Genomic DNA, 72089 nt, shown 5'->3' with positions numbered 1-72089 from the left:
AAGCAAGAACACTAGAGTGGGTTGCCATTTCCTTCTCCAATGCATGAAAGTGAAAAGTGAAAGGGAAGTCGCTCAGTCGTGTCCGACTCTGAGCGACCCCATGGACTGCAGCCTACCAGGCTCCTCCATCCATGGGATTTTCCAGACAAGAGTACTGGAGTGGGGTGCCATTGCCTTTTCTGAAGGCCATTAGGGTGGGCTCTAATTTTATATGAGTGGTATCTTTATAAAAAGGGGAAATTTGAACACACAGACACACAGGGAGAACGCCATGTGAAGACGCAGAAAGAAATCGGGGTGACTCAGAGGGAGCCAACCCTGCCAAGACCTTGATCTCAGATAGCTAACGTCTAGAACTGTGAGAAAATAACATTTCTGTTGCTTAAGCCACCCAATCTGTGGTGCTTTGTTAGAGCAGCTATAGGAAATGAGTGCAGAGAAGCTCCCAGGCTTTTGTGTCAAATGTAAGCTCCTGAGAGCAGGAACTGTTATTTCTTTTCTGGCACCTAGATGGGCGCCCAAGAAATATATGTTCAATACATGAATGTCCTCTTCATAGTTCACAACACAGGACAGAGAAAAGCCCTGCGTTCCAAGACTGCCCGCTTCTCATCCACTACTACTGGCTTCAGTGGTGGTCAGAGGACCACGCCCGCCCCTCCTGCTTGCAGAGGCCGCAGGGCCCACCCGATGCAGTAGGGTTGCAGGAGCTGTGCGGACCGCCCTGCGACCCTGTGGCTCTTGGCCTGACTGACTGATGAGAGAGCGTAGAAAAAGTATTCTCTTAACTTTTTTTCATTTGATTTTTTACCTTTTTTATTGGAGTAGAGTTGATTTACCAACTCTTTCATTGTAAAACCCAAAGCCCACCAGGCCCAGGGAAGATTTCAGTAACTTAGTGACCCATCCTTTTCAATGGCAAGGCATAGCCGCCCCAGGGGATCTGTGAGCATCAGCAAAGATGTACTGTGGTCAGTACAACGGTTCTTGTTACATGTGGCTAGGCCTGACTTCTTTGGGGCCTAGTCTTAACTTCTTGAGGCAACGGCTTGGGGGAAGTGGAAGGGTCTGCACAATAGAGTTGACTAGTCAAGTATGGTTGGGCAGGACCTTCTCTCATTTAAACTGGGAGCTAATGAATGTGTGTGTGTGTGTGTGAGCGCACACATTAGTGTGTCTGTGGTGGGGGAGGGGAGTGGACCTAAGAAGGCTCTTTCTCAGAGGAAGAAAAGGCAGATGCCCATGTCCTGTGGAGTTAAGCGGCCTGTCCAGGCCTTTCTCCATCCTCATGTGCAGACCAGAGGATAAGGAGGGCTGAAGCCACCCAGACGGGTCACCAGGAGTCCACGGTGGGGCGGTGGTTGGGGGGTGGCGCCTGCCCAGCAGGCTTCAGCCTCCAGGCCACACCCAGGACGATCTGGGAACGGGCCTCCTCCTCTGTCAGGAAACGTGAGCCTCCCGCTTGCACACGGGACGGGTGTGTCCCTCACACTGAGCCCTTTGTGCCCAGGGGGGAGAACGCTGGCCCTGGTTTGTTCTGGCGGTTGCCCAGGCCCTGCCCACCTGCAGCCACCCCACCCAGGGGCTCCCTGCCTTTCTTCTCTAGCTGCCCCACCCTTCCTCACAGCCTGCAGCCGCCCAGCGGAGGGCAGGGCACTAGGGAGGAGGCCTGGGCTCCGCCGGAAGGGCAACCTCGGGAGCTGCTGGCTGGAGACCCGGGATGACTCCGAGGACGGCTCCTGGCCAGGAGAGGGCTCTGGGGCTGGCTCCCCAGGCAGACAGCGAGGTGGCTGCGGACGGCCCCCACCCCCTGAGCACCGTCGCTTCCTGTTCACTCTGCCCGGGTCAGGCAGGAGACAGCACCATCCGGCTCGTTGCTGGGGAGACACTATCACCGGAGGAGGTCCACGATTATAGCTGCAACCGTTCGTGTTCCTTTAAAAAATTAAAAAAAAAACAACAAAAAAACCCACGACAAATCTCATGCTTGTCAGAGTCTTCCTCCTTCGCTGTCAGATCCCATTATGAATTCGTGGCACTTTCTGTTGAGAGTTAATTACACGTTGTATGAAAGATACAGGGCTTCCTTTGACATTTCTTTCCCTCGATGGGCCCTAACCCTTTCGGAGGACTTCCTGCGCTCCCTCCCATTGCCGCAGGGAAGAAGGCCTGTCTGGCCCGGCCTCCCCAGCGCCCTACTCTCAGCCCGAAGGCTGGGGGCCTACCAGAGTTGGTGAGTGGACGAGGGTCCTGCCCACCCAGCTCTCATTTCCCATCCACTCAGGCCAGAGCGCTGGGGATTACGACACAGCACAATCGGAAGGTGTTATTGAAAGATGGCCACGCACTTTGCCGATTTTTTTGCCCGCCCCCCCCCCCCCAACCTCTGCCCTCCTCCCACCCAAACAGGTCGGGTCAGGCACAGGGCGACCTGCTTCCTGAAGCCATCATTCTAGAGAGGGCCCTGGGAGGGGCCACGCCCCTTCCAGGCTGAGGCAGAGCTCCACTGCTGCTGGAGCTCTCAGTTCCTTTTTTTTTTAATCATGGCTGTCTTCATTCTCGGGATATTTCGTTCTCCCGGTGGCTCATCTTTTCTCCCTGAAGCAACAGTGTGGACTAATACCCTGAATGCTTGCCTCCTGTGGTGTTGAGTTTCACCTACTGACAAGATGGCTAATTGCACAGCTGCCTCCTTTCTCTCCCCCCACCCGAAGCTACAGCTCCTCTGGGTCTGGACAAGTCACAGCCTACAGGACCCGGAGGGTGTTCTCAGCCAGCCCCTGCCCTAAGCTGGCACACACCTCAAAGTGGAGAACCTTCCGTCTTCTAATATCGTTCCCCTAAACCATTCAGTTCAGTTGCTCAGTCGCGTCCGACTCTTTGCGACCCCATGAACTGCAGCGCACCAGGCTTCCCTGTCCATCACCAACTCACGGAGCTTACTCAAACTCATGTTCATCGAGTCGGTGAAGCCATCCAACCATCTCATCCTCTGTCGTCCCCTTCTCCTCCTGCCTTCAATCTTTCCCAGCATCAGGGTCTTTTCCAATGAGTCAGTTCTTCCCATCAGGTGACCAAAGTATTAGAGCTTCAGCTTCAGGTTGTGAGTTAAAAGTGATCACATCTATAATTACGATGCTGAACTAACGGCATGTGGAATACATGCTTGGTAATAGGGCAAAGCTTTTCCTGTGGGCCGGCATTCTCCTGCAACTGCTTTTCTTAATTCCATCCTAGGTCAGGGGCTTCCCTGGTGGCTCAGACAGTAAAGAATCTGCCTGCAATGCCGGTTAGACCTGGGTTCAATCTCTGGGTCAGGAAGATCCCCTGAAGAAGTGAATGGCAACCCACTCCAGTATTCTTGCCTGGGAAATCCCATGGACAGAGGAGCCTGGCGGACTACAATCCACAGAGCTGCAGAGTTGGACACGACTGAGGGACTAACACTTAATCACTTACCAGGCTAGAGTCTGGAATGTTAACTCGTTTTCATTATTTGCCTAACATAAATTAAGACACACCACCTGCTGTTGCTTAATTCCAAAATAAAATATAATTATGAATTTTCTATTGTTTTGAATATTTGGTGTGCAGCTTCCTGTTCTAGGGAGAACCAAGAGTGAACTTTATAAAAAGAATAACTTCCCTGTTTATTTGGTTTTATTCCTCAAAACGACTGATGTGAGAAACCATGCTGGATCCATGCTGGATTACTGATGAGTGGGTATCCCTAGCCTCTAAGATAAAGGGAATTCAAACTCAAGTGCGCAGAGCCTGTAAGAATGCAAATTCCTGGGCCCAGTTTAGTAGGCCTGGGGTGGGGCCTAGAATTCTGCATTTTTAAATAAGCATCATGGGTAATTCTGAGGCAAGGAGCCATCCAGCTACATGTTGAGAAATTCTAGAGAGGTTACGGCTGTGGCTTATAAACACAGAAATCAGCAGGACACCCAGCAGCTGCTACTCTCCTCCCAGCTAGAACTTTCCTGGAATGTATATTCCAGGAAACTATTTATATATCTATTTTTAAAATAACATTAGGGCTTTTTTCTCCTTGGTTATCAAGCTAATGCAGAGAACATATATAGCTCCATAATAATAATTTTTAAAAAAATCACTCATTATCTCTCCTAAGAAGGGGGGAGACTGTTAACATTATATTGATTCTTTTCTTCCGTGTCCATTTTTTAAATAAATTTGACAACATACGGAATATATCATTTCATTTTTTCCATGTTTCAAAATTTTTTTCCTGGAAATATCATTTCTAAAAGCTATTAGCACCCCCTCACGTGGGATGCGGCTTATTTTAATAACCATCCTTAACTGTTGGACGTTGAAGTTGTTTCTAGTAAACAACACTGAGAAGACCTCTGTGCATTAAGTTTTACGACATTTTTGATGCTTTTCTCCAGCTGGATTCCTAGTGGTGCATCGCTGGATTAAAGGATATAAGTGTTCCTGAGATTCCTGACAGGTGGATGCTAACTTGCTGTTTCTATCTGCCCCCTTGCTGGCACAGGGCAAGACACCCATGTTGACTACCCTCTTGGCCTGTGCAGCAGCCCGTTTATCAAAGGCATCACTCTTACCATATGTTACAGGCTGAACTGTTTTCCCTTAGAACGATACTGTGAAATCCTAAACACCCTCCCCCCGGCCAGTACCTGTGGATGTGACCTTATTTGGAAACAGGGTCTTTGCTGGTGTAATTAAATTAATAAGAGGTGATTGGAGGACTTTTCTGATGGTCCAGTGGCTGAGACTCCGTGATGCCAATGCAGGGGGCCTGGTTTGATCTCTGGTCAGGGAACTAGATCCCACATGCTGCAACTAAAGGCCCTGTGTGCCACAACTAAGACCCGGTGGAGCCAAATAGGGTGGCGCCAGAGATAAAGAACCCGCCTGCCAATGCAGGAGACATAGGAGACGTGGGTTTGATCCCTGGATCAGGAAGATCCCCTGGAGGAGGACATGGCAACCCACTCCAGTATTCTTGCCTGAAGAATCCCACGGACAGAGGAGCCTGGCGGGCTACAGTCCATAGGGTCGCGAAGAGTTGGACACAACTGAAGCGACTTAGCATGCACAAATAAACAGAAATAAATATTTTAAAAAAAACAAAGAAGAGGCTATTAGGGTGGGCCCTTATTCAGTGTGACTGGGGTTCTAATAAAGAGACCGCCACGTGAAGATGCGCATAGAACGCCATGTGCTAACAGAGGCAGAGAATGGGGTGAAGTAGCTGCAGGCCAAGGAATGCCAAGGATTGCAGGATGTGTTGAAAGAGCCTAATAAATGCTTATTCATTGAGTCAAATCCAAGAATTTGAAGGAAAAGTGCCGAGTTTATATTCTGGATACCCCTGTGCCAGGTGAGATGTGACCCTGAGGGAAAACACTAAGTCAGACCCTGCTCCAGTGGGTGATGGGTTCCAGAGCCTCATGCCGGGCCCTGAACTCGAGTGAGGGACCTTCCTTGCAAGAGACAAGGAGGGATTCTACCCAGAGTCTCAGAGGGAGCAGGGCCCTGCAGATAACTCCAGCCTCTAGAATTCTGAGCAAATACATTTCTGTTGTTTTAAGACACCCAGTTTGTGGTTCCTTGGTTATGGAGTCCTAGGAGAATATACTATACATTCTCTGGACTGGTGTCAGATGGGCTAGAAAGAGCTGAAAGGGAAAGTGTTAGTCACTCAGTCATGTCCAACTCTTTGCCACCCCATGGACTGTAGCCAGCCAGGCTCCTCTGTCCTTGGGATTCTCCAGACAAGAATACTGGGGTGGGTTGCCATGCCCTCCTCCAGGGGATCTTCCTGACCCAGGGATCAAAACTGGGTCTATCTGCATTGCAGGCAGATTCTTTACTGTCTGATCCACCAGGGAAGCCCAGAAAGAGCTGAGGTGAGGTGCAAAGGGCAGTTCTTACTCCCTCTACCAATGGTGCTCAATGCAGCCCGTCAATCTGTCCTTCCTGGGAATGTGATCTGCTCCCATTCTCAGAAGCAAGACTCCAGGGCCCGGTGTAAGGCTCTGGGACCCACGGGAGCAGGGTCTGATTTAGTGTTTTCCCTCAGGGTCACATCTCACCTGGCACAGGGATACCCAGAATATATATTTTTCACTTTTCCTTCAACTTGGATTTTACTCAGTGAATAAGCATTTATTAGGTTCTTTCAACACCTCCTGCATTAAAGGCTCAAACATGCCAATGTCTGGGCAAAGGTCATCTTTGTCACTGATTGGGCCTCAGAATGATTCATTATCAGGTTCTCTCAGGCCTGAAATCTACCATTGGCTGGCAGATTGTGCTGCTCTTAAATTCCTTACCTCTCCTAGAGATGTTGGTCTTTTTGCGCCAGTGGCTTCTGAAAAATAGCTCAACATTCTCTCAATTTGACTTTCTTGACCCTGGACAGAACCTAGACCTAAAGGATCCCAAAGGAGAAGATTATACACTTCAGGAAGTTGTTACCCCCAACAGCTAAAAACCACTTAATTTTTATTGGAGTATAGTTGGTTTACAACGTGGTGATAGTTTCAGGTGTACACTGGGCACCCACCAGCTGTCAACTACTTCCTCTGGTCCTCCACAGAGCCCTAAGAAGTAGGTATAAGGATCTCTATTTTACAGAAGAAACCTAGGCACAGACAGATCAGCAGGTGGCCCAAGGTAGTAGAGCTCAGACACAGAAAAACCAAAGCTAGAACCACATTTTCTCACACAGAGGGTTCCTGGCCCTCTGCTCCACTGGTCAAGGACAACTGGAGGTTAGCTTTTCAGTGGCATGACAAATGCTACCATGCGGTGCCAGATGTTTTGAGGAGTTATGCCAAATCCTTTGAGGCAGACGTTCCTAGTTTGGCTCGGTTTCCTCTCCAACTTTTCTGGCATGTGCAGTGATACAGAACTTGGTTACATGACTCCCTGAAAACAGACTGATCTCTGCCAATTCGTCTCCTAATTTCGTATCTCACTTTCAATATATCCATTCCCCACAAGTTGCGAGGAAAATGAGTCCTCCAAATGCATACGAGGAATCTCATATTCAACAACACGCTTGGAAAACGTTTTGTGAAGGAAGGCAGCCCCTACTTTATCTGTTGTAGCACTGCGGAATTTACACATGACATGTTAGCTTCAGTTAGGGCCACCCGCGTTCCTGGGTGCGCAGGTACAGTCAGTGGGCGGGTTGCCTTTAGTGAGGTACACTTAGGCCCCATTGACCCTCTGCCTGGTGACAGTGTTAGCCACTCGGTCGTGTCCGACTCTTTGTGACCCCATGGACTTTAGCCTGCCAGGCTCCTCTGTCCCTGGGATTCTCCAGGCAAGAATACTGGAGTGGGTTGCCATTCCCTCCTCCAGGGTCCCCGATCCAGGGATTGAACTCGGGTCTCCTGCATTGCAGGCACACTCCTTTACCGCCTGAACCACCAGAGAAGCCCATAGGGAAGGTTCTAAGGAGAGGCACATAGGCTCTTCCTGCTGAGCAGCTTCCAGGGGTCCATCAGGTGAACAAGCCAGGGTCACAAAGGCTGAGCTGAGTCGTGAGGCAAAGGGCAGGGTGGGTCAAAACTCAGGATGAGGATCTCATGGAGGCAGCAGACACAGCAAACAGGAAGCGACCTCAGACACGAAAGAGGCTGCCAGGCCAAGCGTGGGGCAGAAGAGGACGGAGCTGACAGCTAATTCACTTCCTCACGCGTTCCACCAGGAAGGAGTTGCAAAGATGAAACTCTGGGCCTTTTCAGCAGGCCTCTGGGTAGAGAGGGAAGCTGAAGACAGCAAAACCTCTCTCTCTCAGGCCAAGCAGAGCGTGGGAAGGGTGACAGTGCAGCTGCCAAGGGCCATAGGCACACAGATCAGGGAGTGGGAGAAAAGAGATTGACAGAGGTGATAACTGCCTCTCTGACACACACATGAGAAAGCAGAATCTGAAACAGTGGAGGAGGCAGCCCCTACCAAGGGCGTTCTCAGCATGAAGAAAAAAAAAAAAAGTGGAAGTTGGGGGTTGCAGTGTTTCTGACTTCAGTATCCGACCAGAGCACCCTGCTGCACCTGGCCTCAGCTCCCAGGATAAACCCCCGTTGGTCCAGCCCACCAACTTCCCCCGAAGTGCAAACACCCAGGGCCCAGGACCTTCTGCTCCTAACTAACAGCGCCCATGAGGATCCCCAGCCAGTCCTTCTGCTCTTGGATGCCACAGGGCTCTGCATCTTGACCCACCTCAGCAAATGAGACCCCCTGGTTTCCCAAAAGCTGTCATTTTTACCTCTTCTACAGAGGTCCAGAGAGAACTTCCCAGGAGTCCAGCTCAATGTGGTTTTGACCCGGCAGGAATGAGCCACCCGCCTGCACACTTGGGAGAAGGCTGGGCACGAGGGGAAGGGGGCCGGGAGCTCTGCTCTGCCTGGGTCTGAAAGAGGGTCATACAGGGTGAGAGGCAGCTCACGTGGTCCTGGGAGGCCGCACTGACAAACAGCTCTGCACAGACCCGGATGGGTTCTGGGCACCCAGCTGTTGTGCTCCTTCTGGCTGCAAGATGAGACCCGGACATCCCCTCCTGGGGCTGGCATCACTTGCTGAGCCGTGGCTTTGGAAAGAAGGGCAAGTCAAATCCCAAAAAGAGATTGAGAATGAATTCCAGCTGGAAGCCCCCCACCCATGGCAGCTGTATAGGGTGGGGTGAGATGAGGTGGACTCGGAGGGGAGGAAACCCAGGCGCCTGTGGAGGTCTGCTGGCTTTCTGTCTTCCTGGCTCCTCTCCATTCCTTCCTGTCTGACAAGGGCAGGGCAAAGGGTCAGGGAACTTCTAGGTGCAAGTGGGTGCTCTTTAAAAGATCTTTTGTCCTTGAGCAACCTAAAAACCTTGTGGCTCAGCTGGTAAAGAATCCACCCGCCATGAAGGAGACTTGGGTTCGATCCCTGGGTTGGGAAGATCCCCTGGAGAATGGAAAGGCTACCTACTCCAGGACTCTGGCCTGGAGAATTCCACGGACTGCATAGTCCATGGGGTCGAAAAGAGTGGGACACAACTGAGCGACTTTCACTTTCACATCCTAGAACCACAGGAGGCAGCCTCTCGAAGCGGTTGCTGAACCCAGACAGTGGCAGACCATCGCCCAGCCTCTTACCCAGAGCAAAAAAAAGCCCAGACTCCACCTTCCTTTCTGCAGCTAATCCATTTTCTCTCCTCAGGATTTTGGCCTAGTACCTCAGGTAACAGGAAACTCACCTTTCCAAGGATTGCAGTTACGTCCTTGGCAGGTTCTTAAGATTCTCCTTCCTTCTTTTTGTGCTTCCTTTTTTTCTTCCTACCACTCTCCTCACCTTCACTGGATGGCCACCCACCCCCAGTTTACTCAGTCTCTCAAATTCTTCGACCCCTGGACAGATATCCTCTTTGAGGTGGTGGTGGGCAGGGGCGGGGTGAGATAGAAGACCCTTCAACCTCAACCCCATCCCACCGCGGTCAGAGGAGGCAACCAGGTTGCTGCTGCTGCTGCTGCTAAGTCGCTTCAGTCTTGTCCGACTCTGTGCGACCCCAGAGACGGCAGCCCACCAGGCTCCCCCGTCCCTGGGATTCTCCAGGCAAGAACACTGGAGTGGGTTGCCATTTCCTTTAGGCCAGGGCATTTATGCAAGGCCATCCCTGAGCAGGCAGGGCCGTCCGTCCGAGGCTAGGCCAGAGCTGCTCCCATCAGAGGGATCTTGGGCCGCCCTCTCCAGACACGAAGGTCCCCGGCTGGCCTTGGGCCGAGCGTGTCCACTCGCGGCGCATCTCCTCCCCCAGAAACGTGGCCTGGGGCCTTTCCCAGCAGCGGCCTCTCCCTCCCCCACGCCTCCGCGAGCCACCCACCCCGCGCCGGCTCCAGCACGTGGCTCTGGGCGCAGGTTTCCTCTCCGCCCCGGCCGCTCTGCAGGGTGGTTTTCACCCTCTCGGTTCCCCCTAACCGCCCCCCGCACCCCCAACCCCCGTGACTTCTTGTAAAAAAAAGCTTCGCTGGTCCCCACCCACCTCCACCCTCCCGCGGCTGCCGGACCCGGCCGCCCCGCCCCCTCCGCCTCCCCCGGAGGCAGCGCTTTCTCCCCGCCCCTGGCAGCGGGCTCGGCTTCGGAAACTGTTGACTCAGAGGGTGGCCGGGCGGCCAGCGTCTGATGTCAGCTTGGACTGGGGCCAGGATCGGAGGGGCACGGGGAGGAGAGCGCCGCAGGCGGGCGGGAACCGGGGGTGGGGTGGGGAGGGAACTAGAGGCGGGAGGAGCCCGTTGCCCCGCGCGGGGCGCGGAGAGGGGTCCGCCCGGGGCCGGTGGGGGTGGGGGGCCTGCGCTCGGCGTCCCGACTCGGCGCTGCGCGCTCGGGGACTGCGGCTGCCCGGGCGCCCGTGAGTCACGGTGCGTCACCGGAGCAGATGCCTCGGCGCGGCTGGAGGCTCCCGAGCTCCCGCTGACTCATCAGAAAGCCCTGCCGCGCGGCCCGGGAGGCGGGAAGCCGGGGGGTGGAGGGCGGGAGGAGGGAGCGGCTCGGGCCGGCGGCCGGCGAGGTCATCTGAGGCGCTCAGAGCCGGAAAACCCCAAGGAGGCGTCTGCGGCAGGGGGAGCGCTGGGCTGGGCGCGGCCGAGGGGAGCGGGGACCACTGGCAAGCTGCCGGGGTCACCTGCGGCGTGAGCCGGCGATGGGCGACCGCAGGAAGGAACAAGGCCCCCCAACCGCCGGCACTGGACGGGCCGCCTCCGGGACCCCCTCCCCTTCCGCGATCGCGGCGTGGACATCCCGCGGCGCGGGACCCGGGGTGGGGGTGGGCTCCAGGAGCAGGCGGCCCCGCGGCACCAGCGCTGACCCCCGACGGCCCTCCGAAGTGGCGGGGTCCCACCCCCCCCCACCCTCTTTAAGACTTCGTGGGGGGCAGGGGTGTCTGTGGGAAGAGACCGCACCAGCATGCAGGCCTCCACGCCCTCGTCCCCCGCCCCTCCCCCGAGGGAGCTGCTCCGGTGCTGGGGACACCACGTGCTGGGTCAAGGCCTGGCCTCGGCTCATTCCTGTCGCTGCCGGCTAACCACAAGCCCCCCCTGGCACTCAGGAAATAGAGCGGCCGGACCACGGAACTAGCAGCAAGGGGCCTGAGCGGAGAGGGTTGATCTGTGTCACTGTCCACCCTGCCTGGGAACAGGGCCAACTTCTGTCGCATTCAGGAAACGCGTGCAGCCCCTCCACGCAAGGCGCCCCCACCCCCAGGGACAGGCGGGGCAGGAAGAAGCCACAGAGGGTCCCTGTGCCGACAGCCCCCGCCCTTCCTGCATCCACAGCCTAGCCGGGAGACGACCCTGGGCACACCCTGGCAGTGACAGACCAGGAAGTGGGGCTGGGGGGTGGGGTGGTGGCAGGGACAGGCGCTTACAGAAGCCCCCAGGGGGAGGCTTCCTGGTGGAGCTGGCATGAGGGCAGGGACCTTGAAGTCAGGAATGATTTGAACAGATGGGCGAAAGGACATTCCAGATGGAAACAAATGCCTGGAACCAAAACCTGGAGGGGGAGACAGCGGGCGAGTTCTGGGAACAGCAAGCAATCCAGTTGGACTGGAAGAACAGAGGCTCACAGAGTATCAGGGCCTGGCAGCACAGAGGTGGATCTGAGAAGCAAGCCCCGTGGCCCAGAGGGGACCTGGAGCCGCGGGGTCCCATCCTCTGCCCCCCGGGGCACCGAGTCATGCCAGTTCCCAGACGGATGGATTCTTTCCAAGAATTTGTCAGCCACAGCTGCAGGAGCCATCCTGCCTTGGACGGCTTTTATTAGCTGGTCTCTGATGCAAATCCTCCTTTGTTCAGATTTCAAATACTTTCCTATTCTGTTCTTTGATCACACGCTGTATTGATTTCCCTCAGGATTTCTCAACCCCGACAGCACACTGAAATTACCTGGGGGTGCTTTAGAACACACAAATGTTGCAGCACGGGCCCCCTTCCCTCCAGGTGATTTCACTGGTCTGGGGTATCCCAGGCATCAGCATTCTTTTCCTGGGGAGCCAGGGGTGAGAACCGCTGATGCAGATGCTCACCATCGAGAGGGTTCAGACTCAGAGCAGGGGCCCCCAGGCCTGTAGACTTCCCAAGTCCAACAAGCCCTGAGAGCCGCACTGACAAAGATCTCCAGGAGCAGTTGGATCCCCCAAGGCTGGAGTTGAAATGTGTTTCCCAAGCATCCACCCTGCAGCTGAGGCCAAAGTTTCCAACAGGAAGGGAGGGTGAGGCTTCTGTTTGTTTCCCAAGAGCCAACTGGCCTTTCAAACCAGTGATAACCACCCACCGGGGAACCTCACTGGTGGGAGGACCAGGCAGTGATAGGAACTGTAGCCATTTCCCGTCGACAATGCCACACAGCAGCTGGAAGGGGCCCTAGGTGGAGGTGGCACCACCTCCTGTAACACTCACTGGTCCTCAGAGGTGGAGGAGGATCCAGCTAAGGACAGACTGGGAGTGCCAGGCAACAGGTCCTCTGCTTTCTTATGGGCAAAAAGGAGGTGATGATTCCCGCCCCCAAGGTTCTTCAGAGCCTTCAAATAAATCACCCCAGCATGGGGCTAGTTTTCAGTAAGCATTCTTTTCTTCCTGTTTTGCTAGGAACTCACACATTGAGGGACAATTTTCCTATCTGGGCCTCTCAGCTTTCTCAGCATCTGTCACCCCCACCTCCCCAGGATTGGAGGAGGACCCTGAAACCGTAGCTAAGGTCAGGGATAAAGGAAGGTCAGGTTGAGGAGCTTGGCAGTGGCCCATCTCCTACAAGGGAAATGACATCGATTAACAAGGGGGTGACCAACGGTCCTCTGCCGGGACAGAGAAGCAGATATATAGCCTTGAGCCTGGGGAGGATCTACAGCTCCAGAATTTCCTGACAAAGGGCAACTTTGCCAAAAGGACGCATGAGAGTCTGTGAAAGTAGGAGATGAGTCCTGAGTACCCGACCCCGTCACCACCAAGCAGTGTTCCCATTTGACAGCTGAGAAACCCGAGGCCGAGTGACACTCAAGAACTTGGTGAAGTAGCCACAGACAGCAAGTGGCAGAGAGCTGGGGCTGGAATCTGAAAGACCAGCAGTTAAATGTAGTGGGGCAAGCCCTCCCCGCTTTTTGATTCTAAGATCCTGGGATTTTCATATCAAGCCTTGTTCGCAATCCGAGTCCTAGAAAGGCCACACTTAAAAACCTAGTGCTGAGGCATTTAACCCAAGGAGAAGGTGGGTCATTGAAATGTTTGTGCACTCGTCGCCCTTTCAATCCTCACCACTGAGAAGAAAACTATGAAGGGTAACCAGTGTTGATTGGTCCCGATGCGATCCTAATGGAAGATGGATACCGACTTTTCCCATTTTACAGACGAGGAAACCGAGCAGGGCCGAGGTTGGGATTCGATGCTGGCTGTGTTCTGACGGCATAAATTCCTTCCCCGGTCCCTGAGGGTTACCTGACCACCTACGGCGGACCCGACTGGTGACCTGGCCGCCCTCCCAGGCCAGACTCCCCGCGGCGGGGCGGCCCGGGGCGCCGGGGGACAGACGAGCCGCGGGGACGAAGGCGGCGCGCACGCGCGCACACACGCGCCGAGGCGCAGGGCGGGGGCCGCGGGCGCCGGGAGGAGCGCGCGTCCCTTCCCCCTCCCCTGGGAACCCGGCGCGCGGGGAGGGCTTGGCCGCTCCCCGCCCCGGCCGCCAGGTGCCCAGAAACCCGGCCTCCTCCTCCCGCCCCCGCGCCTGTTCCCGGCGCAGCTCTGGTCCCGGCGGTCACGTCTCCCCATCCGGCTCCAAAGTACGAGTCAGCCTGCGGCCAGGCCGACCCCGCGGAGGGGCGGGGGCAGGGGAAGGGCGGTGCCGGGGGCGGAGGGGGGCCGACGGCCGGGGTGCGCGGGGCCTTCTCCGCCCTCCCGCGCGACGCGGGCGGGTCTTGCCAGGAGCCTGGCCGGGAACCCGCGCCCGGGTCGGCCCGGCCCTGGGGGCGAGGCGCAGGCGAGGTCGCCGCGGCGAGGCCGCCGCCCGGCTGGGGCTGGAGGAGGGCGGGAGGAGGGGCGAGGGAGAGGCCCGGCGGGGGAAGCCGGGAGGCCGCGCCTCCGGAGCGGCGCGCGGGCCGGTGTTGCTGGGGTGGAAAGCGCGGCCGCGGCCCCGCTCGGAGCTCCGCGGGCGCGGCGCCCTCTGCTGCTGCGCTGTAGAACTGCACCGAGCCTCGTACCCGAATCTACAGCTACGGCGGAGGGGCAAGACGGATCTGGTCTAGTTCATTGCTATTGCTGGTTAATTAAAGACCACCATTCTCTTAAAGAGAATGGACTTAAGCTGAGCGCCGAAGGCTTGATGCTTTTGAACTGTGGTGTTGGAGAAGACTCTTGAACTGCAAGGAGATCCAACCAGTCCATCCTAAAGGAAATCAGTCTTGAATATTCATTGGAAGGACTAATGTTGAAGCCGAAACTCCAATACTTTGGCCACCTGATGCGAAGAACTGACTAATTTGAAAAGACCCTGATGCTGGGAAAGATTGAGGGCAGGAGGAGAAGGGGACGACAGAGGATGAGATTGTTGGATGGCATCACCGATTCGATGGACATGAGTTTGGGTAAACTCCGGGAGTTGGTGATGGACAGGGAGACCTGGCGTGTTGCAATCCATGGGGTCGCAAAGAGTCGAACACGACTGAGAGACTGAACTGAACTGATTCTCTTTAAAAAAAAAAAAAAAAAAAAAGTCCTGAGCACTGGAGGAAAATTTGGAAACGTGGAGAAGAATAAAAAATTACTCATATTGCCTGGATCAAGAACGCTCTTACAATTGTACTGTCTGCTCTTTCAGAGCTTCCTATCTGCTAATCTGTGTGCACATCCTTTATAGAATTTTTAAAATACAGTTTTGTCAGTTTTGTGAACGTATAAAGGTTATGTTGTTCACTTTACCCTCCTCAGTGTCTAGGAAATTGTTTAGCAGTGTTCTGGGTGCTCAAAAACCAATTGTTGTTTCTACCAACATGAGATTATGTTTTTCACACTTTCAGGATCTTCATTTTTAGCATGCTTACGTTTTCTTGTATGCTCCCCTGAGTAGTAAAAGATTGATGATAAAATAGTCCACTAGCCCGCTTCTAGAATCTGAAGGAATGTGTTTGGAATTTAGATTTTTCACGGAATAGGTATAAGGTAACCCCACCACCTCCACCACTAGCTGTGGGCTCTGGAACAACACCCTGTAATCAAACACACCACATTCCTACAGCAAAAAGGGTAAATAAAGACTATAAACATCTTCACGTCCCTTCTGTCAGGTTATGAGGCCAAATGAGTTCACACCAAACTAAACAAAAAACTCGAGTTTCCAGAACATTTTGAAGAGACTGCACTGAAATCTTGGACACAAGCGTTTGGAGATGTGAGTCTCTGCTGTGAGTTTGTGTTTTCTCATTTGTCTCAGTCTCTTACACACTGCATGCTCAGTGTGTGTGCACGCGCGCACACTCAGTCACTTCAGTCATATCCGACTCTTTGTCACACCATGGACTGTAGGCCAACCAGCACCTCTGTCCATGGGATTCTCCAGGCAAGAATACTGGAGTAGGTTGCCATGCCCTCCTCCAGGGGATCTTCCCAACCCAGGGATCGAACCCATGTCTCTTATGACTCCTGCATTGGCAGGCAGGTTCTTTACCAGTAGTTACCTCAGTAACCTCAGGTAACTGAGGGGCCAGCTGATGCGATGTGAGTGAACATGGGGTGCTATGTGAAAGGGTAAGATATGGTTGGGTTAGACTTTTGGGTGTGGTCACACCTGCTTCTCCAGGCTGCCACCTTCAAACCAACAGTTGTCACCACTTGTGTGGGTGCCTTTGTTTCTTCCTGGATTCACTTTCAGGGCCATACTCGTCCCAGTGGAGCCTGCCTGGGGATTCTGGAAGAGAGCTAAATTCCCCCCAAACTCCCCCACCCACCTAAAGCACTACTATGACCAGAAGGTGACAACAGTAATGTCCCCAGAAGGGCATGGGAACCGAGATACTCATCAATTAACAGTCGCCAGTTGTGCTGTTATCACGTACGCAGACCGTATGTGGCCTCCAGGCTGGGCCTCTCTCTGAGCTCCAGACTGGAGACCCAGCCTCCTACTGTTATCCCCACCCCAGAGTCGCCTCAAATGCCACCTGTCCAAGACCACACTCACAAACCTCCCCTCAAAACCTGGTCCTCTTCTCTGGGGCCCCACGTGTCAGTGACCAAGCACATCATCCAGTCACAGAAGCTGGAGACGTAGTGCCTCTTCCATCCCCCTGTCCTTATCCGGCTCTTTGCCCATCTACCTATGCAACAACCCTCCACTGTGCCAGCACCATCTGGTCCCAATGCCAGAGCCTCATCAAGCTGCCACTGTCAATTCTTGCCCTCCCTCAGGTCCTTTCTCCAGAATGAAGCCAGACAAATCCCTTTGAAACACAAAATCAGTTACTTTATGCACACTCCCAGGAGCAGCTCCAAGATTCATGGCTTCACTTAGGATTTCTGCCAAATCATTTGATGTCTCTAAAACACACCCCACCCCTAGCTATAAAAACAGTAATGCCACCTCCCTATTTCTTAGGATAAAAATAGAAATCCATAAAAAGGCCGGCAGAGCCCTGCTTGGACTGGCCCTGTCCTGCACCATGCTTGTGCTCTGAGGCTCTGCCCTCCAGGGAAACTGGCCTTCTTTCTTAACCCGTGAATTTCCATCTCCTGAACTTTTGTACTTGCCTTTCCCCTTGTCTGGAACATTCTCCCTCCATCTCTTTACCTACGTAAAGAGGTAGGTTCACTCTTTGTTCACATCTCACTGCAACTATCATTTCCCCAGGAAATCTGTCCAAGCCATGTTCCCCATCATATGCTCTTTAGCATCAGTGCTGCTCCCTAAAGCTGAGGCTGTTTTGTGTTGTCTTATGTTGATTCCGTCAGGACACAGTCCTGTTTGGCTTGCCCATCACGGTGTTCCCAGGACCTCGCCCAGTGCCTGGCATAAAGTAAGTGCCTCAGTGAATTTGTGTGTTCCATGAATCCACTTCCCTGTCTGCTCACCTATCATGGGACAAGCCCAGGAGGAAGAATTGGAAGCACAAAAAGGAGCGGGGTGTTTTTGAGTTCCTTCACCTACCCTTCAAAGAGGTTCTGGTATGTGCCACACTCTGGGAATATGAATATGATACACCCGTGTCTTCAAGCGCTACTGGAAGATGGCAGACTGAGAAACCAGCTAACCAACTGCCTTGATCTTAAAGTTCTAACAACTGACCCATGGATCTAGCAAAGCCGTAGCCACACAGGGAATGTTCACCAAAGAAAAATAGATTCCTTCTTTGAACCTGAACCAATCAACGGTCCCTTATCTCCTAACCCACCAGCCAGCCCTAATCATTCCCTGTTTTTCCAGCTGACCTCAACCACTTGGTCCTACAAAAACCCACCCTGACCTCAAAGACCGAGAGGCTCCAATGGCTTGCCTGGTGTGTGGGTTTCTTGTATGCATTAGAGTAAGTAAACTTGGCTTTGTGTCACATAGGCATGTCATTGGTGGGCCTGACACCCCAACTTGAAGGAAAAAGCCGAATGCTAAATGTTAACCACATTTCTTGAGCGTCCAGATGTTCTAGCCTTTGGTTGTATTGTCTCAGCCCACGAACAAGGGTTCCCCCTTGGTCTAAGAGTTGTCATGGTAACTTGTTAGTGGGCGCAGCTCCAGCAGTTGTCATGGTAATTGCAAACCTGTACTTTGTTTGGGATTTGTGGTGGCAAAAGCTCATGCTAATGAGGGTGGGTGGATGGAGGAGAGGAGGGAAAGTGAGGAAGAATCCTCTCTTCCTCCTGGCTCCCACCCGCCCCCCAACCTCAAAACCCACTGTGACAGTGCAAAGGACAGAGAGGTGGAGGTTTGTGTGATTAGAAACATGATAGAACAGACGATTTTAATAACCACGTGAAATCGGCTAAGAAAACGGAAAAACTGCTTGCTACAACCTCGAGGCGCTGCGAGTAATGATGGTCCACGAGCGCCATCTAGTGGGAAGAGCAGCCATTGCCGCCCAACCCCTGAGCCCTCCTTGAGCGGCAGCTGCGTGAGAAGCCTGCTGGGTTCCCACCAACAGGGAAAGCCAGCCACCTGCATCTGGGCACTTGCTAGAAAAAAAACATTTTGGGCTTAATGGCCCCTGGCGTTGTGCTCTACACTGTGGAAAGAAAGCCTCACTCATATCCTATGGATGCTTTGAATTTTGTTAAACAGTTCTAAAATTTGAATTTAAAGTGTTTCCCTTTTAACACTGGCTGCTAGGAACCTAAGAGAAGGCAATGGCACCCCACTCCAGTACTCTCGCCTGGAAAATCCCATGGACAGAGGAGCCTGGTGGGCTGCTGTCTATGGGGTTGCACAGAGTCGGACACGACTGAAGCGACTTAGCAGCAGCAGCTAGGAACCTAAGAGACAAAGTGGGGTGAAACCTTAGCAGAACCAAAAGTGGTGATTACGTTTGGATTAACCTTACCTCTGCTTTATTTTAAGTTGTTTATTTATTTAAAGTTGTTTCACAGTTTTTGTGCCATATTATCGCTTATTTTTTTGGCTGCGCAGGGTCTTCATTGCTGTGCATGGGCTTTATCTAGTTGCAGCAAGCAGGGGCTACTCTCTAGTTCTAGTGCACAGGCTTCTCGTTGCAGAGTTGGGCTCTAGAGCGTGGGCTCAGTAATTGTGGCACATAGACTCAGTTGCCCTGTGGCCTGTGGAATCTTCCCTGATCAGGGATCGAACACGTGTCCCCTGCATTAACAGGTGGATTCTTAACCACTGGACTGCCAGGGAAGTCCCTCTAGTTTCTATTTTATATGAAGGATATTTCAAAGAATTTTTGGAAGAAAGTGGAGTCATCAGTAATTCCATGCAGTCTCCATGACCAAAACATCTTATCCAGGAGTCATCAGGAGTGAGATGATTCTGAGCCCCAGGGAGATTCAACAAGCAGGAACCCAGGAGGGACAATGGCAAACACATGCTTAAACTTTACCACATGCTGAGCACTTTCCTAAGTACTTTAAAGGTAAAAGTTCAGTTCAGTTCAGTCGCTCAGTCATGTCCGACTCTTTGTGACTCCATGGACAGCAGCACGCCAGGCCTCCCTGTCCATCATCAACTTCCAGAGTTTACTCAAACTCATGTCCATTGAGTCGGTGATGCCATTCAACCATCTCATCCTCTGTCATCTCCTTCTCCTGCCCTCAATCTTCCCAGCATCAGGGTCTTTTCAAATGAGTCAGCTCTTCACATCAGGTGGCCAAACTATTGGAGTTTCAGCTTCAGCATCAGTCCTTCCAATGAATATTCAAGACTTATTTCCTTTAGGAAGGACTGGTTGGATCTCCCTGCAGTCCAAGGGACTCTCAAGAGTCTTCTCCAGCACCACAGTTCAAAAGCATCAATTCTTCCACACTCAGCTTTCTTTATAGTCCAACTCTCACATCCATACATGACTACTGGAAAAACCGTAGCCTTGACTAGACAGACCTTTGTTGGCAAAGTAATGTCTCTGCTTTTTAATATGCTGTCTAGGTTGGTCATAACTTTCCTTCCAAAGAAGCAAGTGTCTTTTACTTTAAAGGTAAAAGCTCACTGAATCTTATAACCTGTTTTTTATAGGTGAAGACATGAAGCTCAGAGTTTGAGTGCAATTTGTTTTACATCAATATATGGAAGAGGTAATTGAGGATCAGAGAGGTTAAATAACTTGTCCAGGGTCACACAGCTAGTAAGTGGTAGAAATGGAGTTAGGACGCCACAAGTCCATGTTCTTAACCACTAGGCTTGACTGCAGCTTCATGAACTCTGAGTCAGGCAGTAGGCAAGGCCAGCAAGCAGAAACAAAGCTCTGTTTCAATGTCACAGGCTGGAGGAGGAAGCAGCAGAGAGTTGGGGAGCTGTGCAGCACTGAGCCACCTGCGGTTGCTTGGTGTGTAGTTGGGGTCTGTGACTCACAGTTGTGGACTCCTGCCCAGCCCAGCGTGCTGGATGAGGGATATGGGGTGCCCTGGAGGGTCAGACCACTTACTGTAGCAGGCCTGAAGATGACGCTGGGGCTGGCCTCGCTCTCAGAATTCAGACGGGAGTTGAAAGGCTCTAGGACACCTCCTGGATTGAAAGTGCCCATTGAAAGACACTTTCAATCTGGGCTAGGGCTTGGGCGTATTTTGTTTATTGCCACCCCGATGCTGGAATAGTTCCTGGCCTCGAAATGTCAAAAGATATTTGTTGGAGAATGAACAAGCAAATGAAAGAATGAATGATAAAGTTATATTCACCCCCGGGCACGGTGTGAAGGAGCCACACTGAGAAGCAAGCGCTGTGGGATCTCATGCGATGTGTAGCAAGATAGCACTGTCTGTTTCAAGGCTGACCAGGGCCTAGAAAGCACAGGTCCCAGACGGGACTGCGGAGGCGACTGTAAAGCAGATGAGTGATTTAATCAGACCAGTTTCAGAAGCTCACCCTGCAGCCGTAAGGATGGTGGCTCAAAGGGGAGACACTGGTAGCAGATCAACTAGTAGAAACCATATAATAGTCCAGGTCAAAGAGAAGTGGCAAGGCCCCAGATCTCGGTCTCAGGCTGCCTCTGGGCCCTGCCGCAACCTTGAGGCAGTTTGGTGCTGCGGATTTTCTGGGTCATGCTGTGTGGGGCATGGGTTTGATCCCTGGTCAGGGAACTAAGATCCCACATGCCACCTGATGGGGCCATTTAAAAAAAGGAGGGGGAGGAGGCTCATTCGGGTTGAAGAAGCTACTTCTTGGACATGCTCACACCTCCAGGTGTCCTCTGAGCCAGGCCTGACCTCAGACTCATGTCCCCGAGAGAACCATCTGGAGGGTGGCAAAGTCTCCACATCCCTTTGAATCTACCCTTTCTAGGCATTGCAGATGCCCCTGAAGTCTCACCGGAGGGGTGAACTGACCTCAAGACAGTCTCCCCGGGTGTTCCCCTCAAGAGTCATGGTGCCCCTGCAGGACCTGAGGCCTGTTCTCTGTACTGTTTGAGATTAAAAGTTCAAGATGATTGGAAGTGGCAGAAGTAAAATGCTGGACAGTGTCCAAGATGGTCAAACTTTTCCCACAAGGAAAAGAGGGGTGGAAATATGAAATGAACACAGGTATCTAGAAGGCAGTGCTGCAGAAAAGTAAAAGCAGTGCTTTCTGCTGGAGAGTTTTCAGGTGGTTTTTTGGTCAGAATTTTGTTTTTTTTAGTTTATAAGAATTTTATAATAATAGGAAAAAAAAAATCCCTTAACCTTGTAGGGAAAAGGGAAGATAAAGAAAGCGGGAAAGTTTGAAAATGTGCTAAGTAAGGAAAGGGAGAGGGCAGAAGGAAGTAGGGGCTACTGTAGGGGGATGGGGTGGGTAGGGAGGTACCTACAGGGCAATCAAGCCAGGGGTCAAGGGTCAAGCTAATGCCTGGTTCCAAATAGCTACAATACATATTTGTTATAGGTTGTGTTCCCCTAAATTCACATGTTGAAGGCCTAATCCCAAGGACCAAGGGATGTGAACTTCTTTGGAAATAGGATCATTACAGACATGATGAAATTTCATCTGAAGTCATTAGGGAGTACCCTAATCCAGTATGCCTTGTGTCCCTATAAAAAAGGGAAGTGTGGAGACAGACTTATACCTACAGGGAGAAGGCCATGCCCACATGAAGACAGCGGTCTACACGCCAAGGAGAGAGGCTTAGAAGAGACCCTTTCTTTCCTCACAGCCTTCAGAAGGAAATACCTTGATCTGGGACTTCCAGAACTGTGAGACAGCAAATTTCTGTTGGTTAAGCCCCGCTAGTCTGTGGTACTTTGTTACAGCAGCCCTGGTAAATGGATACACTTTTTTTTGGCTGCACCACACAGCAATGTGGGATCTTAGTTCCCTGACCAGGGATTGAACCCAGCCCCCTGCAATGGAAGCCTGGAGTCTTAACCACAGGCCCATCAGGGAAGACCCTGATACACAACTTAGCAGAATTTGTAGTTCTGACCTTCTTAAACACTGAACATGATACAGCTGTTTTATTCTAATCACTGAGTACAGTAGAAACTCTGCCAAGAAGCTCTGAGGACTGGTGGACCCACCCCCAGCTACCAGCCTGCTGAAGGCTCAGGGCTGCATTCCTCACTGGGAACTGGCTCATGACTTTGTTCACCTCTGAGGGGAGCTGCTTGCCCAAGGTTCTGTCTCTTCCCAAGGTGCAGCTTGTAGCCAATGACTGGCTAATACTGGGATACCAGGTCGCAGCCTCCAGTTCTCCATTTGGTCCAGTTCTGAAGGGCCATCCCAGCTCCAGAGCCCTACATAAGATCAGCTAAGGCCTCCACTGGAACTACAGAACGGCTTGCCCTCTCTGCCCACTCCTGCTTGTCATCTCCTAGGAGCACTTCCAATCAACCTGCAGGCAGCTCTGTCTCCATCTGTGTCTAGGGAACCCAACCTAAGACAATGACACAGGTTTGTCCAGTCTTAGGTTCAAATCCATGCTCTGATACATCCTCGCTGTAAAATTGGGGGGCAAATTCCTTAACCTATCTGGGTCTCCATTTCTGCAAATGTGGAATGAAGAAATCAGAGGAAATTATTTCTAGGACCCTTTGAACCGCTTATGTGTGTGTCACACAGAAGTATCATGAGGCTTCGGAGATGCTGGCCCTCAAATAAATGGCTTAGGTAGGCTTTTAATTCCACCGTGTCCTGTGTTTTTGCTTAATTGCCATCAAACTGCTGTCATATGAGTGGGCTTGCAATAGTGAAGACTCTAGTGTAATCCTTTATTGATACACTCTTCAAACCTATTCAACAGCACGCAGGAAGTCAGTTTTGAAACTGCTTGTTCCAGGGTGACTGGTTCACTGGGGATCAACATTAAGGTAACATGAATTTCGTGGTTCTTAATATACAAATATGCAAAATACACACTCCTCACATATGGACCAGCTACCTCGGTTCACCAAGGGTGCAACAAGCTGCACCCACCCATCAACTGGTGGTTCATTTCAGTTCAATGTAGTTGCTCAGTCGGGCCCAACTCTTTGTGACCCCATGGACTGCAGCACGCCAGGCTTCCATGTCCATCACCAACTCCAGAGCCTGCTCAAACTCATGTCATCAAGTCAGTGATGTCATCCAACCATCTCATCCTCTGTCTCATCCTCTCCTCCTGCCTTCAATCTTTCCCAGCATCAGGGTCTTTTCCAATGAGTCAGTTCTTCTCATCAAGTGGCCAAAGTGTTGGAGCTGATCAGCTTTAGCATCAGTCCTTCCAATGAACATTCAGGACTGATTTCCTTTAGGACTGACTGGTTTGATCTCCTTGTAGTCCAAGAGACTCTCAAGAGTCTTCTCCAACACCACAGTTTAAAAGCCATCAATTCTTCGGTGCTCAGCTTTCTTTATGGTCCAACTCTCACATCCATACATGACTACTGGAAAAACCATAGCTTTGACTGCTATGGACCTTTGTTGACAAAGTAATGTCTCTGCTTTTTAATATGCTGTCTAGGTTGGTCATAGCTTTTCTTTCAAGAACCAAGCATGTTTTAATTTCATGACTGCAGTCACCATCTGCAGTAATTTTGGAGCCCAAGAAAATAAAGTCTGTCACAGTTTCCATCGTTTCCCCATCTATTTGCCATGAAGTGATGGGACTGGATGCCATGATCTTAGTTTTTTGAATGTTGAGTTTTAAGCTAACTTTTTCACTTTCCTCTTTCACTTTCATCAAGAGGCTCTTTAGTTTCTCTTTGCTTCTGGTGGTGCAACCTTCCAATTTCAGATAACCCCTCCCACCACTTCCCAGTAGCGCTAGTGGTAAAGAACCCTCCTGCCAATGTGGGAGACATAAGAGCCACTGGTTCAATCCCTGGGTCGGGAACACCCCCTGAAGGGAATGGCAACCCACTCCGGTATTCTTGACTGGAGAATTCCATGGACACAGGCTACAGTCCATGGGATTGCAAGGAGTTGGACATGACCGAGTGACTAACACATTCCCACCCCTTCACAATCCACAAGCTGCAACCCTTCCATGTCCACAAAACATGTGTGTTTTTCAAGGTAGTGATACAGTGGTTGTACCATCTGTGTATTTAACATGTGTACAACTGTACACCCATTTAAAAGTGGTTACCATCAATACTGTACTGGTTCACTGACAGCGTGAGCACTCCCAACCTATTACTTTACACTGATTTCACAGTGTAAAGATTTTTAGGCAAGCGTGTGCCAAGTTCTAGCAAAACTGACTGTACATAAAGCAGGGGAGGGGTGCCGGGGGGGGGTGGTGCGGTAGCATTGTGCCACTTGGGCAGTATTTTCCACAATGTGAACTTTTCATATGTTCTCAAATGAAGTTTTACACCCCCTCCAAGACACCAATCTAAAATACTCTAAACCCAGTTCCAACTGGGAGAACATGAAGGTAGCGTTAGCTAAACCAATTTTTAAGAAACATTTCAATATGATGCTTTTCTTTTGGACAACACTAAAGTTCTCCTCCCTCTCCCAGCAAGCTCTTTACTTGTATTCTTGTAGAATCAGAGGAGGAAGCCAAACTTCAAAAACGCCCTTGCTTTCTTTATTCCTGTTGAGAACAGTAAGACTATTAAGAGAGTAAATTTAAGTCACAGAAGTAACTAAAGCTGAGGGGCACTGCTGAGCAGTCATACAAGGTAATTGCCTAAGTGCATTAAGACTGGTTGGGCAATAAAAGCTGAGTGTGTGACTATATGTTGCACAAATTGTTAAGTTAAGAGCACCCCTGTAAGCTTAAAAGAATTTTAGATAAATGCAGAAATAAGTATGAAACTTTAAGCCACCCCCAAAATTTAGCTCCATGAGCAGATGGATAGTTTAATCTCCCCAAATTTAAAAGGTCTCCTAATTTGACTATGTCTATGCATGTAGAATATATTGAGACATGTTTACAATGGTGATGTCAAACATGTTTCTTCCTAACTAAGGCAAAAACAAGGATGGAGACATGAGAAGATGAAGTTGGAAAGTGCACAGATTAATAATTTAGCAGCTGCAGGAACCAGAATCCCAAACCAGGGACAGGGTGGGAGGTGGCAGGGAGTTGAGAGACCAAAAAAAAAAACAACCTCAAATTCCAAAACACTGCAGAGAAAATGACAGCAGATCCATCTGGAGGTAGGAGCAAAATGATGGTCTGCAAGTCTAAGCATTCAGTTCCCGGATCCCTTTTCCTACACTGCACAGCTGGGCAAGAGCCCACTCATTCATCAAGACTGGAGAGTCCTTGTCTCAAGAGGGCAAATAGGCCTCTGGAATAATGGACACGGAGCACTGCTGGGGGCAGGGGTAGTCCCCTACTGCACACTAAACACAGAAGCCCAATACCTTCAACCCCACTTGTCTTCTAGAATGCTGGCAGATGGCCCATTACTCCTCCAGCAGGGGATATGCAAAGTATTCACTGAGAATGGGCAAAGACTTCAGGGTGACGTAAGAGGTTTCCCCGCAGCTCCACTAGGACACAGCACATTGAGCTGACAAGCCACACTCATGTGCTCAGAGCTTCCTATTAGCTTTGTAGTCCCCACTCAGAAGGGTTACTACACATCTGAAGAATGCCTCTAATGATGAAAACATAACAGTCCAATCCAAAAACAGAGACAAAAAGACTATGTAGGACTGGGTTAGAGGGGAACTTATGAAATTCTTGGAGGCCATTAGCTTGTAAAAATTTCAGAGGTTAAAAAATAAGACTTGGAATATGGAGCTGAGAAAATCTCACAGAAAGTAATTTAAGAAACAGAAAATAGATGAGAGGAAATCAGTGAAATCCAGAGAATTAAAAATTTTCTGAACTTTAGCTCAGTTTTGTGTCCCCCCTTCCTCTGCATACTGTTGCTAAAAAGTGAGTGGTGAGAGCTGTGGGCACAGGCACACAGGATGGAGTCTGGCACCGTCACTTAGGAAAAGCTTTAACTAGAATCTGGGACTAAATTTAATCAAAATCAAAGCCTGCTAGTTCACCAGAGGATCTTCTCTTGCACTCTTATGCAACTCCTTTTCTATTGCCAATGCATTATCCCTTCATCTGTTAGTCAACTGTGGATTAACTTTCCAATTTCCCATAATTGACCCAGTGCTAAATTTCTCACTAAGCCATCAACTGCAAAGGGTTTTGACAGGCATGAGCAGTAGTATGGCAGAACTGGGATTTGAAAGATCGTTAAAATATAACTGCTTTGAAACTGAAGCCATACAGCTCAAGGAATTAAGCAGTCAGATGGTGCTTACCTGCTCCAAGCATCATACAAAAGCTGGGAGCTTATTCCTTTAAGTAGGAAGAGATCAGCCTCCAGCAAAAGCTAGACTACAACTAGTCGTGGTTTGTTAATCGTAAACCAGGTTTGTTCCCACAAAAGCCTGCAAGTGCAAGGACTGTACACCATACTTCTATTCCTACTTCAGGATGGATGAAGCAGGGATTAAAGTATTTGCAGGATTTATTCACAACCTGAATATGGAAAACTACTAAGAAATTTTTTCTTTCACTCTTCCAAGCCAATTAAGCAAGCATTCTTCACTATATTATTGGTCAAGTTACCTACCTGTTAACTACTGTGAGGAAATTGAGAGTAACTCCCCAGAAAGGGACAAAAAGACAACTGGTGTGACTTTTTAAATCTAAATTCGCATTCAATGATATCAGTGCCCATCTTATTTAGAAGGAATACCTAGCTTAATTTATACAGAACTATTTAAGTCTAAACACTGTTCAGAAGCTGGTGAATTAATGTGTCTAAAAAAATGCAACCCTAGAAAAATCTTTGTGACCACATATATATATTGATTTTATCAAAGACTTCAGTATTCCATATGTAATACCCAGAATCATTTTATCAGATTCAATTTGTTACTATGTAATAAAGTAAGTAAGATTCTGAAAGAATGCTTGCAAGTCAATGTACACAAAGCTGATAAGTAAAATTTCAACTCTTTCGCAACAGAAGCCAAAGCAGAACTAAAACATAAGGAGGAATTAAAAACATTTTATCTGTGTATTCAGAATCACACACAAGTTACCTTTACAGTTCAATTTACTATATAGAAATCATTTGGGTTTTATATTTTCAGTTAAATTCTGAACTTACAATATTGATTAAAAAAAAAAGATTGTTACATTAATTCAGTACTTTTTTTTAGCATATCAAATTGAAATACATTAAGATCAAACTTTAGATTTATGGCAAACAGTCTTCAAATACAACACAAACATTTTTTAAAGTTACCGTATCGTTCACATGTGGTACCTGCAACTCTGAGCTGTTATACACAGAATAGCTCTCCTTTAAATACGGCAAAACTGACATGCCATGAAGCTCAAAGTTGTATAGTCAAGCCAAGGACTCAAAGTTGTACCATCTCTTAAAAGATTTGGCATTTCTGAACCAAAAAGCACAACATGTAAAGAAGGTTAGGAGCAATTCCTCCTCCTCATTACAGTTAAAAAAAGTTGCATGGTAGCTTGGAATTTTGCATAAAACCCCACATTATACCTTGGAAAATTCCAAGGGTAATTAGATGACAATGGACTGGAGTCCTTTTTCAATTAATAGAACCCATAAAATTCAAATGGGAATTAATCAAATCAAAAATATTAAGCACCTACTGGTTTAAGAGATTGAAATTTATTAGATTCATGATCAATTTCTTTTCACCTTGAAATCAAGGTGTAAAAACCAGCTATTAAGTGCATTCCAAACTTCTCCTATGTAACACATGCAGAATTTTCTGTCCATTGGCACCAAAGTGAAGTCACATTTCCTCTTGGAAGACAGAAATTCCACATCTGAACATAGAACAAGTTAGGAAAAATGACCCCTGTTGTTTACTTCATTACTATTGTGATTCTGAGATCTAGGGTTACTAATATACTAGCCATGAACAACGCCTGGCAACAACTGTCAGGCTAGTGACTCTTAACTCACTTCCCCAATCACCATAAAATTCTAGTATGCAAAGAATGAAAACTAATTACACTAAGCTGCTGAACAAATGGGAAATACCAGGAAACTAAGTGAACAACAAAACAAATCCGAAGTTTGAAATCACTGCAATCGAGAAATTGAAAATAGGTGTGCTTCACCCCATCCCCCTCACAACTCTGAATTTAAATAATATTCCGTGCAAAGGAGCATCAGGTTTCTGGATATAGATGTAGCCCTTCTTTAAGATTTAGTGCGCAGCAGAGTTTTCTGCATTTCCCTCCCCAAAGTTTATTCCAAGTATTTAATAGAATCTTCCATTTCAGCCAAAAGATTTGCGACTCAAAGATTTACTAAGGTACTCTATGCATTCTATCTATACAGAAACACCTATTAATTATTACAATTGGTTTATGCAGGATTAACATTTTTGGTGTTAAAATTGTTAAACATCATGCTTACTGCACATCAACTCTCCATAATGAATCTGAACATCACAATGATTTACCAAACATTTTACTTAAATTACTAATTAAATAACTGAAAAATGTACTAAGCCAAACTAAACTTAAATGGGCTATAAAGGAAAATAACCTTCGAAACAGCCCAGATACATATCTATTTCAAAACTACCTTTGCTAGCTAGCCCCTTTCCCAAAATTTTAGCCTGAAAAAACAGTAAAATCTACACAAAATTTTATTGCAATCATACAAGGGTTACATTAGGTCAAATACAACAAATACTATGATGCAATTTTACATTTATTAAACTACAGTTCAAAGCACAAATTTACACATTCTAAATACACTAAACGTATCTAATGAAGTTACACTGGTCTTCCACTGACATTTGATATATCTGGGTGAAAGACATTAACTTTACAAGACTTTTTAACACGAATCCTTAGTATAAAAACTGTGTACTTGTATGTAAACGGTTTAATGGGGAACCCAATTAATGGGCTTCCATCTCCACTAAGTCATCCATTTTGTTGCATATTTTATTTTAAACGCTTAAGGGGTAGGGCAAACTGGTAGGTTTAAATCTGATTACATTATCTTAATCTCCCAATTACCCCCAGTGAATTATAGAGCTGATTTTGTCTGGTCCCAAATAGCTATTACTAGTAGTTTTTGTTTCCAAGAGAATTAACAGAATAAGATTGTTCAAATTTTTTCCACACTGGAATGTAGACCAGACAAGCTTATTAACCTGCAACTTCAGATCTACAGAAGCGTTAACGCCTGCTTAAGCTTCAGTGGGAAAGTTGTCTTCTTGGCTCAGCTGAATGCAAGAAGGCACAAAGAAAAAGCTCTTCATTGTTGTGTCTGAAGTTGCCCCAGCGTCCTGCATCTCATACCTAAGGGAAAAATCAAGACATCTGAGTTTAATCACAAAGACCACACAACAGACAATGAAAAGAACTATAAAATAACTAGTCTTCCAATTACGCTTAAAAGGTCATTCTGTTATTACTTTTAAGTTGTGCATTCATTATAGAATTAAAACCAGCAAACCCTGTCACCTCAAATATCCAATCTGCTTTAAAAAAATAATCCGTCTTACCAATCACTGTAGGACATCATGTAATAAATAGCTGGCCTCTGAAAATCATTGAAAGCAGATGGTTCATGGACAGAATCTGCTCCCATGTTATCAAAGATAAGCCAATCTCCCACATTCAGCTCAGGAAGAAGACAGTTTTCCACAATTTGATCAAGCTCATCACAGGATGGACCCCAAAGGCTGCTTGTAAACAGAGGCTCATCTGCCTTGTATTTCTGTAGGACAAAAAAGTATTTTTTTGTTAAGCTTTTAACTCAAGCAGGCAATGAACTTGAAGGTGGATAAGAGCGTTTTTTCACCATTTCAAATCAAATGTGGCCCTGAAGAAAGGCCTAGAGCCAAGGGCAGTGATACTCCTCCTTAACTCCATGTAAGGCAGCAATTTAGAGAACAAAAGACTTAATAGGACTCAGAGAAATACAAACCCTCAAAAAAGGGGCAACCTTCCCCCATTCTAAAATATTTCTTTGAAATTGGGATGAGGGCTTCCTGGTGACTCAGTGGTAAAGAATACCGCCTACTAATGCAGGAGACACGGGTTTGATCCCTGATCTGGGAAGACCCCATGTGCCACAGAGCAACTAAGTCCGTGCATCACAACTATTGAGCCTGTGCTCTAGAGCCTGGGAGCTCCTGGTTGCCACAGCTAGAGAAAAGCCTGTGCAGTAACGAAGACCCAGCATATCCAAAAATAAATACAATTTTTAAACTGGGATGCATCCTAAAAATAACAGCTCCATTCAGAAACTGCCAAATAAGCAGGTTTTATAATATTTGTAATAAAACTTGCCTTATGAACCTCTGGAATGGTATTTAAGTCCTCAGACAGTTTACTTGCAAAAGAACCATAAACACCATCATTCATATAATACATGAAGGCTGGTTCATCACTTCCGGTCTTTCCTACTGTTTAAAAAAAAACAAAACACAAAAACAGGAAAAGCAAAGATGAACTTACAGTAAAACAGCTAAAAGGCACATCAAAGTCTGAATTAGTATTTATAGAATTGACTCATAGGTTTCACATTCTTCAAAATATACTGATATATACTGACATAACTTAAAACTGTTAACTTAAAATATTGAACACACTTCACCAAGGATAACCAATGAACACATTAAAAAAAAAAAAAAAAAAACGGCTCTACATCATTACTCACCAGGTAAATGCAAATTAAAACTACACTGATACACCATAATACACACCTACTGAGTGGATAAAATTTAACAATGACCAAAAAAAGAAATTAGCAAAGGTGGGAGCAATCAGAACTTGCATATATACATTGCCAGCAGAGGAGTAAAATAGCAACACCATTTTGAAATCTTTGTGAGCACCTACCCTCTGACCCAGCAATTCTATTCTTACATCATTCACCTAAGAAAAATGTCCACAATACTTGTAGTACTGTATAATAATGTAGTAACAGTAGTTCTGCCCTTAATAGCCAAAAACTGGAAACAATCAAATATTCATGGCAGGAGACTGGAGACAAAGTATATGCATTCAAACAGTGGAATATTAATTGGCAATAAATGTAAAATGAAATGCTCTACCAAATATTATACTGAGCTGTCTTAAACAGAAGAATATACATGATCCCACTTACAAGAAGTTCAAGGGCAGTCCAAACTAATCTATGCTGCAAAAATAATAAAAATTGAACAAAACTAAAATAAATTTTAAGATATGAAAATTATTTTATTTTGATAGGGATAAGATTGTACTGGTTCTTAAAGGGAATCAATCACCTGGGGAAGTTTATCTAACATAAGCCTATCTAAACATCAGCTTCGAGAAGAGTCTGATGGAGTGGAATGTTAGCTATGGCATTCAAAAGCTATAGCTTTTTGAAAAGCTCCCTAGCTCCTCCCTACAGATGGATGAAGAACACCCATAACATCAAAACCCATCAAATGTCCAAAATTATATTTACATGTGATAGTATCTAATGAACTCATCTTCAAACTAATTGGAATTATTTACTAACAGAAAACTATAAACTTTGTAACTTACCTCCAGAGGAAAACTTATCATTTTCAACAACTTTCTTTGCAACGATATTAACTGCAAGTGTAAATGCAGAAGACACAAAGTAGCTTCCAGGTTCAGAAATTATCTTGATGCCAGATCCTTCAGGAAAGTAGACATCCAACAAAGGGCTGATAACATGATTAACCTATGGATTTTAAAACCCATATTATGGTTTTAATATTGGATTGGTTAATTCACAACATTAAGAGATTAACAGCAATTAAATTTTTTAGGAAAATTAAGTAGCTGAATTATAGACTATGACGCTTAGAAATAAAGCAGGCTTTCAAGTCATCCAAGTTGATTTTCTAACTATCAGAATGGCATTAATTTAAAAAGTTATAATTCCAGTGGCAAATGGCTCCTGGTGATTGAAAAGTCATTGTTTATAGCTATATTCAATAACTAGTGATGAAGGAGCAAATTTCCAATCAATTTCTATACCAGAGGAAGGTGAGAACTGATGTGTACATGGATAAAACAATTCAAGCTCTGTAAGTGATGAATGAATGAATCATTGTCATCAAGCACTGAAAACACACTTTCCATGATAAAATTATGCTACAGAGTTTAAACTTTTCCAAGGTCTTCCATTAGCTCTTCATTTTCTTACAAATTTTACACAATGTTACAGCTTTAGTTCTGCTCTGAAAACTCTAGTCTACATATCCACCATGTAAGTAGAAAGGAAAGAGAGATCAGTCCAGGATGTCGACCCACTGAACAATGTTTACCTCTTCCAGTTGAAACTCAGTTCCTGTGAAGCCCCCACCAATGTCTAACATGTTCATCGTGAAGCCAAATTCTCCCTAGAGATGCAGGAGGGGAAAAAAAATCTTTAAACGCTTTTCCAAATTGTAATGCATATAGGGACATCACACACACACAAAAATCCTCTAAGGGAGGTAAATAATCTCTGTTCTGACCTTTAGTAAATTTATTGCTTTCTACTAACAGAGGCGGATTATTTCATTGTATTTTCCTGCTATTCTCTGTACTGTCTTTAGACACATACAAGTAAGTTAACTATTGCCTCTCTCTACACCCAGGTTTTAAAATGTGCATGTCTTAAATAAGTACGATCAGAATACTTTAGAAGTAGAAAAGAAGCTGAATATTTGTCTTAAATAACATCTTGGCTTAAATATCAAAATAATTTAAGCGAAAAACTTACAGCCATGTCAAACACACATCGCGCATCAGATAGAGCATGTACATATACTTGAGATTCTTTGCAAGCACTTGAAACATGAAATCTGAAAGACATAGAGTAATAAATTTGAAGCTGCAGCAAATTTTAGAGGCCGTTCCTTTCTAACTCACCATATTCACACAAAAAAGTATTCACATTAACTTTACTCAATATTTAAAGCTTTAGAAACATGAACCTCTAATTACCCAAGTTACAATACCAGCCTTTTAGAAAAGGTAGTGTTTGGGTAATAATTTTTTTAATAATAAGTTATCAGTTATATTTCACAGCTATCAGACAGGGACACGCTTTTCATATGGTAAAGTAACGATAAATTGTTACTTTACTAAAAGTAACAATCACCCAATAAAACTGGGTGACAAAATCTTCAATTTTGAATGCACAATATTACCTGAAAATATACAAATCTATTGTGGGACTTCCCTGGTGGTCCAGTGGTTAAGAACCCACTTGCCAACACAGGTTTGATCCCTGGTCCGGGAAGATCCCACATGCCACAGAGCAACCAAGCCCTTGAGCTGCAACTACTAAAGCTCACGCGTCTTCTGTGCTCCTCAAGAGAAGCCAGAGTAACCTCCACTCTCCAGAATTAGAGGAAGCCAGCTTGCAGCAAAAGACCCAGTGTAGCCAAACAAATCTTTTTTTAAAAAAAGTATCTATTGAGAAATAAATACAAGTGAACATTAATTCAGTTGAGCAATACTGATAATTGTTAGTACTGCTCATTAATAGTGGTATTTATCAAAGATTCGGACTATTTAAATTTGAGGGAATTCCCTGGTGGTCCAGTGGTTAGGACTCTGCCCTTCCACTGCAGACCCTGCAGTGGAACCCTGTGTTTGAACCCTGTCGGGAAACTAAACTTTGACAAGCCATGCTGCAAGACCAAAAATTAAATAAAATTAAATTTAAAAGTTTAATTAAAACATCGTCCTTTCCGTATCAATTGTGGCAGTGGTTACAAAAACGTTAAAATTCACAGAATACACCTCAAATCAATTGTCCTGTGTGTTAACAATAAAATTAACTGAAATATGAAAACTCTCAAATACTGTCAATATTGTCAGCTAAGGTAGAATTAAGTTTAACAGTGGTGATTCTTTATCCATCTTTATGAACAATTTTAAAATCTGGCAGTCACTGCTCCAAATCTGATTCAGATCATGGTTCAGAAACTATTATCAAATCATTAACTCTCTGGGTCTTAGTTTCCTCATACATAAAAACTGAGAGGATAAAATAGTCTACTGATTTTTTGAAGTGCCTCTGAGGGATTAAACAGGGGAAAATAAAAAGTCTTGGGATGGGAAAAAGAAAAACTGAAATGACATGTCCAACAACCATTTTGGTATTCATCAGAATTCTAGTAAATCCTTCCATTCAACTTAAAAAGAAGTGATTTAAATTACTAACTGAACTGTTATTTACTATTTCCTCTCTTAACTAGGTGAAGGAGAGGTACATACAAGTACAAAATAGTATAAAGATAAACATTTATTTTCCTAAACTAAGAAAACTATGTATCGTAAATCAGAAATTTAATCTATTAATGTTTATACAAAAGAAAACTTAAACTGGTAAACAGAAAGACTAAGATTATCACAACAAAATGAAGTTTAAAACAACTACTCACTTAACTCCAATAATTTGGACATCAAGTTCCTTAGCACATTCCAAAAGATGCCTACAGTTCTTCAGGGTAGTGCCAAACTTCATGTTACCCTCTCCACCTCCAATACTATCTTCTGTTGCAATATGTAGTAAGACCCTAAGAGAAGGGGAAGATGATTGGGGCAGAGTTGGTTTACATCATCATCAGCACATGTGAAGCCTGAAGATTGTAGGAAGTGTGTTGATAATGTTGTCAGTGCTCCATAATCCAGCGTCGGATGAATCAAGTGAACCTAATGAGAAACAATCCTGTATAGAGAAAAAACTAGCAATTAGGGACTAAAGCATGACGCTTACAAGGATGGGAATTTGGAAAATGCAGGAAGTTAAGACTCTGTTGTAGCAGCAAGAGTTGGTTGGGCTCTGTAATGAAAGACGACATTACTTTCAAATGAAGTCCATCAGTCCATAAATCCACCTAGAAAGACTAAATTGAATAGCAATGCCATTACTGTCTTTCAGTAAAAACGATCAGGGCTTTAAACGCTTCAAACTTCCTAAAAAAGTTCTAGCTAGCTAACTTTCTACCACTTATTCGGAACCATTCCTCCAATTAATCACATAGATCTAACAAGAAAAAAAAATTTTTTTAACGTATCTTAACAGCAGCCTTTTAGACTACTGATTCAAATATATTTGGTATTTCCTTCCAAACCATGACAACCATGACAAAGTGATCAAGACTGTCAGGCAATCTCTGAGTAACCACAAATCACTTAAAAAAACAATTATACAAAACTGTTATTTGTAAAAGCAAAATTATTCTACCTATAGAATACCTTTCAAAGAATACCATTAAAGTCAGTAAGAAAATTATCAATATAAGGAAAATATGGACATGATACACATTTTTGGTAACATATAACACACAGTAACTTATTAAAAAGCAAACTGTGTACTAGTATACTTTTAGCATAGGCATATAAAATCTTCTTGATATACCAGTTCATGGTAATATTTATTTTGCCTTAAAATTTGTTTTTTGTTTAAAGCATGGCGAACTTACATTTTATTTATGTATTTTTTGGCTGCACTGTGTGGTACGTGGGATATTCCCCAACCAGGGATTAAACCCATGCCCCCTGCCTTGGGAGCTCAGTCTTAACCACTGGACCACGAGGGAAATCCCAAAGTTTTGTTTTTAAACAGTAAAGTTTTTAGTTGCAAAATAATCTTGGGACCCATGTAGGATACAAGTAAAAACGTTAAACTTCCTGTTTGAGGAGAAGGGACTTAAGGACTAGTTTCCTAAGACACTGACACAAAGGACAACCATCTAAGAAACCGAGGCTAAGGGCAGATTAAACCCTCAGTTAAAAGGAAAAAGGCTGAGCAGAACATATTCTGTTCCTAATATGACAAATAACTAGAATGGTTCATATAATTGTGAAAATATAGCCATAGCTTTAATTTGATCATTCTACCAACCAGATTTTCCTCCTTGAATTAAAGATTATACACAATATCCCAACATATCCTTATCTCATCCTAGTTGCCCATGAAGGATCAGAAGTAGCCAATAAAAATGCTAGTAGTATTTTCCATGTAGTAAGTTGCAATAATTACAACATATAACCACTGCTCTATATAAATGCCCCCTCCCTTTCCCAGACTAAAGACAACCCCAAATCCTAGGTAAAAAAATATGCCTTTGTACCTAATTTTTACACTTACTTGGCATTTGGGTGGTTACGTGCAATTTTCTTCAATTCAACTTCATTGTCACATGTCATGATATTAACTCCAACTTTTGCTGCATACTTTATCTGAGACACTTGCTTGCAAGGACTTATGTAAATGATGTTTTCTGGAGATACACCCAATTCTTGCACTAAAGCCATTTCAGTCTAAAAACAGATTTTAAACAGTGTCATCTAAAAGGTAAGCTTTCTATTACTTTTCAATCACTGCCATATACCTTTATTTTCTGATTAAATTCAAATTATGTAAGATTAAATTAGGATTACGTATATCACAGTTCATATTCTGGTAATGCTTGCTATATTACACTGTTAAAAACCTTTTAAAAGGTATACAGGCATATCTCATTTTATTGTGCTCTGCAGAGAATTCCATTTTTAAAATTGAAGATTTGTGGCAACCCTGTGTTGAGTAAGTCTGCAGGCACCCATTTTTCTCAACAGCATTCTTTTTTGAGGTATGTACATTATATTTTAGACATAACGCTACTGTATACTTAATAGGCCACAACATAGTACAAACATAACTTTTATACGAACTGGGAAATAAAAAAAATTCACGGGACTCGCTCTACTGCAGTTGTCTGGAACTCAATCCACAGCATCTCTGAGGTACGCCTGTCACTACCATCAGAGAAATCTCCCAGTTTAGGATATTATCTTGCTGTCATCAGAAGTAACTTGATCAAACTAGCTCTAGGCTAAGAATGAGGAACAAATAAAAGTTTCTGATTAAAGATAAAGCTTATAAAGTCTCATCTCACCGTAATGTTCCTTTCATTGGTATACTTGAAACTTTGTAAATTTCCAGTATTAAATGGCAAATTTAAACAAGTTAAAAAATGCATCCACAAGTCAAACTTCCTTGCAATTGTTCTCCTACTGCTGCTGCTGCTGCTACTGCTAAGTTGCTTCAGTTGTGTCCGATTCTGTGCGACCCCATAGACAGCAGCCCACCAGGCTCCCCTGTCCCTGGGATTCTCCAGGCAAGAACACTGGAGTGGGCTGCCATTTCCTCCTCTAATTCTCCTACTGCTACTGGTGACCAAATGTTGTTTTTAGTTGCTAAGTCATGTCTGACTCTGCAACAGGCTCCTCTGTCCACGGAACTTCCCAGACAAGAATACCGGAACAGGTTGCCATTTCCTTCTCCAGGGTATCTTTCCAACCTAGGGATTGACCCCAAGTCTCCCGCATTGGCAGGTGGATTTCTCTGCCACTGAGCCAATAGGGAAGCCCCACCAAACACGGTCAATTTTAAAATGTTGCAGTTCAATAACAAAGTAATGAAAATGACTTACTTTACTAGAACAAGCAAATCCAGTTCCAAGAGCTGCCAAAATCTCAAGCACAGCTGGAGTGGAGTTGCACTTCACCGTATAGAACGGCTTTATCTGAGCCACTATGTTCTGCCATTGGCTGTGCTTCTTCACAATCTTTCCAAGATCTCCCACAAAAAATGCATTTTTCCCTGTCTATTATAGTTATGAAAAAAGAAACATAAGAACCACTGAAAACAGAGTATTGTTAAGTAGGAAAGAACTCCCCTTTTCCTCCACAAATGAGCCAAGATAAATACTAACATACCATCACATTTAAGGCTTGTTTCTTTTTAAACTTGACTGTTTGCTGTGCTATGCTGACATAGAAAATATTCTTTTAGATTAAAAAAATAAAAAAAAACAGTGTCAATTAGAGTGACTTTCTACTTCCGAACTGTTCCAATTTTACTTCTGGTGAGTGGAAGGGAAGGAGATTACTTATATCGTTCCATGCATTCCTTAATTGTTTAAACCTACTTTAACAGTACAGGATCTAATTCCCTAAAAAGGTGAGTAGAATGAGGAATGCTAAACAAAAAGCTGTATCCCCAACATGAACTGCAGTTAAAGACAGTAAAAGGGAACAAAAGAAATCAATTTTTAAGGAGGTAAGTTGGTAGTATTTGTAGAGGTGACAAAACTAAATTTAAAAATACGGAAGTACACTAAATGCCAGATAAATCCAAGTCCAGTGTTTAGGACTCAGTTTTCACTGCCATGGCCTGGGGTCCAATCCCTGGGTCAGGGAACTCAGATCCCACAAGCCGTAGAAAGAAAGAAAGAAAAAGTAAACTGATTTTAATTATGATCTGGGAAAAGATCATGATTGATTCTGAAGCTGGAGCTACCCTGGAGGTAGAGAGATGACTACACATACCATCCAGAGAATAAATTACCCAATGTTAGATGGCAGACAAAATAATCTTTATTTAAAACATACAACATTCAGATATTATTTGAAATGTCATGAAAATATTACTGTTTTCTATAATCCACATTATTAGAATATACTGACCAAAGACAGGCTGCCACCCTAATGTTCTGACCCAGGAAATGTACAATTGACTAAGACTAGTGACATGAGAGGCTACAGAATAGACTGAATGGTAGGACAAGTGTCATTCTTCCTCACCCCCCAAAAAAGAATTCCGATGACAGAAGAGAGCAGCAGGATTTTGCTGGTGTGAGAGAAGACTTAAACATACCTGTAGAGGTCAAGAGAAAGCTTTTTGGGTATCCTGCTACTGAACATCACTAACCTGGAAACTTCTTCAAATTTGGGGAATATAGGAAATTAGCTCCAACAAAAACAAATTCTTTCCGTAAAGCAATAAACAAAAATTACTGTATCAGTAAGTACAAAACAAAAATGATCTTAAGTAGCAGTAATGATGCTTCATATTTCAGAAATTATTATAAACACTGTATTTTAAGAAATCCAATATGACACACTTACCAGGGTATGTTCATAAACATAGTTATCAATAACATTTCCAAGGTTTGTTCCTTCATCCAACAGGCCAACGGAGTAGTTTGCATCGTCAATAAATCCTTTCATCTCAGCCGTATTCCACAAAGCCGAAAGTCATAAACCAGGAAAAACAAGAGACGGGCCACCAAGCCTTACGTCTGGGTCCTTAGAATATGCAACAAACTGTCAAAATAGAAGTTATTTCAAAGTCTGTATTATTTCATTAGTTAAACCTAATATATGAGCTGTCAGTTGGAGTGTGCTAATAAGAGGAACCTAATTTAGTGAAGAATCTGGGTAATCACTTACCATTTTCAGAAACCCTAGATCACCAAAATCCTTTCCTTAGTGCCCATTTTAAAGCAAATGTGAATTTATACATAAAAAGACAAGCTTAACATGACAGTTTCTTGGGAAGGTAGCTGAAACATGCAGAATGTTACAAATCAACACCATCACCTTATTTACATAGAGTTGCAGAGCCAGTCTTTTTATTCATCTTGTTTGTGGTTCTCCCATATAACACAAACAACTTTACTCATTTTAAGTAAAGAAAGCTAGCGAAATAAATATCTGCAGCCAAGCAATCAAAACAGTCTGAACTTCAATACACTGCCAGTCACGTAACCAGTGTGATACCAGGTAACTGCAGATAAACGTCTTCTAAGTAAAATTCTAGAGTAGGTGATGTGTAAGCAACAGGAATGGGTAAAAGTGGAGGCTGACTTCAGGAGGACATCTGTAGCTCTGATCTGGATCCCACACCACAAGCTACAACAGAACTAGTTCAATCAAGTTAACAATTAAGTCTCTTTGAGGTAAGCTTATTTGGTGAAAATGTTTCTGGAACATAAGTCAGAAAACCTAGTCCTGGCTTTGTCATTTAATAGCTGTGCAATCCAAGGTCAACTACTTCAAAAAACTGTTGTTAAAAAAAAAAATTACAATCACTTGTTTAAGTACTGACTTGAAAGAGCTAACTGCCAGAAATCCAAGAATGTCACGGCAATTTGAAACTAGGTATAAGTTAGGGACCTATATATACATCATGAACATTTATTTACTAAGAACTCTGATTTTTAAAAAGGCATCATACTGAATCCAACTCTTCCCCAAATAAAGTTTCCCTCTTTCCCCACATCACCTCTGGAGCAGCCCATGCCTAAGTCTATCTTCTTTGCTGAACTTACTGGTCCTTATCCCCCGGAGAAGGAAATGGCATCCACTCCATAACTCTTGCATGGAGAATTCCATGGATAGAGGAGCCTGGCAGGCTACAGTTCATGGGGTCGCAGAGAGTCAGACACGACTGAGTGACTGACACACACACACATACAAGGTTACTTTAGGCAAAGATTTCTTTTAACATAAAGTCTATAAACCTAACAAGTTCTCGAGACAGATGCTGTCGTCGCTCCTTGTCTGGGACTGATTTCTGGGTGCCACATTAATTTTAATGGACTTAGACCAGATCCTGGCAACATACACAGCTTTTCCTGCCTCTTTGATTACCCCCTTTCTCTTCCCCTCCCCATGCTCTATGCCAGAGTTCACCTCAAGTGGAGGCCCTTGTCCTAAAAATATACTTCATTTCAATGGTTCTCAAAAGTATCAGCTTTTTGGTTGCACCAAAACAATTCGTCAATAAGCCACAGCATTAGTCATTTTCATGAAATACACACAATATTTTAAAAACAGCAACAGCTGTATTTCCAAGGAGTCAACTATATTCAGTTTACTGAGAAAATCTTAAAATTGTTATACCAGAAATGATTTAAATCTGTGCCCATAAAGTAGACATTTAGGCTTGAGGATACATGTTTATTTTAAGCAATGTAAGACCAATCAGAACATCAATTTTAGGGGGATATTCAACTGCACTAATGCAAACAGAACGATAAAGGTTACACATTAAAAAAGATCACTTATCCTATTAATAATGAAAAATACTTAATCAAGATCTTTAGCCTAGTGTTTCAGCTCATCAGATTCCTAAGGAGTTTCTACTCTCTACGCAGTATTTACCTGGGAACCTTATCAACTATGGACCATCACAGGCAACTGCTACCAAGTAAAGTTCTAGTTTTTAAAGTCAGGACAAGAAGAACCTCAATTTCCTTCAGCTAGAGATGGTTGGATGGCATCACCGACTCAATGGACATGAGTTTGAGTAAACTCAGGGAGTTGGTGATGGACAGGGAGGCCTGGTATGCTGCAGTCCATGGGGTCGCAAAGAGTTGGACACAACTGAATGACTGAACAGGCTAATTTTCCTCCGACATTATGATCCTAAATAGTCACAAAAACATCAGGTCCATTCATCCCAGTCTTATCTGCTGAATGCCCACATTCTTCACAAATTTTTGTAGATTAAGTAAGGTTATGGTTATGTGAGTGAAAGTTGCTTAGTAGTGTCCAACTCTTTGTGACCATCTATACAGTCCATGGGATTTTCAGGCCAGAATACTGGAATGGGTAGCCATTCCCTTCTCCACGGGATCTTCCCAACCCAGGGATCGAACCAGGGTTCTCCTAAGGACTTTTTCAAACTATTTTCAAACTATATAATCTACAGATTCAGTCAAATCTCCCTGCCTGCTAAACTAGCTTAATCTAAAAGCAAACATTTTTTATAGCAGTGTGCCAAAAACTTTGTACAATATTCTCTTAACCCTCAAAAACCACTATGACAGTATTATTCCATTTTATTGAGGCACAGAAAAATCAGGCTAGCTTGGGAGATGCTGATGACAAAATTACAGGCATATCTTGGAGAAACTGCAGGTTTGGTTCCAGACCATTATAATAAAGTGAGTATATCATTAAAGCAAGTCACATAAATGTTTTGGTTTCCCCATTCATATAGAAGTTCCGTTTATACTATTCTATAGTCTATCAAGTGTGCAAAAAAAAAAACAAACAAAAAAAACCCAACAACAAACCCCACCAAAACCCCAATGTACATACCTTAACTAAAAAATAATGCTCTTGGAAAAATGGCACCAACAGATTGCCAAAAACAAGGTTGCCACAAACCTTTAATGTATAAAAAATGCAACCTTTGCCAAGTGTAATAAATCCAACACAACTCTCAGGCTCTTTGATAGAGACAATGACATCCCCAAATCAATTAACCATTTCTCAGACATATGAACTCCCACAGTTGTTAATAAACTCTACACTATATTCATATATGGTACCAAAACAGCCTATCATGCCTTCTTACAGTCTTCACACCTTTCTTAAGACTAGTTCCTACATAACAACCTTGTTCCTTCTATATCACTTGCCTAAATTCAGGTAAACCCTAAACTTTTTCCTTTTTTTAATCTTATCAAGAGTTTACATGCAATAATGTACAACCTCATTCTGACGAATGTATATACCAGTATAATCACCACTATCATAAAGATAAATTTCTTCATGTCCTTTTGTCCACCTCAGGCAAACATCTGCTATCATTACAGACTCTTGTAGAAGTGCAATAATTTCAAATATAAATAGTAAAGGTCAAACTAAAACAGCTGACAAATAAATGTACTATTAATACAAATAAAAATATGTTAAAGTACTCCTTGCTCTAAAGGAAAGACTTAAGAGTGCATGTAGAGTGGCTGTATTCCCATCACTGAAATAGAACTCTCACTTCTGAAGTAACCATAGGGTTAGTTTACCAATCCCAATCTGACTCACAAAAGGACTGTGACAAAAAAATACAATTTGCCACATTGGCAGGACTGACAAAAAGGATTTGGGGACTAACACACTTGAGACCACTAAAACAGGTGTTAACATAGTATTTTTTACTTCCTTAATTATACTGAGCGCTGCAGTAACAGTTGATTAAAACCAATCTAATAACATCTATCCTTAAAAGATGGTACATGTGGAGCTCCATCTTGGTTTATCTTCTCAGATGCTCCCTAGGAAGGTCTTGAGATTCCTGGCGCATGGTAGGTGCTGACAAACAGATGGACCAAGGACAACTGATTCTAAGAATGGGAGTTTTGAAACTTAAAGTTTGTGGTGGCAACAGCAAGGAATGCCCTATAGTGTGTTGGAAAAAAAGGTCCATCTCTCACATCTTAAAAGGAGCCAAAACCTTGATATACACAAGTGACCCACATGTAAAAGCAAAAGTCAGTTAAAAACTAAAAGCTATGTCCGGAAAAAACTGTTTCCTCAAAAGAATCCACCAAACACAAAAACCTTCAGGAAAGCTAGTTTCTAACAAATTTTAAGCCAACAAACCCTGTGCTCAAAAGAAACATTCACTTGGAAGCCCAGTATTTCCAACAACTGAAAAGGCTTAAGTAGGTGGATAAGCGTAGGCTGATCTTGCTTGAGTCTTTCCTATGCCCAATCTCACTGAAGCAGTCCTAAAAAGCAGTTCATAATCATACCCTCAGAAGTCTATGCTTGCAATTTTCTTCACATGTAAGCAAAAATAGTTTAAAGTTCACTGCTGCAAAAAGGCTTATGTGCTACATTTCTGCTTTACAAGACACTGAAGTAAAGAAATATTTGACTGAAATATTTTCAAGAGGCATATAGTTACTTGGTGATAACATTAAACCAAAAATCTGACACAGCATGTTCTAGGGAGTTAGAATGAAAATAAGTCTGTATGTGCTGGGGGTGAGCAGAGTTTACTCTATGCCAGATCGGCCAAGTTAATCTACAAAACAGGGAATTTATAGGAATCTCTCTGTTAAGAGTGCAGACTTAAGGACTTTCCTGAGGACCCAGTGGTTAGGACTCTGTGTTTCCACTGCAGGGGGCCTCGGTTTGATCCTCCAAGCCAGGTGCAAGGTCCAAAAAAAAAAAAAAAAAAAAAGCAGCAGACTCAAACCCAAGTGATACCAAACTCCTTCACCTTGATCCAACACAACTTACTGTGCCATTTTTTAAAATGCTGTATAAATCAGAAATAGAACTGATTTACTCATTTTAGCATGTTATAGACCACTATATACTACAGCCTAGTGTTGCTGGACATTGATTTATTTTCACATTAAACTTTAGGAAATCTACTCCATTTAAATCTTAGGTTCTCCTTAAAATGCTTTGTAACTTAATAGCAAATCCATTTTTAATAGACGCTCCCAAATTTATTATTATCAACAGACTCTAGAACGTGCTCTCTACTCACAACAGCCTTTAGGCTATTTTGACAAGCAAACATCTTAATATATGGTGAAAGAAAGCTCAGCTTATTTTACACCAATACAACTGCTGCAATCACAATACTACATTTATAATAAGTAATTTCCTCTTGGACATCATAGCTGGGAAGAAAAAAGTGTTTAACAGTCCTTATTTACACCTTTATATTGGTGTTTTTTGATAATACATTTTTTAGGAAGAGCTGCCAAGGAAAGAAAAGGCTCCCAAGAACCACACTGCTCCCTAGAGCCTTCATGACTCCTCATGTCATGGAGAGGGAAACTCCAACAGGAGTGGCTGCAGCAGCTGGGCACCTGCTTTGTTACACACCTGCTACAAAGGCTTCTACAGTTGATTGTACTTCAGAAGAAACTGATACATCTCTCAAATAATCACAAGATAATTCTGGCAGCAACAGCCCACTTGACACCAAGCTGGATGAATATGAGTCTCGGATTTCTGAAGTGAAGACCTCCCTGGAAGTAGAACAGGGAGAGCTGAAAAGTTGAGAGTACTGTTTCAGAGACATCTAAGCAGGAAACCCAACCTTAACACATCACCAGTTTTCTAAAAGGAGTTTTACTCATTAAAAATGAGAATGTAAGATATTTTGAAATTTACACTACTACTATTACCCTGGAGAAGCCTAAGGCTATTTCTACCTTTTTAATTATTTTTTGCATAGGCATTTGATGACTTAGCACTCAGCTCACAGCTTTAATACTAGACACAATGCAGGACTTCCCTGGTGGTCCACTGGTTGAGACTCCACACTTTCACTGCAGGGAGTGTAGGTTCCAACCCTAGTCAGGAAACTAAGATCTCTCTTGCAAAAAAAAAAAAAAAAAAAAGCTGTCAAAAATCACCTTTGCCTTCTACATCCCACAAAAAAATGTTACTTATCACACAGCATACCTTTAGAAATAACTGGTCACAAGAGCAGAAGGATGACATTGGCACTAAAAACATGAGATCTGGAGCAGGCCTCCAGGAAGGAGCTCCAGGAAGCCACACACCAGAACTGGTAGGTGAGAAGTGCCAATAAATCTGTGTGATCATAAGCCCATATAAAAATTTTCCATGCTGGATCAAAAATAAGTGATGGATTTAAAAAAAAAGTGATGGATAGTAACAGCCTATTTTGAGTACTTAAGATATCAAGACAGGGGTTGCTTTCATTGACAGTTAAAGAGGAAAGCCAGTAATGACAATAAATACCCTTCAGTTTTTCAGGTGATAAGGATGAAAAAAACTTTAGAGTAAGAACACTAAGGTGACTGCTGAAGAATTACTTAAAAAAAAAAAAACAAAACCCAGAAGACAAGAACAAGAATGAACAGGAGGTAGATAAAGGGGGAGGTGACACACAAATCCTAAAGGAAATTAGCCCAACAGGCTAAGTTTGAAATGCTCAGGTAAAGGCTGCTCAATGCAAAATGCTTCCCATTAAATTCTATAATACATCTTAATGAGAAAAGAATTTCACAGCAATATACTATTGCAAGTGATTGACAAGATTAGGCTCCCTTAATAAAAAAAAGTGTCTTCACTATTTGATGTGAAGACTAAATTTTTTTCTAGAGCAAGTGTGTACCTGCATGGAAGTAAACTATGTAAATCCTTACGGTAATTAAAATGTAGTAACACTGCAAATAACTATTGTAATGCAACATGAACAGCACCAAATACATAATCATTTTAATTCCGAGCTTTCTAGTTTTCCTGCTGCAGCACGGGGAAATTCCCTTTAAACAAATGCACTGAACTACTGTTTTGAATACCCAAGGGCAGATCTCACTGCCACCTCACCCAGAGGAAAACTTATTTTTATTATACAAAGCACATGTACATTATAATTACTGCACTACACACCAGGCAGAGGACTGAATACCTTAGAAGCCCCTGTACATCATTACTGGGTAGTTGTGGTTGTATCCCCTCATCTCCTATAGAATAAACATGTTCAGACTTTTCTAATCATCATTCCCCTGTTATTTAATCTTTTTATTCCCCTATATGCCCATAAAACATTGGCTTTATTGGTTTTGAACCATGAATGGAATCACTGTTTTCCTACTATAACTTCTTTTGCTCAACTTGAAGTTTCAATTCCTTCACACAGACAGACAGGACTGGAGTCTGTTAATTTTCACTGCTGTGCACTATTCTTTATAGATGTACAACAGGACCTATGGGCTATATTGTCTATAAACACCATACGTAAAGTAGCTCAGTTGGGTCTGACTCTCTGCGACTCCACGGACTGTAGCCTACCAGGCCCCTCCGTCCACAGGATTTTCCAGGCAAGAGTACTGGAGTGGGTTGCCATTTCCTTCTCCAGGAGATCTTCCCGTCCCAGGGATTAAAGCCGGGTGTCCCGCATTGTAGGCAGACGCTTTACCAGGGAAGCCCTAAACACCATATAATCTCTTGCGATTATTTATGTACCCAAGAGGAGCATTACTCAAATTAGAGTCCATAGGACTTCTCTGGTGATCCAGTGGTTAAGAGTCTGTGCTCCCAATGCAGAGCATCCAAGTTCAATCCACGGTCAGGGAACTAGACACATGCTGCAACTGGCACAACTAAGACTCGGCACAACAAAATAAATATTAAAAAAAAAAAAAAAATGTTACCTGCAAACTAGCTGGTCCACAAATTAACAGCCAAGTAGTGTGCCACCTGACATTCTGCAACAAGAGTCTACGTTACCGACTGGGAGTTTAGGGAGCATCAGTCTAGGTGCTGCAGTCTAGGGCCACGTACCTGGGAGTGAAACTGCTAGTCTGTTACAGAAAAACTGTTTTTAAGCCTTTTGTTCATTTTCCTATTTGTGTGTGGGGTGGGGGTGGGGGGATGTCTTTTTCTTTTCTTCGCTTTTTCTTACTGACCTATAGGAGCTCTTCCAGAACTTAGGATAGCAAATCTCACTTTGAGTTTTAGTTTGCTATCAGTAGCCATGTTGAACATACCAGGACATCCCATCCTGCTTTTGGTCATGTCAAATATCACATGGCAATCATACTGAACCCAGATGATTTGCTAAGATATACTAATTTAGCAGCTCTTTACAAACTGGCACTGAAGGATCTTTGTAATAAAAAACAAGAGATAGGGAATTTCCTGGCAGTGCAGTGTTTAAGACTGTTTCTACTGCAGAGGCCATGGGTTCGATCCTTGGTTAGGGAACAAAGGTCTCGCAAGAAAAGTGTAGCCAAACAATAACCCATAGTCATATATTTAATGTAAGCCTAATATTAATTTCAGTCTGATGAGCACATGAAGGCAGCAGGGAGCTTGATTTTAAGAACATGCTAGGCAATGCAAGAATTCTTCAACAAGAATATGAGACTGAAAAGCCTCTACAGTTGAGGAATAGCTTTTTACTAGACAAATCTAAGGAGAAAGATGAGAGTGTGTAATTCCTATGATTCTTACTAATAGATATTTTAAGATTAATACAACTAATACTACTCAATGATGCTGTCCAATAGAATTTTCTGTGATGATCTGTCACCATCCAAAACAATAGCCATTAGTCATATATAGTTCCCAAGCACTCAAATGCATCGAGCATCTGAACAACTGATTTCAATTCACAAGTTTACAAAACTAGACAATAAAGGAAAAAAAGTCAAAACTTCACACCAAGTAAATCCTAGAGAAATGAAATGCATGCTTACATAAGATAATAAAGGTGGGAAAAGTTTAGAGCAGAGCATTCCGGAAGAGTTTATCATCTTGGGTCCTGCTACAAGTCACTCAGATACAGGCACTGAAGACCTTGTGGTGGCTGGGTATGGTTTGGGCAGACTGAACATCATCGGCCTAATCCTTCGAAACTCAGCATGCTGTACAAGTATTTTCTATTCATGCCACAATGTTCTTCACATTATTCACTGGATTAGAAAAAAAGGATGGCCAAATCGCTGTTTCAGTTAGCTTGTGACAAATTGCTTAATTAAGTGTGCACAGATGACCCTGGAATGGAGGTGAAGGACAAAAGGATCTGTGTTTTCTAGTAGGTGAGAGCATTTCACTTGCAACAGCTCCTTATGCTGGTCTGAACAATTGGCCAGCCTAAAAGCAGCCTACAATTTACCTAGATTTTATAGTTTATAAGACACAGTTTACAGTAACAATATCTTATTTACTCCTAATCAGAAGAATTAAGTATCTCAAAATGCTTTTTTTCAGGGCAAAGAACCCCGAACTCAAAAACTCTGAAATTAAGACTAAAGAGAATGTAATGGAATACACAGATTGGTAGTGACTTTAATTTTCTCAGCTCAACTATCTTCTGTAATAAATGCAAGAACCTTTTATTCCCTTTTAAGAATGGTCTACACTGCCTGCTGCTCTATTTGGCCCTCCCAGGAAAGTCTAAATTTGCCTAAAGAAAGAGTACCATGTCCCCCAAACCCTGTTTTATCCAGTAACAGGCTATTATTCCCACTGGGCTTATACAGAATGCTTTTTTGGGGGCACTACTTTACACAGGCAATAAGATACCACTGAATACTGCTGTTTGCATGCCAAGGGGATACACTTACTTTAAAAACTAGTCCCTAAACTAGTGTGTTTCAATGATAGCTTTATTCATCACTGTGATTGTTGATGACTATCAACAATCATTAATAAAGATTCTGAATTGACTTGCATCACAGAATCTTTAAATTACCCTATCTATTCTCCATAAAGAGCCAAAAACCTGCCCTTCCTACTGACAACAGTAAAACACAAAGGAACAGGTCTACACAGTAAATTCATAAAGAGCATTTTATGTCCCTACTTAAAATAACTTCAATTTAGGTAAGGCAGCCCCTTTTAAAGCAGGCAGATATTAACAAACAGAAAGCTCCATCTAGATAAGTCAATTAATCAAATCCCTTTTCCATTCTTATCAACAGGAACAAAACATTAAAAGGAATATACTAATAATTTATCTGACTTCGTCATTAGATCTGCTAATAGAAGCTGCTGGTTAGGAGAATTTGGTTTTCTGAAATAGTCTTTAGAATTTTTGCGCTGGGCTAATCTATTAATCATAATCAGAGCTCTAGTTAAAATAACTTGAAAAATCTAGCCCACTGAAAAACTACTGCAGCATAGAGTCTAAGAAATTTAAAAGGCACCCCACAAAGTTTTTCTACAATTTGAGCCCTTCATTAATCAGAGATATTAGTTAAGCATTAAGATATCTTTACAGTGCTCACACATACCACCACACACTATTCAAAAAAACACTTTACTATGTAAGCAATTTATAAAGTTTCTAGATACTTAATTACTATCTAAAAATTCAGATGACTTGATTTGAAAACCTGATTTGAAAACCTAACTCTAAAAGTCAATCCTAGAGCTTAGACCACCTGCAAAGAAATCCTATTGGAATATTGGGAGTATGTGCTGCTGCTGCTAAGTTGCTTCAGTCGTGTCCAACTCTGCGACCCCATATACGGCAGCCCACCAGGCTCCTCTGTCCCTGGGATTCTCCAGGCAAGAACACTGGAGTGGGTTGCCATTTCCTTCTCCAATGGATGAAAGTGAAGTGAAAGTGAAGTTGCTCAGTCGTGTCCGACTCTTCGAGACCCCATGGACTGTAGCCTACCAAGGCTCCTCCGTCCATGGGATTTTCCAGGCAAGAGTACTGGAGTGGGGTGCCATTTCCTTCTCTGATTGGGAGTAAAATGCAGTTCAAATAGAGCTTATTTAACTATACACTTTGCAGTGCTATGTGCCAACTGTTTTCCACAAAGGCCAGTGTGTTAAGTCTTTTGAATGACTTAAAATTTTTCAAATAATATTGTTGCTCCACAGGAGACATCTCAGGATTTCAATGTCTAGCACCTCAAAACTGCTATTGATATCTAAGGACATTTCTGGAATGTAAAATTTCTCTTGCCATCTTTACTAATTCTAGTCAAGAAACCTTTGGGGATAGACAGCTTTCTGACTTCAAAATTTCTCAGATTTTAGAATAGCAATTTAATCTATATACTTTTAATATATTATTTAACAGTCTCCATGAGGCTACGAGTCAACATGCTTATCAGAATACTTCTGCAGCAAAATTCAGGAATATTAGCACTAAATGGGATAAGTCAAAATAAAAATAGCTTCAAATTCAGCTCAGATTCAGGTCAACTTTTTGTTCCCAAATCAGGTTAGGTCATATCAAGGAAGCTATAAATTTTTTTTTTAACCTTTTGATTTTAGAATTGTATGATTAAGAGATGGTGGCTGTAGCAAAGTACTATGAGTTAAAAGTTTCACTTAATATATACTGTACCTGGGCAGAATGAATAAGCCAGTCACTCTGGCTGCCAGAACCTGCAGAATGAATACTGTTAGCATTTTCTATCTGTGCCTATAACCACAACACCTCCACATATAAAAAAGCAGGAAATTATAACTTTCTGAATTCTACAGTATTAATTACCCTACAGACTTTTCCTTAAGCTGAATCATTTATCAATGTATGAGCTCAATGATATTGGTTTTTCAAGTCTAAGAGGAAATACCACTAGAAATATGACATATAATGCCAAGTTAAGTTTTCATTAAGAGAGACTTGAAATAAAAGAAGTCATCCTTTAATATGGTCTTGCTTAAAACAAGAAATTTGCTATGAAATTTCCACTTTAGAATCTACTTCTGACTATGGAATCAAGTATATCCCACCCAAAAAAGTTTTAAATCTTCAAGCCAACTTAGGAGAAAATATCAGATATGCTGGAAGTAGAATAGATGACTAATAAAATGTAAGAACTAACTGGCTTGGCACTGAATTGGTGACAACTATACTTTTTAATATGCATACAAGCCACCTGGTTAAAATGCATATTTCTGATTCAGGTCTGGGTGGAATCCAGTGTCTGCAGTTCTATTCTAGGTTATGCTAATGTTCCAAAGACGAGACTGCATTAACAAAGCATGATTAAAATACTCAAAGAAAGAGAAATCAACCTATTTAGGGTTAAAGGAACTGTTCTAGTTTGATTTTCTCAGCTGTGATTTAAAAAATAAGCAGTTTGCTCAAATTCACACAGCTAGAAGACCAGTATGGGAAACCCCCCAATCTGGATTTTAAATCAGTAGAACTTTTCAGAAATCATTTTTCTCTCTGTATAAGACTTAAAAAAAAAAATCTAAAATTGTAATTTGAGGTTAACAGTAAATGTGTTGAAAAGGTTTCCTTTAACATACTCTATCCAATTAGATCTCTTTCTTGATATTTTCTTGTGTTACTCCCTCCAGGTTCTCTAGCCCATTTAAAAACACCCAAATCTCAACACCTAAACCCAAATTTCAACAGCTAAAAAAATCTACAAATAATAAAACAATTTTAATTAATGACCCACACAAATTTAGCAGCACACATTCAAACACTTTACTATGAAACTGCATTCTGCACCGAGGTTTAATTCAAAGTTAAATCCACACACAGAAAATCAAGTAAGCAAAGTCAAAAACTATTCTTAAAAATCTCTTGGTAAGGCAATATGCTGGGAGCTAAGCATGCATCATCACCTCTCAGTAAGACCTTTGAAAACAACCAGTTTTTCCACCAGATGAGTAGCATACAGTCATTTTGTGAAAAAGAATATCAACTCTAGAAATCACATTGTATCTGGCAAGAAGCTCATAACCAGAAAACAAGAATTAAGATTCATCTCTTAAATGCAATGCTTTAGGCCAGTGCTCTGGTGAGTAGAATGGAGAGTAGAATCTTTTACTATATTTAAAAATAAACTTTCTTTTCTGACTTAAGCCCAAATACTTGAATCTACCAAATTAAATGGTTGAATGGTGTGATAAGTCACCACCCACATTTAATTAAAAAAATAAAAAACCATCTCTCCAACTTATATTAAAATCTGGACTAATAAGATTTAATTGAAATTTAGCCTGCAGTATATACTTAAATATAGTAATAATGTGCACAACTGAATCAACTATATGGGTAAGTAGGGAAGTTCCTTGGTAGCCTAGTGGTTATGATTCCAGGCTTTCTCACTGGCGTGGCCTGGGTTCAACCCCTTGTCAGGGGAACTGATACGGCGCAAGCTGCAATGTATGGCCCAAAAATAGTTGGGGAGGGAGTAAGTGGTAAACACAATTTAGAGTTCTGAAAAGACTGAACAACAACTCTCCTTTACTTCTGTAAGACCCTCCCTCACCCTCTGCACAGATGTGAAAATACTTACATGGACAAGTTAGGAGATGGAACCCCCCTATCATCAGCTAGGTTCCCAAGGTGGCTCAGCGTTGAAGTCGAACTGTTCTCTATACAGCACTTCTCCTAGGCCCTCTGGGTAGTTGTATACTTGGTCAGAAAGTTCGCCCTAAAGAAAATAAAAATATATAAGTCATATGTTAAAAAATGCTAGGTTGTGCTTCAAGAAGGTTAAGTTGATGTAAAGATTAAGTTCAGGAAGAAGTTTCAGTTTGAAGTGTTTCATTAAAGCACATTACACAAAATGAGGTTTTCAAAGGGTTTATCATAGTATCAAATGCTGTTTTTATACAGTAAGCATTTCCAAGCTGCAGGAATACAAAACTGAATTTGAGACCATGGTCACCTTACAAGTTGCTCTATCTACCTCACTCAGTTTCCAGGCTTCACCCAATTTCAGTTTTGCTTTTACTTACTCCAAAACCCATATTTGTAAGTGGCCTAAAATTTTTAAATGTACAAGTGCTCTCACTAACCTAACATGTATGCAAGATTTTATGTGTATCTAATAATCTGAAACTAACCAGAACCTTTCCTTTACAAATTCCAAGTTTTTCTTTGCTTAAGTATAAAATCCTACTACATATTAAAAAGAAAAACATTTTTTGTGACTTAGCTAATATACTATGTGTACCTGTGAAATAACTTTTGAGACCTGCCTTACATATCTGACAAGTAACAGATGTTTACCTCCTTCTCATTCCTAACCTTCTACATCTAAGTCACTCTACTATCACTAGGAACAACATATGAATGTAAACATGCTTGGCCCTCTACAAAATGATAATTAAGTTTTAGAAATGGTTTTTACCTATTAAGATTTGACTGAACAGACTTATCACTTCTAACCTAAACAACTAAACCTACACTTCTACTTGTACTTCAGTCATTGCTATTTTAAAGTAATATAACCTGACAGTATTTCTAGAAGATAGGGAGTAAGAATGAAACCAGAAAAATGATGAAACGTAGGAATCATAAGAATCCAAGATTCCAGAAGCACTCTAGACACATCTTCAGCATATCTCATATCTCAACCAGGATAGAGGCACCCTTAGGGGAAGTAAAATGTTCTTCCAATCTACTAGGGGTATCCTGATCACATACTCAATGACACTTACGGATAATTAGAAAAGAATCCTATCAACATGTGACAGTGATTATTAACATCACATTAGATTCCAACTAAATACTCCAAAACAAAGGTTCCAATTCTCCCCAAACCAACGTTAATTTAAGTAAATTAAAAGCCATAGCCACTGGAGACAGAGTTTATTCTCAACTATTCTTTGGAACAGGATAATTATCCTAGGTGAGATATTCCCTCCCCCTATATATCAGTTGTTGCTCAGCACAACTGAAGAGCAGTGCTGTGAAATGTTAATGACATTAAACTTCAGAAATTCATGAATGTTCTTCAGTAGTATCTCTAAAACATTTCCATCTAACAGAAAAGACACTAGTAGGAAATGAAGGCTCTGAATTTCCAAAGGCACATTTTAATATAAATAAAGGGGGCACAGGGTCATTTATTTACAGGATAAACAGAATGCTCATTTGTACAGTCAAGATTAACCAACCATAAGAGGAGGTTAAATAAAAATATGAGTGGGGGCATGGAGAAGACACAGGGAACGCTAAATTTTTCTCATTTAGAGTGGTGTTTATATCAGTTGGATCATGTACAACACTGCAATCAAATCTCTTAGCTGATTGAAGAGAATGTCCCTTGCTACACTATCTTGGCAAATAGCACAGAAAGAACTAGAGTTAACTGAGTCAGCAGGTGACCAATAAAAAGCACTAAAAACCTCCCATCACTTTGACAGTAACTACCCAGAAACTTAGTATCCCCAGTTATCAGTATGTCTCACCTTACACTGCCTTTATCAATGACTTTGGTATTCTTTCCAAAACTCCAAAACCCCAGACTAATCATGAGAAAAATTATCAAACAAATTCAAATGGGGGACATTTTATTGGATATTTGGCTGGTACTTCTCTAGACTGTCAAAGACATGACAACTAAATGCAATGTGGCACCTGAGATTGGCCTCTACACAGAAAGGACACTAAAAACTGGTGAAATCCTAAGAAAATCTCGAGTTTAGGTGGTAGGCATCTGGTCCCGTCACTTCATGGCAAATAGATGGGGAAACAGTGGAAACAGCGTCAGACTTTATTTTGGGGGGCTCCAAAATCACTGCAGATGGTGACTGCAGCCATGAAATCAAAAGACGCTTACTCCTTGGAAGGAAAGTTACGACCAACCTAGACAGCATATTAAAAAGCAGAGACATTACTTTGCCAACAAAGGTCCGTCTAATCAAGGCTATGGTTTTTCCAGTGGTCTTATTGTATGGATGTGAGAGTTGGACTATAAATAAAGCTGAGCACCAAAGAATTGATGCTTTTGAACTGTGGTGTTGGAGAAGACTCTTGGGAGTCCCTTGGACTGCAAGGAGATCCAACCAGTCCATCCTAAAGGAGATCAGTTCTGAGTGTTCACTGGAAGGACTGATACTGAAACTCCAATACTTTGGCCACATGATGTGAAGAGCTGACTCATTTGAAAAGACCCTGATGCTGGCAAAGATTGAGGGCAGGAGAAGGGGACGACAGAGGATGGCATTACCGACTCAGTGGACATGAGTTTGGGTAAACTCCTGGAGTTGGTGATGGACAGGGAGGCCTGGCATGCTGCAGTCCATGAGGTCGCAAAGTGTCGGACAGGAGTGGCCGACTGAACTGAACTGAATGTACCAAAGTCAGTTTCTTAATTTTGACAAAGGTACCACCTCTTATAAGGTAAACTAGGTGAGAAGTATGAAGTAATAACTGTATTATCTTTGTAACTTTTCCACAAATCTGTAATTATTCCAAAATAAAGTTGTTTAAAGAAAAAAAAAAGGCAAGGTATTCATATAATGGACTACTACTCGGCAGTTAAAAGGAACAATTTACTGGTGAGTGCACTATGGATGAATATCAAAAACACTCTGAGTTAAAGAAACCTTTCACACAATATATAGTTTCATTTATATGGAAGTTCTAGAATAAACTTCCATAATAACTAATCTATGGTTAATAAAAAGAACAGTGAATGCCTTTGTGGGTAGTAAGGGATGGAGCTTAAAGGGGCAAAAGAGAAGTTTCTGGGTTTGATGGCACTTTTCTCATCTTTGATAAAGGTTTGTATTACACAGCTGTATTTTTGTCAAAACTCGTCAAAGGGTATATTCAAGACATGTGCATTTTGCTGTTATGTAAAATTTACCCGATTTTAAAGAAATACTTAAACAGTGTTAGACTAATGATATGTGCATACTGAAGTTGGAGGGGTAAAGTGTTCTGGTGTCTCCAACTTACTTTGAAATACACAGAATAAAGATTGATAAATGAATAGAGCAATTACAAGCAAAGCAAAATGTTAATCGTTTACTGAATCCAGGTGAGGGTACAATTCTTTCACTCCTTCTATATGTTTGAAAATGTTTAAGTCAAACCTGAGTGGCAAGAGGGACGGCACTGATTACTTGATTACGGTACCTTTCACTACCACCTATGACCATCAGGAGCCTATATCTTTCCCACTAAACTCTTCAGGGCTTATTTGCCTTCATAACCAGTATCTGCACTCTCCTATATTTGTAAAAGAAATCAACGGGTTGGCAGGGCTCTGCCCTATAGTCATTCGCCGTATTTCTGCCAGGCTCATCTGTAACAACCTTTCCTCATCACATATCGACTCTCTCCCTTGAGCCTTCAGGTTCCCATCCAAGCTGGAGGCTGAAGGGTGGAAACACGACTGGACACAAAATATCTTACTGTGTCCACGATGCAACCACAAAATCCCGTTAAACCTGCTAAAATATCATGGGGCCGTTAACAGTGCGCCCGACCTTTTCAGGCTGCCGAACCAGTAGCTTAGCCTAAGAAACACACGTTTCAGATATACTCTGGGTAAGGCTATTAAAACACCACCGTTGGTGGAAATTGTTAGCCGCTCAGTCGCGTCCGACACTTAGCGACCCCAAGGACTGTAGCCCGCCAGGCTCCTCTGTCCATAGGGATTCTCCAGGCAAGAATACTGGAGTAGGTTGCCATTTCCTTCTCCAGGGGATCTTCCCAACCCAGGGATCGAACCTGGGTTGCCTGCATTGCAAGGCAAATTCTTGACCCGTCTGAGCAACCAGGGAAGTACTGAAACACCACCGTTAACTGCCAAAATAGTACTTGATAAGCCATCCAAGCCTACTGCTCTCCCTCTCTCGGCCCAGGAATCGTGGCGCGGACGGGAAAACGAAGCCATCGTGACTAATTCTTGGGCTCCAGGAGGCGGCCCGGGGTGAGTGAAGGCGACTCGGCCCAATCGCCAGCGCCGCAGGGGGCGGGGCGGCAGCCCCGAGGCTTCCAGAAGGGGCCAAAGGCCTCTTGCTCGCTACCTGACACCGGGTTTCCCCGCCGCCAGGCCCCTTAGCGGCGTCAACTTTCCTCCGGCAGAGAGGGGAGGGCCGCGCTGTCCCCACCCTCAGGCACCCGTCCTCCCCCGGCAGCTGTCACAGGAGGCCGGCGCCGGGCCCGCCCCGCTCCATTCATAACCTAAGGCCGCGGCGGTTGCAGCCAGCCGCGCCGCCAGCCCAGGATCCCGAGACGAAGGCGCGGCGCGGCGCCGCTCAGGGCCGGGCGGCGGCACCAGGGCCCCTCGGGGCTGCAGCCCGGCCCCCTCCCCGGAAACAGCAATGCACCACGGGAGCGGGGTGGGGGCCGCCTGCCGCCGGGAGGCGACGCCGAGCCCCGCGGCGGCGAGACCCCCGAGCGCGCCCCCCAGTCCACACACACACACACGCACACGCCCCCTCGCCCCAACCGCGGCCGCTCGGGGCTCGGCTCGGCGGCCACCCGAGGCGCGCCAGCCGCCCCAGCCCGCCGCGCCGCCGCCGAGCCACCGGCCGCCGCCGCCACACACGCCGCCAGCCGCCATGTTCGAGGTGGCCGGCCGCGGGGACGCTGCAGGGGAATGCCGGCCGGTCGGCGGGGCCCAGCCTGAGGCGGCCGACAGCTCCCCGAGGCCGACCCACCCCCCGGCGCCCCGCGCCCCGGCCCCGGCCCAGCCCGCGCCCCTAGGGTCACTACTCACGTGAGATAACGGCCCAAAGAGTCGGGTAAAGCGTCTTCTCTTTTTCGGCGGAATTTTTAAAGAGGGATGTGGTTACCTTGAGCAGAAATACCCAAGGCGGCCTGGGCCATAGGCTGCGGGGACGACGTGGGGGGAAAAGCGCGGCACCGACACCAGCTGTGCAGCAGCGGCGGCGGCGGCCGAGGGAGAGAAATGGAACAACGGCACGGGCAGAGGAAGAAGAAAGGCGAGAGGGCTGGGTGCGGAGAGGATTCGGCCTCGTCACACCGCAGAGCCGGAGAGCGAGAAAGGATGAGAAGAGGCGGAGAAGGCGGAGGAAAAAAAAAAAAGAAAAAAGGAAACACACAGCAACCCAGCGAAGAGCCAGCGAGTGTGGGAAGGCGGCGCCGGCAACGCCAGGCTTTATATCGAGGGGCGGGGCTTGGTGACGTCACAGCCAGCCGCGCGAGCCGGACGGCGCGGGGCCGCGGCGCGGAGAGGAGGGAAGCGGGCGGAAGAGAGAGGGGGCCGGCTCAGGGCGAGCCGAAGGGGGCGGGGCGGGGCGACCCCGCGGTGCAGGTGCCTGTCTCCCCCGCCCCCAGCCCTCGGCCACTTCCCGCCCTCCGCCGCTTCCCCGGCCGGTGGAGGGCCCGCTGCGCGGACGTGGGCGGGCGGGGGAGAAGGGAGGTGACCTGGACAGAGCTCGGCGTCGCCCGCGCCCCCGACGCCCGGGCGCCTGCGCTCACGCCCGAGGCGGGCCGGGGCGCTTTGGGAGCTGGGCCCGGCGGCCGCGGCGCCAAGCGCGGTCCGGGCCCGAAGCTGGCGCGACGCCTGCACTGCTTGGAACCTGCTCTGCCTGGAAGAGGGTGAAAGAGAGGGGCCACCCCCGGAGCTTCCCGCCCCCCTACCTTCTCGAGAGCTCTCCGCTTTGTGCGGCCTCTGTAGGCTACGCCTGGGGACTGCCCTCCCGGGGTGAAGCTTCAGCCCCCGCGGGATGCGGCGCTCCTTTTTTTGGAAGCGAGTTCCTAAGGGCCAAAACGGCTCGGCCCAGTGTTCGGGTGGTTGCAGGGGCTCGTGACCGCGTGGGCATGTCCCCAGTGTTCGCACGTTGCAGTGTGGTGCAGTAGGGATTTTTTTTTTTTAAGGCGTGTGGCTTTTATGTCTTTCTTTTTAGAAGGGTTGAGGCCGGCCGACCCGGTCCTTATTCATGAAGGACCTGTATTGGAGAGGGCATTACCGACGTTACAAGGGCACAGTACTTCAATTCCCTGCGTCTCATTGCGCGGTCATTTTAATTTTACAACTCCAGAGCAAACTTTTTTTTACTGGGGAACCTAGGACGACCTACATGGCTTTTAGTTTATTCTCATGTTTTTAAAATGTCTTCGCGCTCCCCATCAGAAACCCTGAGTCCTCCCGTGCTAATGTCTTGCAACTCAGACGCAACGGCACAAATGAAATATATATTGACACACACTCCAAAATCTTTGCGATAAAGACTGAGACTGTTTTCCACTGGCATTTCCCGACCATCTGTTTACTTTGTAGCACTGTGGTTGCTACAAATCAGATATGAAAGAGAGAGCTTCCCTGGGTAAGAAGGTAGCAATGCTGAATATAGGTTCTGAGGTGAAAGTACTAGGTAAAAACTAGAGGCTGTGGACTCTGTTCCTGATTTCATATTTCCATATTTCACTGTGCTGTCTCTTGGTTTTCTCTTTCATTCCTTAAAAAGTCTTTTCGTTTCAGAACATTTACAAGCACTGCACTTTACTGGACCCCCTGCTGGAGGGAAGAAGGCTAGAAATGAATACACTTGGAATCTTGATAACAGTCTAGCAGGGGAACTAAGACTACATCAAATAACTAAGTAATTGTTGTAAACAGAGAAAATGCTGTGTGGAATCTAGTGAAAGGGGGAAATAACCGCAGCTCAGTGAGAGAAAGGCTACTGGAGAAAGGTAGAGATTTTGAGAGCAGACACTCCAGACATGGGAAATAAGTGACTTTGAGAGCAGATATTCCAGGCAAGGGAACTACTTTAAGAAAAGGCACAGAAATGGGCCAGTTCAAAGAACTGTGAACTAGCTTTCTGGCTCCAACATAGGTACGATTGCAAATGAGATTGAAAAGGACGGTGAGGTGAAATGTAGGGATCATAGCTTGGATTTCATTTCGGTACCGTTTAATTGGGGACATGATATACTCAAAGATTTTTTTTAAGATTTCTCTAGCATCAATGGGATTGAAAATAGAAAGTTTGGAAGAGAGGAGACCATGAAGGCGACTGTTATATAGTTAAGAAAAGCAGGAAATGTGGAATAGAAGAGAGGAAGGCATAGATGAAGGCATAGAGAGAGAAGGGATAATTTTGAATGTTAAGGGAGAGCAAGTGAAGTGAAGCCGCTCCGTCGTGTCTGACTCTTTGCAACCCCACCAACTGTAGCCTGTCAGATTTCTCCATCCATGGGATTTCCCAGGCAAGAATATTGGAGTGGGTTGCCATTTCCTTCTCCAGGGGATCTTCCCGACCCAGGGATCGAACCTGGGTCTCCAGTACTGCAGGCAGACTCTTTACCATCTGAGCTATAAGGAAATCGAAGTGAGAGGAGAAGTTATCAAATGATTTGGGGATATGAAACTAATCAACAGGGAGAATTCTGGAGTCACAAATGGAGAGAGAAATAGAATGTCCCAGTTTGGGGGGGAAGACTATGAGCCTTCTTTGAGCATAGTCCAAGCTGTCGATAGGATATTCATGTAAAAATGGTCCAAAGGCCCCTGAAAACACAGAGATCTGGAGCCCTTTTGGCTGTAAATTTGGGACCCTCTCCTTTAGACATGGTAATTAAGGAAATGTTAAGGTCTAAAGGAACAGGGATCTAAGCACTGGACTTAGAGAAATGACAGAGAGGAGAGAAAGAGGACCAGCCCAAGAGTAGGAGAAGAATCACAATAGTGTGAGGTCAAGCCATTCATGGAGGGTGTTCCAAGATGGAATGAATGATCGGAGTGTCATATTCCTGAAAGGGATTCTTCTGATTTGGGAAAATGGCATGTCATCGGTAAACTCCAAACTCATGTTAAGAAGTTTGGATTCTTAGCCAAAAATGTTTGTCATAAGAGTGAATTGAATTTTAGAAAAGGGGAGAGTGTAAGGGTGAGAAGAAAAGGGACTATATATTTGTGGCAGGGAGAACACTTGGAAAGCTATTATAAGGATCCAGTAGGAGAATGATAAGGGCCTGAAAAGAAGTTATGCATGACCTTTAACTGAATAATTTCAGTGCAGTGAGAGGTACAGACGCATGGCAGAGATTCGAGTCAAGAGAAACTGAGATGAAGTCAGCGAATGTCCACTCTTTCAACTGGACTAAACCCTACTCCATCATTGTTTATACAGTGAAGCAACTCAACAATTTATTATTCAAACTATGTACTCTCACAATTAGTATTTGTGTATTCAAATCTAAATCATACTAGCTTTGATTGCATATAACAGAGCATTAAAAACTACTGCAATGAACTAGACAGCATAGTAACTTTAACAGAATGATAGCTGCCTAATGAGAACAGCGTGTTTAATTGTGTTTCGGGTTTGAGGTTTGGGGTTTTTTGCCAAGTCAGGTTACTCATACACAAATCACAGGTAGTGCCAGAGAAAGTATTATTATTAAATAGAGAGCCTTAAGATAAAATAATACCATTCACACTTAGATCATCCTAGTTTATTGATTCAAACTTGTTTGCTTTTGTGCCAATAGATGTAAAAGACTGAATGAATTAGATCGTTGATAAAGACAAGTCACTCAAAAAACAATGGGTAACCCTAAAATTATCAGCCTATAATAGAAACATCTTGTAGTCACATATGTAAATGTGACAAACAGTCCAATGGTAATTGAGCATGAAAATCATAATTTAATTGGAATGTTTGAAAAGAGCTTAATAAGAATTTTTATTGTGATACCATGCAGGGCCCTGAGGAGCACCTGGGCACAGAGCCTTTCTGTGTCCCTCATTTCTTTGATTATGGAAAACAGCCTTCATTTAGCCTCCATAACCTTGCCTTAGTGTGCAGGAGGCAGATTCAAGCTGTTGTTAATTAAGGAAGGGAGGGGAATGCAAGACCAGGGAGAAATAGTCAAGAGTAGCCTTGGGGCAAGGTCTTATTTTCCCATCAATGGATATGAGTGAGTGAGTGAAAGTCGCTGTCCTGTCTGACTCTTCGAAACCTCATGGACTATAGAGTCCATGGAATTCTCCAGGCCAAAATACTGGAGTGGGTAGCCTCCAGGGGATCTCCCAGGGATCAACCCAGGTCTCTCACATTGCAGTTGGATTCTTTACCAGCTGAGCCACAAGAGAAACCCATCAATGGATATACACAGCAATATCTTCAAGCTATTTTGTAGATACTGAAATCCCTTCCGGGAGGGAGAAGTTACCGATATGTAAACCCCAGACCTGTTGGACTTGAAGGTGGATCATGCCGACTCCTAGTTAGCTCACTGCCAGCCCATCAGAAGAATGTCCACAAGCTGATCATGCTCTCTTTGAATAATTACTATAAAAGTTGTCACTATTTTCCCCAAGTTGGGACACCTAGTTTGGAGGGCATGAGCCCGCTGTGTCCCTCTTTGCCTGGCAAAGCAATTACGCTAACTTTTCTGCTTCACCCAAAACTCTGTCTCTGAGGTTTGATTCAGCACCAGTGTACAGAGAAGCTGAGCTTTTGTCACCAACTGCTAAGATACATTCTTAGAGTACACTTTATTTTATAGAAAACCAAAATATATAGGTTTTGAATAGTTGACACATTCACACTTTTTCAGTTGTCCACCACATCTTTTTGTACACTGATAATCTTCCATGAAAGCAACTTGCTTATCAAGAATCTGGCACTGTGTCTTTTATAGACTAGTAAAAATCCAAAATCACTGCAGATGGTGGCTGCAGCCGTGAAATTAAAAGACACTTGCTCCTGGGAAGAAAAGCTATGACCAACCTAGACAGCATATTAAAAAGCAGAGACATTACTTTGCCAACAAAGGTCCAATAGTCAAAGGTATGGTTTTTCCAGTAGTCACATTTAGATGTGAGAGTTGGGCTATAAAGAAAGCTGAGCGCTCAAGAATTGATGCTTTTGAACTGTGGTGTTGGAGACGACTCTTTAAGAGTCCCTTGGACTGCAAGGAGATCCAACCAGTCCATCTTTAAGGAGATCAGTCCTGAGTGTTCATTGGAAGGACTGATGCTGAAGCTGAAACTCCAATACTTTGGCCACCTGATGCAAAGAACTGACTCATTGGAAAAGATCCTGATGCTGGGAAAGATTGAAGGTGGAGGAGAAGAGGACAACAGAGGATGAGATGGTTGGATGGCATCACCGACTCGATGGACATGAGTTTAAGCAAGCTCTGGGAGTTGGTGATGGACAGGGAAGCCTGGTGAGCTGCAGTCCATGGGGTCTCAAAGAGTTGGACACGACTGAGCGACTGAACTGACTGAACTGAACTGAAAAATGAGTAATTAATCATTTACTTGCTTTGTAAATTTCTTTGGGAAGACAGAGTTCAGATTATGTACCATTCTCTCTTCAAATAGAATTGATATATGCTATCCTTTATTTGCTAAGCATCTGTTGTTATAATCTCTTAAGAGTTGTAATTCCTTTACCTAGGTTGATTTTCACCTCCAATGAGGACTCACTTAATTTGGAAGGAGACTTTATTGTCATGTTTTTGTTTTCTCACAGAATTTAGGGATCAGGTCAGTAGGGTTTTGTGGCATCCCAAAACAGGCATCCTGCATTCCAGCACTGGTATCTTTGATATCACCCAAGTCTTTGTCCTTTGAGTTTCTCCAGCGGCTCAGAAATAAAGAATTCGCCTGCAGTGCAGAAGCCACAGCTTCTATCCCTGGGTTGGGAGGATCCCCTGGAGGAGGGCATGGCAACCCACCCCAATATTCTTGCTTGGAGAATCCCGTGGACACAGGAGCCTGGCGGCTACAGTTCAGAGAGTTGCAAAGAGTTGGACAAGACTGAAGCGACTTAGCACACACATGCATATCGTTGTCCACAGGATAATTTGAACTATACAGTGGTAAGCATGGCAAGCAAAGGATCATAGAGTCCAGACACAAACCCAGTTTAAGGGAAAGAATTTCTATTTTCATGTCAGTGGCTATGTATGTCATTAGATACAGGTCAGTGTATCTCCCAAGTGATTCTGGGTGGTTTCTAAGATAAGCAAGTCATAAGCTGTACACTAACATCTTTTATTACTTTGAGAAATAACAAACTATTCACCGTTAATTTAAGAGGACTGTTTTGAAACCCATAATAAAGGGCAAAGCAGTAATCCAGTTTTACAAATTAAATGAAACACACATGACTAGAATAATCAATGGGCTGACACATGAGTTTGCTCCCTCATATCTTCCTCTAATCTTTGGGAGTTAGGAAATCCTTGGAAAATTAATCTCATTTTCACTTTACTGTCAGGTGTTATCTGATAAGTGTTTTGTTTGTTGGGTAATACATAGCAAGATAGGCTTGTCTCCAAACAACTGCCTGGCAGATACCCTAAGCTTTTTGGTACAGGTCATAGAAAATAGGAGCTCTGAAATGTATTTTTGTCCAATTTAATTATGATATGCTCTATTTTTTAAAATAAATAGCCTAGGTGCTGCCACATAAGCACCTAAATGATTGTTAATAGTGGTAACTGCAGGCTACATTTTGTTCCTTTGTCATTTAAAATTTGAACTTTTGCAAGTTCTGTGATAAACATATATGGCTATTTAAATTCGCTCTACCTAATACTAATGAAAAGGAGAAAAACTCATGCCATAAAAACAAAAAAAGATTAGTTGCTTCTTTACTAAAATAGGGAGAAGAAACATAAATGGTTTGATTTCACAAAAATAACTAATATTTTTGTGTCATTCAACCATCTGTAACAACCTTCATTGTTGCTAGTAGTAATTTGAAAACCTTCTTTCATCTTGGTCCTTCTTAGCTAAGTCATTTAATTTTAAGCCACTGCTTTTATTTTTTTTAATCTTTTGGCTGCAGTGAATGGCTTGCAGAATCTTAGTTCCCTGACCAGGGTTAGAAGCCATGCTCTTGTGCTCACAGGGTCCTAACCACTGGGCCACCAGGGAAGCCCTGCTGAAACCATTTACCACAGACTGGGACTTGAACCCCTGTGCTGGGACTTGAACCCACATGGCTGGGACTTGAACCCAAGCCAAAACCCTGCTTGGGACTTGAACCCACGTGGCTGGCACTCAAACCCAGCCAAAATCCACAGCACCTAGTTTCATGTCCTCAGGTTCTTGATGTCTCATCACAGAAGGTACTGAAAGCACAGTACCTGAAACCACAGTAGGTACTGAAACCACAGGTACTAAAACCACAGTACCTGGTTTCAGGAAGCTCAGGTTCTTGATGTCTCATCACAGAAGGAATTTAGTGAGAGACAAAGTGATAGGTAAGAAGTGGATTTATTTCGATTCAGAGAGAAGCACACTCCAGACAGTGTGGGCCATCGCAGAGGGCAAGTGTGGCCGCGAAATGTGGCATGGTTAGTTTTTATAGGCTGGGTAATTTCATACGCTAATAACTGGGAGGATTATTTTAACTATTTTTGGGAACGGGTGGAGATTTCCAGGATTTTGGTCACCACCCACTCCTTGGTCTTGGCACCTCTGGGTGTGTCATTTCACTTGCTGATTGAGGATCAAGATTGAGTCTTGTCTGCTGTCTTTGTCCCATTAGATTCTAATCAGTTTATATTGTGGCCTTGGGCTGTGTCATTCTTTTGAAAGTTGTGCTCGGCCCTCTTCCCTCCTGTCACACCACCTCCATTGCTTACAGAAAATGTATTCCTCATTCCTTTGGGAGAACATCTTCCCTGCCATTCCCTGAGCTCTGCTGGGCACTACTATCTTTTCAACCCTCTGACTTCCTGGGACGCAGTAACTGGTTTACAGGTTGATAGATTCTCACCCTATCTTGATTGTAGAGGCAGCTCAATAACGATTGGTACATATTTGATTCAGACCTTGGTTGGAAGAAGGAGGAGTGGATGAGGGAATCATTTCTTCTGTTGTGATCTCATGACAGTATGAACCAGGAGCTGCTGGCACAAAAGTCCTAGGAGAAAGCAATGTGAGAAAATGAAGCCACCGCTCATCTTGAAAAAGGAATAGTCAACAATCCAGTTGTCCCATTTTTCTTGTTCTTCAGCTATACCAACAGAAAAATTTGTTTTTTCTTGCCTGAGTTCCAACTAGTTTTCTCTTAGTTGCAACCAAGAATCCTGGCCTACACAAAAGAATGAAAAGAAAAGATCTTCATTTAGAGTCCAAGAATCAATTGCATAAGTACAAGACAGGAGAGACCTGATTGTTGATTATCTAAATACTATCTAAAAAAATAAAAAGAAATGCTAAAAGATAGTTGACCACAACTGGCCATGAACCAATAAGGCATGGGTTGAATTGCTAAAAACAAACCCAAAACTAAAAACACCTGAATACAATAATTTGGGACATTCAATAAGTTAATGCATTGACAAATTACAGGTCAGAAGGAAGGTAACAGTTTGGTTTACTGTTTTGGTCAGAAAATAGTAAATTTGGGAAGGGAAGGTTTTACTGTTATAAAGTTCTAGCTAGCATAATATACAGGAGAATGAAAACTGGATAGTTTGGAGGATAACCATAAAAATGGAGGCTTCCCAGATGTCACTACTGGTAAAAAACCCACCTGCCAATGCAGGAGACATCAGGGATGCCGGTTCAATCCCTGCGTCGGGAAGATCCCCTGGAGGAGGGCATGGCAACCCACTCCAGTATTCTTGCCTGGAGAACCCCATGGACAGAGGAGCCTGGCGGGCTGCAGTCCCTAGGGTTGCAAAGAGTCGGACACGACTGGAGCAACACAGCACAGCACAGCACAGCCAAAAAGATGAGGAGGTCTAGACAACAGCATACTAATAGGAGTGATAAAAATGTTAGACTCCAGAGAGACCCCAAGTCTCTTGTGCCAAGTGAGGATACAAGAAGTCTGCCCCCTGAAACGGAGCCATCAGCCAACCATGTTGGCACCCTGATCTGAGACTTCCAACCTTCAGCACTGCGAAAAATAAAGTTCTGTTGCTTGTCCATTTTATGATATTCTGTTATTAACAGTCCCCATGGAATTAACCTAACATTTTCTATAGATCTGTTCTGAGCCAGGCATTGTATAGGCATTAAATTTAATAGTCAAATATAGTTTAAAAAATGGGAAAATCAGAGGGCGGTTGGAAAAACAGAAAAGCAAACAGCTATGATTTTTTTATATACCCGGTGCCAGGCACTACTCTAAAGTCCCTTATATTATCATTTAATTCTTCAATAAGTTTCTCAGGTAGGTCTTACTATGCCCATTTTACAAATTAAAAAACAGAAGTACAGGGACTTCCCTGGTGGTCCAGTGGTTAAGAGTACACCTTTCGATGAAGGGAATGCAGGTTCCATCCCTGGTCAGGGAACTAAGATCCCACATTCCAAGGGGCAACCAAGCCCCCAGGCTGCAACTAGAGGGAACAACGGGCCGAAACAAAAGTCCCATGTGCTGCAACTGAGACCCGACACAGACTAAATAAATAACTAAATATTTAAAAAAATAACAAACACTGGAAGTATAGTGAGATTATGTAACTTGCTCAAGGTGACGCAGCTAAAAAAGAAAAGGTCCAGCTTCATATCCAAAGATGTCTAATGCCCTAGACCCAGCTTCAGGCTGCTCAACTACATTGCCTCTTTGACTCATCTATAAATATGTCACCTCTACACATGGACAAGAGAAACCACAGTGTCAGTCCAGACAGCAGAGCTAGGTCCAGTGGGTTCCCTTGGCTATGTTCTACCTCATTCCTAGCCTTGAGTTTCTAAGAGGTTTGGTTTGTGCCTTTCTATGGCCCCTTTAGATTCTTGTCTTATGTTATTGTAATTATTTTCTGAACTTTGCCAACAGGGTATTAAGTTTCTTTATGGCAAGCATTTTATTCTTTTTTCTTTAATCTGATGGAACACTCAGCACAGTGCCTTGAATGTAGACCTCTGATTACTTCCTAACAACATACTAACTGGCAGTGCCCTGGGTTGTCTCATGGCGCAAAAGGCTGTCTTGTGACTGGACTAGCTCGGAGATACAGATGGGATTCTGCCCTGGGAGGATATTGGAGAAAAGGGACCTCTTAGACACTTCCTTTAATGACAAAGTAAAAGTGAACATATTCATTACTACTCATTAAATATTATTTTTTAAAAACCAGCAAAATTTAGCATTACTTTAACTTTAAATATGATGGTTACATATTAACATATAAAGAAGTTCTATTTCTTTATAATGCTTTATTTACTCGTACTAAAATTAGGATGTGTTTTATCTGTGATTAGCCATTACTGATTCCTTCTCTTTTCCAAGAAAATCAGTAGTCTGCAATAGAGGAGGAAGAAAAGAAAATGCCTGTCTAATTTGAGAGAACTGAATAGTAGGGGTTTTTTGTTTGTTTGTTTTATTTTGTTTAATTTTAAATGGTAGTCATAAAGTAGAGATAAGCTGTCCAAGAAAAACTGGGGTGTGTTTTTTTACTTGTGTGCCTAATTACCAAAAAAAGAGTGTTTGCTTTTCAAAGAAAGTGAAAGAATGGAAAATGTGGGTTTACTATAATAGTATAACATCAAGAATGCTTAAAAAAAAGAGTCAGTCATTGTTCTTTGTGCACAGAAACAATGGTGCTTAACAGCACCATTGATTCCTAAATCAAATTTCCAGCTGCCAACCCTTGAGTGGAAGATTGCTTAACACAGAGGGTCTGTGTTGTGGCATGCCTCTTACTTCCCAGGCACTGTACCCACTGGCAGCAGAGTTATATGACTATCAAACACTGGGATCCAACATTTGGTGGCTAATACCACAGTAAAATGATGATCCAAGCCTTTTAGTTGTTAGAGAACAATGGTCATAAAAAGCAAAATCAATATTCTTCAAATATGAAGAGCTGGCATTACTTAGGGCCTCTGATCACTGCTTGTTCTGCCCTCTGGTTGCTTTGGTCTGGGGAGTCAGATTGGATTGGACCAAAGCTTGGGTGATCAGAGAGCCCCGAAGAGTACTCCAGACTTGCAGGGAAGAACCAGGACTACGTATTCTACAGTGACAGCTCTAGTCATGAGGAGAGAAGTCCTTGGAAAAGCTCCTTGGCTTCTGTCATTTTTGCCACTTTGGGAAACTGCCAAACCAGCTTACTTGACATTCAGTCACACATAGAGAATGTGTAGGTGAAGAAAGCAAGAAGGCACTAGAATGTGTCAACCTTGAGGGCCTCCAAAGTTCACAGAATTAGTAAAGTCAACAATGAAAAACAAAACTAGAATTTCAGTTTTATTGTAATAGAGTAATAGCATTGGAAATGGGAGGATAGCCTTTGTATTTTTCCCAAGAGCATATTAATTGTAACCTTAAGAAAATTTCTGAACTATTGCAGGCAAGTTTTTCAGTTGCACAGTGTTGCTTCAGCAACAATCCTTCCAATGAATATTGAGGGTTGATTTCCTTTAGGATTGGCTGGTTTGATCTCCTTGCTGTCCAAGGAACTCTCAAGAGTCTTCTCTAGGATCATACTTCGAAACCATCAATTCTTTGGCGTTCAGCCTTCCTTTTTAGTCCAGCTATCACCAGATGAACTCCTGCTTATCCTTTAAGAATAATGCAAGCATAATTTTTCCTATGGAAATTTCTGTGGCTTTTCCTTTTAGGCAAAATTGCCTTCTTTGTGCACCACCTGTGCCTGTGCCTACCTCAGTGGATTCAATATTTTTTGAGTCACCAACTTGGGTGAACCAGCTACAATAGTAGAAAACAGTCTAAGAATATAACTGTTAGATATTATGGCAGGCAGTCACTAAAACAGCCTCCAATAATCCTGCCTCCTAGTATTCACACCCTTATATTACCCTTCCCCCTTAACTTGTTTCTATGAATAGAATTTGGCAAAAGTGATGAGATGTTAGCTCTGAGATTCGGTTGTAAGAGACTGGGACCATCTCTCATTCACTTACTTTCAGAGACAAGTTAGTTGCCATGTTGTAAGTGACCTTATAGAGAAGCCTACATAGTAAGATAACATTGTCCCAGCTAACAGCTAGGGACCAGAGGCCATGTGAGTGATCTTGGAAGAAGATTCCCCAGCTCTCCCAACCCCCTTCTATTAAGCCTTGATATGACTGCAGTCTGAGACCCAGAGGTCAATAAATTGTCAAGTTCCTATAGCTAACAAATAGCAAAGCCAAAATTCCTGTCTCTCATCTACCTCTTGATTCAATTCTCTGCTGTCTTCCCTGTGTCTTTAGTCTCCTCTTCTCTTCCCACTTTCTGTCCTCTGCCTTGGATAATTTATTCATTCCTACAGAATTATTTGACAGGTATATGCCTATGGCTCCAACATTGTTGTGACTAGTTTTGATCTATCATTAAAAATGCATCTATGAATGGTCAACTGCCTCTAGGACACCTTTTCTAGGATATCCTCTGTTATCTCAAACTCAAGATTTCCTTATCTGTAAAACATGAAACTTAGTTGTTCCATGTGGTTAACTGCAAAGTCTCACTTAGCTGTAAGATTCAAATGAATCTAGGTCCCAAACTAAATTAATCACCATCCATTCCATCCCACTAAACGGATCCTCCTCTTTCATGTCTCCCCTGCCCATGCTTGAAAACTTTCAGTTCCTTCTTTTCTTTATTTCTCCCATATATAAAACAAGTTCTGTTCATCTTTATTTTGAAATTATTATTATCTCTTCATATTAGATAACTGCAAAATCTGTGGCAAATCTAATTTTTCCTGTCCCAATCCACTTAGTGTAGCTATTTCTTATACTGAGTGAGTGAGTGCTCAGTCGTGTCTGACTCTTTGTGACCCCATGGACTGTAGCCCACCAGGATCCTCTGTTCATGGGATTTTCCAGGCAAGAATACTAGAGTGGGTTGCCATTTCTTACGCCAGGGGATCTTTCCGACCCAAGGATCGAACCCACTCCTCTTGCACCCCCTGCATTGGCAGGTGGATTCTTTACCACTGTGCCCTCTGGGAAGTCCATTTGATGTACTAATCTTCCTTAGATGCTGTTTTCGTGGTAAAAAACTCATAATGAAACTTTCTTACCAATCCTGTCTTGACTCCTCTGCTGGCTTATAAAGCTCTTCAGAATCTAGCCCCACCCTTGAGAGCCAGTGTCTAATCCCCCACACAAACCTGCAACTTCAGTCTGTCTGGTTTGCTCATGGGCCCTCAAGAGTTATCCACGCTGGTGTCTGCCTCTGGGACTTTGTACTGTTGTTTTATTGTCTACCCAAATTTTACTGTCCCAGCTGAAGTCCAATATCCTGTTTGGATCCCAGGAGACCTGTTTCACTGTTACTAAACTTGACATCACAGGTCTTGCTGGGCCTTAAAGGCCTATTCCTCATTGAACTATGCTATTCCCATACCACATAAATGCCAAAATGTTAATGCCTCCTGTCACCCATCTTATCCTGTGCACTGGTCCCCAGGCTGCCTGGTGCCTTCCCACACTCATTCCCCAGCTGCTCCTTTCCTTCTCACATTTTTCTGTTTTCTCTGGAACCCCCACTTCATGATGAACAAATCCTTCCACATCCCCAGTCTGCCTCCCATTCCTGCCTTGACTGAACCCTTATAAGAACTTATAAGAACATAGCCTCCCTTGCCTCAGTCTTGAATGGAGAGGTGTTTACCAAGCCTCACATACTTCTGGGTTGGGAGGTGGGATTTCCCGGCTCACCAGTATTACTGCCAGACTAAAGAAGAGATGAAGCCAGCTGGCCCACACATACCCCTACCCATGTGTCACATAACACCTTCCTGCCACTCCCACGATGATTTTTTTTTTTTAAAGGGACTTAGGTCATTGTCCTCTTTTCCTCAATTATAGTTCCTGTATCATAGCTTTTCAAAAAGCTTTCAGTATTCTCTTTAAAAAGATACCATTGACATAATAATAAAATTCCCCTATAATCCCAGCTGTCCCCACCCGACTCCTGTAATGACCACCATCCCTAGCTGGGCGTGTATCCTTCTGAAGTTGCAGTCTTTTGGCTGTGCTGGGTCTTTGTTGCTGCGTGGGCTTCCTCTCGTTGTGGTGAACGGGGGCTACTCTTTAGCTCCTTGTTGCGATGGCGTCTCTTGTTGTGGGGCACAGGCTCCAGGGAGCGAGGGCCTTAGCAGTTGTGGCACACGGGTTCAGTAGTTGCGGGCTCTAGAGCACAGGCTCGATTGTTGTGGCACACGGGCTTAAGTTTCTCTGCAGCATGTGGAATCTTTCCAGATCAGGGATGGAACCCACGTCTCTTTCATTGGCAGCTGGGTTCTTTACCACTGAGCCACCAGGAAAGCTCCTGAAGTTGCCGTCTTGAATTACCTTGTGAAGTCAGGGTCTTTGTAGATAAGCTTTGGATCACCTTATCCATT

The 72089-nt window shown here is 43.9% G+C and overlaps 1 protein-coding gene across 3 annotated transcripts; it reads right to left on the bottom strand.

Annotated features, from left to right (window-relative positions):
* Window positions 1-26872: 26872 nt before the first annotated feature.
* AZIN1 (antizyme inhibitor 1) lies at window positions 26873-57932 on the bottom strand. Of its 3 annotated transcripts, XM_025001622.2 has the most exons (13): window positions 57556-57930; window positions 52387-52524; window positions 44507-44652; window positions 38996-39193; window positions 37519-37692; window positions 36192-36364; window positions 34480-34614; window positions 32808-32889; window positions 32368-32442; window positions 31616-31778; window positions 30389-30504; window positions 29599-29813; window positions 27076-29392 (listed from the first exon to the last, which is right to left on the bottom strand). In XM_025001622.2, the coding sequence occupies exons 4-13, from the start codon at window positions 39095-39097 to the stop codon at window positions 29281-29283; spliced, it is 1347 nt and encodes a 448-aa protein (XP_024857390.1). In that variant the 5' UTR covers window positions 39098-39193; window positions 44507-44652; window positions 52387-52524; window positions 57556-57930; the 3' UTR covers window positions 27076-29280. The 3 variants fall into 3 exon arrangements, with proteins under 3 accessions (NP_001076080.1, XP_024857390.1, XP_015329976.1); NM_001082611.2 differs by lacking the exon at window positions 44507-44652 and having other exon boundaries at window positions 26873-29392; window positions 57556-57932; XM_015474490.3 differs by lacking the exon at window positions 44507-44652 and having other exon boundaries at window positions 30389-30501.
* Window positions 57933-72089: the final 14157 nt, after the last annotated feature.

This window comes from Bos taurus, chromosome 14 (genome assembly GCF_002263795.3).
Source record: "Bos taurus isolate L1 Dominette 01449 registration number 42190680 breed Hereford chromosome 14, ARS-UCD2.0, whole genome shotgun sequence".
Lineage (NCBI taxonomy): Eukaryota > Metazoa > Chordata > Mammalia > Artiodactyla > Bovidae > Bos > Bos taurus.
The sequence above is the reverse complement of the archived record's forward strand: the minus strand, read 5'-3'. Positions and strand labels throughout refer to the sequence as shown.

Bases quoted from the DNA above. Each gene is read 5' to 3' on its own strand.
- AZIN1 (NM_001082611.2), bottom strand. From the start codon at position 39,097: ATGAAAGGATTTATTGACGATGCAAACTACTCCGTTGGCCTGTTGGAT. The intron at 32,890-34,479 runs GTGAGTAGTTGT...TATGTCTTTCAG, and splicing joins GTCCAAATTATTGGAGTTAA to ATTTCATGTTTCAAGTGCTT. The intron at 31,779-32,367 runs GTAAACATTGTT...TAAAATCCATAG, and splicing joins CTGAGTTTCAACTGGAAGAG to GTTAATCATGTTATCAGCCC.